Raw genomic sequence first — 72089 nt, forward strand, 5'->3', positions numbered from 1 at the left:
TAAGTAAAATATAAATATAATAAAATTGTTATTGATTAAGTAAATAATCAAATTCAAATTGAAGAATTTAATAAAAAATTACAAAATGAAATTAATGTATAATTAAATTAATTTTAAAATAAAAGTAATAAATAAGTAAATGATTTAAAAAATTGTAATAATTAATAATTAGCTACATTTTCTTTGGTAAATATAAATAAGAGATATTTGCGGCTAAAATACCCAAACTTACAACTTACTAACTCTTATCCCCAAAATTTGGGTAACCTGGCTTAGGAGTGACCCGGAAGACCAGTGAAGATTTTTTACTGGCCAGTCAAGTGTCATGACTGACCAGTCGTGACCTTGGCCGACCAGTCACATGTTTGTCTGCCCAAGCATGACCTTGGCTGACCAGTCATGACCTTGGCCGACCAGTCACATGCATGTCCGACCAGTCAGGTGCATGTCTGCCCAGTCAGGTGCATGCCTGCCCAGTAAGGTGTTTGTCCGACCAGTGAAGGTTTGGCCGACGCCTGAATGTGATGTGGATCGACTAGACAGAGTAGGGCTACACAAAAGATCCCAGAAACGGCTTCAACAAGAATCGGTCTTACCCACGCGGGAATCTCTTAGATTATCCCATAAATATAATGTATCTTGTATTTTGAATATTATTATTGTACGCCCTGATTTTCCCTCGGGCTGATTAGCGAGCTGAGCTACGGCCTAATCATGATTAGGCCGTGGGCATCCCCAAAACCGGAGCTGACATTATAAGATCAAGCCTCCTTAGTTCAAGGAAACCTGAGGGTTCGCCTCTGGTTGCTTCGAGCTGAGTCCGGACTCTGAAGGCCGAAGGTCGAGTTAAGTGTCCAGCTCGTGGTGCGAGCTAGAGTTGGAGACTATGACCCTTTATGAAGTCAACCATGCAAGGTAAACGTGCATATATCAGACATCACGTGTGTAACACCCTCACTTATTTTAGTTAAAAACCATATTTGAGGTGTTACGTTTTAAAACTATATCATAATTTATTTCTGCGGAAGTCTGGACATATTTTATTTATTTATTTTGTTTTTTAAAACTTGAAAACTTATTTCACCTTATTTACATTAAACATAAAGTGTGTCTCAAACATATTATACATAAGTATTAAATAACCCAATTTATTTTCAAAACATAACTTCACACTTTATTACAAACATCTCACTGATAACTGAAATAACCCACAAAAAGGTCGATGTGTTCATATGTACAAATCAGGGTCAGGACCATGCTTCAGTTCTCCTCATATCATTCACATATTTCTTTCTCTACCTGCAACACAAGACAACTGTGAGCCTAAAGCTCAGTAAGCAAAGTAATGCATGCAATGCTAATGATTACCCAATATCAATGGACATATACAACTTCTTTTTTTAAATTTTGGGCCCCTTAATATTGTGCACACTGTTTGAATTGGTCAATGCCTGCAGGGCTTGTTACACATATAATACAAAATCCCATGGGTTCTCCTCCGGCTAGCCTTCACCACAGTAGGGCACATTAAAAACCTTATTCCATCGTTGCCCCGTCAGGCTCAAGAGTTAAGGCGGCCACACACTGTGGTGTCAATACATATAACAATAACTTATATGGAGGAGAATAAAAACGGAAATATGGCAAACAATATAATTGGTTCACTAAACCTAGCCCAAATTATTGGGCAGCCACTATAAGCCTACTATAGGCATCCGTTTACACTTATTAACACTTTCATTTGCCTTTTCAAAACAGTGGCACTGAACTTAAACTTCTTATTACAACTTTCTTTTATGTTGCACAAAACTTGCAAAGGCATTATATAATTAATCATCATAATATTATGCATGGTCTTATATCATATAATAATTTACCATATCACTATTATGCCATGCATACAAATTTATGATGAAGTGTCACTGTATGTTAATACCACTTACTCACAAAATATTCATATAATGCATGCTTTCACATAACACATAATTCTTGTGTTGCAGTTGAGTACTTTACTTACCTTTTGTCCACAATATATTTCACCGTGTAACAAGTGATGTCTTAGGTATTGATGTGCTTATCCTGACAATAGCATGGATTTCTCATCATAATGATGGCAGTAATACATTGAACTCTCATTTAAAAAATACCCATAAGACTTCATATCAAATTTCATACCCAAAACATGCCTAAAATGCCTTAAACCACCTAGATCGAGCATTAGATTTATCTTAGACATTTGGGGAAATTTTGACAGAGTTTCCCCTTAATTTTAGCTATCCTCAAATATCAAAATACACCAATAATCAACATCAATTAACCTGCCATAACCATATATCCCAAATACCAACATGATTCATCATAAAGTTATCATATACCGATTTTGATAAAATTCTTATCTCCTAGATCATCACCCAAATTAAATGAGTCTCCACATATATTCAAACATTTATAAACATATATACTCTCTTATAAACTCAATCAAATAACCAAAAATCATCTTGTACTCCAAGAACCCCAAAAACCTCATAAAACACAAAATTTCACTTACCGAGCAACTTTTCGGCGAAAACAATCTCTTCAAGCTTTTCTAAACCTCAAACCACTTGGAAACCCCAAGAAATATCTTAAAAATGATAAAACACCATATATAAGTTCTCAGAAAAATTCAAAAACATAGTTTAACTTCCAAGTACAAGAACTTACCATAAAAAGGCTAGAACTAAGCTTAATCTACTTCTTTGGCTTTGCTTTCACTTGGATCTCCTTAGAATTTCTTCAAACCAGCCAAGAAATGGTTTTTGGTTTTCTTTTCTCTCTGTTTTTCAGAATAATGGTCGTGCAAAGTGATAAGGTTTGATGAAAATTCCTTATTTTCAATGATTTAGCCTTATTGTCAAAAGTTGACACCTTTCATCTCATCATTTCACCTTTTGACTTATGAAAACCTTATCACTTCAATAATTTCGACTTAATCATCTGCTAGGCCTATTATCCTTATGTGTAAAACACTCACACCAAACCTTAGGTCCATATGACTTCATACCCAATAGTTATGCTTACCCGATCGAGCGTAGCGCACTTATGCTAAGCTCGTTTTGACTTTGCATCCATACCACTGATTATGTATACCTCCCATCAAGAATTGATCTAATGGTTCTAAAACCATTTTTACATCATCAATGAGACCTTAATCCTACCTCGATTACATTTGGTAAATCCATAAATACTCAATTTTACACCGAAATACTAGTAATCGACATTGTACTATTTTCCACTACTTAACCTATTTTGCCTTCTATATCTCACTTTCAACACTTAATTCCATGCCTTGTCCATATTTTTCATACTTTCTTATATCTTGAGCACATCAAACACCCATAAAAGACAACTCAAATGCCACAAGGTTAATAATATTGAGCATACATATAGACATCACATACACAACTTTTATACTTATACATGAAAACACTTATAAGAATATGCATATGCTCAAATTATACATATTGTATGATATGTAATGCAATGCAATCATGTGATTATTGGCTATATATATCAAAATAATGTGGGTGCTACAACGTGTCTGACATATCCCTGACTTCTCAGACACGCAGCGTGAACGTGCGTATTCAGACACCCACGACTGGGTTGGGTCGTGCAGCCCATTATCCCCTTATCTATTGATTTGACCACACTTATGTGTCAGGTTTAGGAATTAATCATGAATGTCACAGAGTTGATACGGAAGGTAAGAAGGTCACGGGATGACCTTCTTACCAACTCCCAGGTGCCTTCTCCTATAAATATGGAGACCCTAGGAGTAAATAGGGGTTGGATTTTCTATTATAAGGAAGACCCTGTGATCAAATATCACGTATATAGCAATAATACTGACTAGTGGAGTAGAAGGATTTTAACCTTTGAACCACTCAAAAACGCATTTTGTGTCACCATCTCATTTCCAAGATCATTCATCTGTTTCGGTTCAACATAAGCACTAATCCCTTTCTCTTCTTTTCTTAATTACCTGTGGGCGAAGAACTGTGTCAACAATTATTAATTAAATATAGTGAGAATAACAAAATATCCCGATTATGGGGGACATCATCTGTACGATCCTGAGCCTATAAATACAAGGCTCATGGCATCATAAAAGGGATTTTCGGATTCTAATTTTCTAGAGAGAGTAATTGTATCTTGAGAGAACTCTTGTATTCTTGTAATCTGCACTGAAGAAACTCAGTTGACTCAGGTTCATCTGATCTTGAGTGTAGATCTATAATCATAACTCTAAGTGGATTAGACTATTACCAATACATTGGGGCTGAGCCACTATAAAAATTGTCTGTGTCGTTTATTTCTCTTGAAGGTTTTTGTCGTTTTGACGTCTACACATCGTTGGCCAAAAACACGGTCAACACTAACACTTAAATACCCAAACTGATTTTTTGGTGGCAAAAGTACCAAAATGTGAAATTTACTTGCAATTAGAGATACACAGTGTTAAATGTTAAAGTTGACTGGTCAAGGACACATGGCACTACATGATTGGTCCACATTGTTATTATTCTTAAAATAATTTTCAATTTAACAAAAAATAAATTTTACATTTTTTTCAAAAAAAAAAATTCAAACTTTTTTTCAATTTAAGATTAAGTATGAAAAATACATTTTTTTTTAATTTAATTTTTTATTGTTAATATTCTCAAACTTTCCTTCTCGCATCTCAAGCAAAGTTGATGTATTATCTTCGAGATGTGAAAAATGGGGATGATTGGAGGCTCGTTAATGAATACATTCCGAGGAATGTATGAGATTTCTCAAATTCCGATGTTGATGATATTGAGACCACAAATGATATACCAATATTGTAAGAAGTTAATTCTTCTTCATTTCAGTTGTGGGTAGAACTTCCAATTTTTGATAATCTTCAGTATGATCGGGTTAATGTCCATGCCACTGAAGTGTACAACGTTGATAATTTGGTTGGCGAAGGTTCAGATGAATTTTTTGTCGATGATGAAGTTGAATTTGAAGACGACACGTTGGCCGAGTATGAAGACGATGAGGATGACGACAATGTTTTAGTCGATAGTGATGTTTGTAATGATGTTGTAGTTAGTGATGATGAGGACAATGATATGTAATTTAAACAAGTATATATAACTTTTTATTTAATTCAATGAAAACTTTATTTATTATCACACTACTACAAAAAAGGCTTTTCACTGCGGTTTTTTTACTCAATACACTGCGGTTTTCGAGAGTATTGAAAAGCGCAGTGTATTCGACCGCAGAGAAAAGTGATATGCCAACCGCGGAGAAAAGTGTCACTTTTCTCTGCGGTTGTAGTAAGCCAACCGCAAAGAAAGATGTACTTTTCTCCGCGGTTTTATTGAAAAACCGCAGAGAAAAGTAGTGTAATTTTTCAAAATTTTGACGAAGCATAACTTTGTGCTCAGATCTCTGTTTTTGGTGTTTTTTTTTTACCTTGGGTATTTTTTCGAGATCTATCTAGCTGCATACAAAAGAAACCTGAAAACCTGAAAAAAAGAACAAAATTTTCAGGTTTTGTCACCGAAAAATCTGAAGAAAAAAAATTCAACAACCAAATTAATGATTTATGAAAAACCTCTCAAAATTTTGATTTCTCTTTGTCTATTTCACACAAAATAAACTCTAAAAATAATGATGAAAAAAAAAAAAAACTATACAAACAAAGATATATAGATCATTACCTATTTTGAAGCTCAAGAACACAATGCATGCCCAAAAATACAGTGAAAATAGACAATTTTTCGACCAAATCCTAACCATTTTTACTACCAAAAACCTGAAAATAGACAAATATTAAGTATCAACTTTAGTTTTTAACTAAGATTTAGCTAAAAAAGATGAAAAAAAAATAGTAAGATGAAGTTTGAAAGACATACCGCCGCTGTTGAAGAAGTTTTTCGCGAAATGAAGGAGGTTTACGAACCTTGTGGGGAAGAATGAGTTTATATATAGGTCTGGAACTTTTTCTCCGCGATTTTCTTAAGAAAACCGCAGAGAAATAAAGACTTTTCTCCGCGGTTTTATTGAAAAAACCGCAGAGAAAAGTAGTGTAATTTTTCAAAACTTTTACCAAGCATAACTTTGTGCTCGGTTGTCCGTTTTGATTGTTTTTTTTTTAACTTTGATATTTTTTCGAGATCTATCCAAAGTCTTTGGATAGATCTCGAAAAAATATCAAAGTTAAAAAAAAAAAACAATCAAAACGGACAACCGAGCACAAAGTTATGCTTGGTAAAAGTTTTGAAAAATTACACTACTTTTCTCTGCGTTTTTTTCAATAAAACCGCGGAGAAAAGTCTTTATTTCTCTGAGGTTTTCTTAAGAAAACCGCGGAGAAAAGTAGTGCAACTTTTCTCTACGTTTTTCTCCCACTTTTCCTACTTTACATTGCGTTTTTTAAAAAAACCGCAGTAACAAAGTTCCTAAGTGTCATTCAATCCTTTTCTCTGCGCTTTTTATTTTAGATTGAAAAAAAAGCGCAGAGAAAACCTATATTTGTAGTAGTGTCATTAATTAATGATAGTATCAGATATAGGTACACATGCACCTATTGGATGCTTTGGGGATAATTAATGTATTCATGTACTGGTTCTCATTTTTTCAAGATATTTGATGAAATATCTTGAAAAATTGAGAATTACTACATGACTGCTTACTATCTCCAAGGAATCCACTAGGTCGGAATAGGGTAGGTTGGGAAAGACAATAAGTAATAAAATGTTAATTTTATAACAAAAAACAATAGTGATGCACCTAGTGGATGCCTTGGGGATAGCCAATGTATTCATGTAGTGCTCCTCATTTTTTTCAAAATGTTTGAAAAACATTTTGAAAAAATGAGGAGAACTACATGACTACTTACTATCTCCAAGGGATCCACTAGGTCGGAATAGGGTAGGTTTGGAAATACCATAAGTAATAAAATGTTAATTTTATATATATATATAAAAGTAATAGACATGCACCTAGTGGATGCCTTGGGGATAGTCAATGTATTCATATACTATTCCTCATTTTTTTAAAAATGTGGAAAAGTACATGACTACTTACTATCTGATATTCAAGTTATTCGAAATAGGCTATCTGTAAGCATTTTTTAAACCTTTAATAACTCACTATTAAATATTTTGTCTATCTTCATAATATTTTAACAAATTCCAAATTTAATTGTGATTTTAGGACAAATTCATTTATCCACAAGTCAATCCAGTAATCAACGATGCCATGGTAAGACAAATGAAAAAACATCTGACTGATTGGCACCACACGATGAAGAAACACTGGGTAGATGTTGGAGGAGAGGTGGACAATGAGAGAGCGAAGTTAAAACCTTTTGGGTCGATTACTTCTTCTGATTGGGCAATTCTATGCGATTTTTGGGCTTCTGATTCTCAGCAGGTATGCCGTAGATTTTACATTAATTTTTAATTATAAAATTACAATCTAGATTAATGAGTGTTATTTTCTGTTTGAAGCATATATTGAAGAAAAATAAAGAAGCTCGAGCAAAAATGACCATACCAGGAGGACACGGTTCCAAATCCATTGTTGTCCATGTTTATGATCACGTAAATTATAATAACCTATATCCTTACATTTACGAAAATATTATAAATGTCACAATGTTTAAATAATTTGCTTTTTTAGATGGACCCATCTACTGGCGAGCTCCCGAGCATGATCGACACATTCGAGCACCTCCACAAGAAGAATGATAAGTGGATTAGTGATGTAGCGGCGACAAAACATGTAAGTTGCATAACCTTAACTAATTTATGATCATTTAACTTTAAAAAAGTTTAGTAAATAATTAATAAATATTAATTATTAATTGGTTGTTTTCAATTAGTAATTATTTATTAATTATTAATTAAATTTTTAACAATTAAATCTTTATAATCTATGTGCCAATATTTTTATGATTAATGATTGTGGACTAAGATAAAAAAAGAATGTAACTAATGTTGTCCCCGTATCAGGGAGCTTGTGGGCTAAAGTAAATTTGGTCATGAAAATCCATATCTAAATCAAAACACATGCAAATATAGTTGATGTATATGTTTAGAGACGTAAATTCCCCATTAATAGAATTAACAGCACTTACTGTATATATCAACAACATCTTCATGATTTTGATTTAGATATGGATTTTCATGACCAAATTTACTTTAGCCCACTTGCTCCCTGATACAGGAACAAAATTAATTACATTCTTTTTCAATCACTCGTCTGCAATCATTAATGATAGAATATTGGCAGATAGATAATAAAGTTATATTTTATATGTTGTTATATTAAAAATTTATAAGTCAAGTTTTCAAATAATGTTATATTTGAATTCAAGATATGTGCTTTTTATTGTGCAGACTGAGATGACCGAGCGTCGAACATCCCAGAGTACGGCTCCTGTATCATTTGTTGCTTCTTGTGTCGGCGATAATGTCGACTGTCAGTTTCCGCCTGATATGGATATTGTCACAGATGTCCTTGGATACCGCTCGCATTATAAGAAAGGGTTTGGGGGGTTGCCTAGGTTGAAGGCAATTGACGCAAAGAGGGCAGCATCTTCGTCAGCTTCTCAAATGTCCGGGCAATTGACACCTGAAGTGGACACCATTTTGCAGCAAAATCAGGACATTATGCTAGAAAATATGAACCTAAAAAAGCATACGACTAAACTTGAAAGTTGTCAACGGCGTCAAGATGTCCTGCTCAGTGCTTTGTTGAAGCAGGTTGGTGAAATGACTCCTGGTTTTAGTGTCGACTTACCAGAACAAGATTCGGACGAGGACGATGATGCTGACGAGGGCGGGGATGATGAGGCGGGCAGTACTCATTTATAGAACTTTTATTTATTTATTTAAAGTTTAATTTATTAGATATTTAATTTACTAAACTACTTTTATATTTTCATGTTTTGTGGAGACAATAAATATTAATAGTTGTAATTTTTTTTATTTATTTATAAAATTTTAATTTTAATTTTATTTCTAATTAAATAATATTACTAAAAAATTAAATAATTATTAATATATTAAAATCAAAATTTATTAATTAATATTAATATATTGAAAATAAAATTAGTAATATAATAAAAAAAATTATTAAAAAAATACTTTTATCGGTGTAACATTACGTCGGCAAAAGTCTCAACCCTCATTGCATATATACACCTTTCCCAGTGCAAAAATGCGCCACTAAAAGAGTCTTCTTTTGCCGGCGCATTTTTGTGCCGCTAAAAGTGTTTTCCACAACAACGCGACAAAAATTTTTGCCGACGCATCCTTATTTTTCCCGGTGCATTTTTTCGTCGCCAAAAAATACCATTGCCGGCGCATTACGTTTTGCGTCAAAAGTGAAATTAGCGACGAGGGTACGTCGCAGACCTTTTCCAGCGCAAATTTGCGACGGGAAAAATGAGATTTTTTATAATGTATATATAATAAGATATTCTGTAAGCAATTCATTAATGCCAATATATAGAAGGATATTTTGTAGATAATTAATTAATATAAGAAAAAAGGAAGGAGTTTGAAAAAAATAAAATTGGAAAGGATATTTATAAGTAATTGCTTAATTATATATTTTTAAAAACACTTTTTGTATATTACGTTCCATCACCTTATGATAGCCACTCATCGTTTTAAAAATTGATATTAATTTGTATTTGTATATATCCACACCTATTCAAGAAACAGTGATTGGATAAGCTCTGATTCTCAATTGATAAGAATAATATCATAATTGCGTGTAGAATTAGACCTTGATGAAGTGGTGTCTTATTTAGTTCTAATCCTTTAATTTAGGAAGAGTTTAACCTATATATTTTATAAATAAATAAACTAATAATATTTATACATATATATAAAATAATAGGTATGGTTAACCATTGGGCATGATTGAGACTAGTATATTTTTCTAAACAACTTCCACATGGGTTGATACCCTACACATTAGGCTAACCACCCATATTAATATATATACCAAAAGTAAACTTATACAAAAACAAAAAGAAAGTAGAAAGAAAATTATAGTTATAAACTCTCCACCACCTAACTAAACCTAAAACAATATCAAATACACAAAAATTCTACAAGTACGGACAAAAAATGCTTTGATTTTATGGTTAGTATAACATATATTCTAGTCTAAATTTTGAGCTATCTATCACTCTTTTGTTGCAAGAAAACATAATTTAGACACGATTTGGCCTAATCAAATTAGGTAGAGTAAACTACTATATATATATATTTGTGTACTTAAATAATATATAAACTCTCAATTTTTCTTCCATCACATGCAATCCAATCTTGGTATATACATAACCAATTTTCTTAACTTATTATAACTTTTATGATAATTGATTAACTTTTTTATTATATATGTATTTTGGTTGCTTTGCATTATGTTACTAATCCAAAGGAAAACAACAACTCATAAAAAATACTCAAGTGAAAGCTTAGTAGTATCGGAAAGGGAGAAAAAAAACTCTCGAGAAAAATAAAACAATGATCATGATCATAGTCTTATAATGATGGTTTCCCAACCTAGTCCCAATACAAAAGACTTTGAATGAAAAATTAAAAGTATTGTACATACATATGTTGAAGAAATATACAATTTTTTTTAATGTTACCTTATAAAATGATATTATTTCACTATAAAAAAAAAGTGATCCTTTAGTAACAATATAGATTTTATGTCTGACTAAATGTTACCTTTAATCATAACACAAAATTGTTTGTGATTAAAAAGTAATATATGGTCATAAGTGCTATTAATGTAGTTTTAGACACAATAAATTATGATTTTTGTAATTAATATTTTAGGCACGAAATTTTAGTAACAACATAAATATAACTATTGCGAAAAAAAAAACATAAATATAATTATACTTTTTTAGTCACAATTTTATTAAATTTTAATTATAAATTTTATTGTAACTAAAATGAATTATTTTTGTAATATTTTAATACTATATCGAAATTACTCCATATGTTATTAAAAGAAGGGTCATTTGGCAAAATGACTTATTTTTTAAGAGTCCTTTAGCAAAATGATCTATTTTTTAAAGTCATTTTGCATTCTAGCCTAGTTATAATAATTATTTGTAAAATGATCGTTCATAATTAGACAGCTAGTCGAAAATTTAGACTGGTGGTCGAAAAATTTAAACAGTTGATTGAAAATTTTAGACAACTAATCGAATTTTAGACATGCCCCATTTTGCAAAAAATGATCAAAATTAGGCTAGCGTACAAAATTACTAAAAAAAAAACGACACTTTTTACCAATTATTGATATATTTCATGTATGTTTAAATGTTTAAGGAGAGGAGAAGAGAAAGAAAGTATAAAGTTTAAAAGCGGAAAGCAAAACAAAGTAAGTAGTGCCATCTTTTGAGAATGACTAGCCGACCAATTGATGACAAGTGTTTGGCCCGTTAATCAAGCAAGCGTGTTCCAAAGCTAGCATGCACCCACTCCCCCATGTGCTATAGCACCCCATAAAATTAGCATTACAAAACTATCCCCATCTTGTTCCCCATCCCACGTGTCATGATTTCATTGGCCATCACTATCATGACTCATTACTTTTTCTTTTTTTTCTTTCTACATTTTATTAGTACATCCCGGGGCGGCTTGTATTTTAGTCTTGGGCCCTTACTTTGTCCTATCCCAATTGCATGCTCTCAACTCTATTATATAACTAGCCAACATTTCCTTCTCACTTAGAGATTTCAACAAAGAGAAAAAGAAAGAGAGAGAGTTTTAGAAGAGCTTTAGTTAACAAAAGTGAAAAAGTAAAGGCAAGCTTACTCACTCAAGGCAAAGATGATCAAGTTGAGGTCAACAAAGAAGTACTTTGGAAGAAGCAGCTCTAAGCTTAGCAGTAAAGCACTAAAAGGAGCTGAAAATCAAAAGGAATTGGGAGCAAATAATAATATTGCTGAAATCAAATGGGAGCTTAGGCCAGGTGGTATGCTTGTTCAAAGGAGAGAAAGTGGTCAAAGTGATGGAGAAGGACTAATTACCATTAGAGTCTCCACTGTCTCACAATGGCATGACATATCTATTGAATCCACTTCTACTTTTGGTAAGAACTCTCTCCATCCATATATATACTTCCAAAATCAATTTTGAGTCAAAATAAGAAAACCCCATTTGGGTCTTGTCTAATACAAAGATTTTGCTAATGAAGAAGATTATGTTTTGACTTGATTTTTTTAGGGGAATTGAAGATGATATTGTCATTGGTGACTGGTATGGAGCCAAGAGAACAAAGGCTATTGTTCAAAGGGAAAGAGAGAGATGATGGTGATTACTTACACATGGTTGGGGTTAGAGACAAGGACAAAGTGCTCTTGCTACAAGATCCAGCTATCAAGGAAATGAAGCTTCTTGCCCAACCCATTACAAACTCTTGCTATACCATTAGGGTATGATAAAAAAAAAAAAAAAAAACCCCATTAAATATAAAAAATATTGCTCAACAACTAACCACTTAAAAATATTAAAAAAAAAAACTAGTAGTGAAATATGGTGATGGTTCTATTATTAGCACCGGAGCTTGGTAGATTCTTAACGAGGCACTTTTATTAGTGTGTCATTTTATGTCGGCCGGGGAAATTAAAAATATGCAAAAATATGTGTGTAAGCTGGTTGATGCATATATATCTGCATCATTTTCCCATAGTTTACATCTGTTTGTTTGTATTTTTTTTTTTTTTTTTATGTAGTAGATGTTGATTTCCATGTAATGAAATGTGTAAATCTTTAATGGTATTTGCTTTTGGCCAAATTGAGCCTCAATTCTCATCTCCCTTAATTGTCTTTGTCTTTTTCTTTTTTGTCCATTACTTATTATATATGTTACTCCACTTGTATCATTATTATTATTAGTACTTTTAGCCAAAAATGTTATGACTTATTATACCCCCTTGTAGTTATGTGTTACGCAACTTTTATATATGTATGTTTGTATGTGATGTGGTTTCGATTAACGATTACTATATGGTATATTCCCATCAATCACAACTGATATTGAGATATTGATAGCTTATATCTAAATGTCGTTTAGTATATACTTTTGGACATGCATGAATTAAGCCCTGTCAGAGTTCTCACCCTCAATTTTTGCTTTCCTCTGAATTTTTGTTATTACTTTATTAAAAAAAAATACAGTATTCTCACAAATTGAAAATACTGAGTTAGCCCTATATATAGTAAATATTTACAAGGGATATTTACAAGGGAGTTATATTACAGTCGTAACTAATTTTTTTTAATGCGCGTAAAAAATATGTTTGAAACTAGTATTCGGTACTATAAATTATTTGGAATTTTATGAAAATTTACAGGATGCTCTAAATAGTTACAATATACACGGTCATAAAAAAAATCGCACCGAAAACTGTTCACTGGTCGAGAACCCCATTGATAAGGCTTAAAGTGAAGCCCCTATAAAAGAATTATTCTAAAATGGATTTTATCCATGAGAAAATCGGCTCCACTAATAATTTTTTTTTATAATAAATCTAGTTATATGCCATAATTTTTTAAGTAATATGTAAACTTAAGTATTTTAGGTATATTACTTGTGTCAAACCGGTATGATCATATATATTAGGCTAGGTAAGTATTTGGTATTTTTGTAAATTATCGTTTTGGTACCCTATAATTATATTAATGTTCATTTGGTACTTTGTATTTTAAAATCGTACATATTCGATACCATGTATTTTGAAATCGTACATATTTGGTACCCTAAACTCAATTTAATTGATAGAATTTTACCAATTTAATCAAACTTCTCTAAATTATATGAGTTCTAAATTCAAATTTAATTACTTAATTACATATAATTGATGACCGTTTAGTCATATTGATAAAATTTTATTTATCAAATCTGAGTTTAGGATACCAAAAATAAATAATTTTAAAATTATAAAAACACAATATACCAAATAAGTAAATTCCCAATATATTAGATAACAAAATCTAGTTTGCATATAGTATAACTAATAGGAAACCTAGAACTACATATAGCCATTTAATTATAAAAACCAATTGCATCTCTGTAAAGTACTATATATATATATATCGAAATTGTAATATTTTAATAGGGACAAACTAAAAAAGTTGTGCTTTCAATCTCAGAGAAGAACTATTACTTTAAATTGTTCCATATGTACTAATTACTTAAAATTGTACTGTGTAATATATATATATATATGTATATATTATTATTATACGCACGCTTGCAAAGCGACACCAAAAGAATCATATATATCTCAAAAGCTGATAATTCATCACCCTAAAGTTGAAACAATAAGTACATTTTTATTGTAATCATAGCTAGGTATAAATCGCTACCTAGCTAAGCTAACTCGAAAGCTTTCATATTATTTTTTTTGTGGGTTTGCTCATTATTATTATTATAATGTGATATTGCTTGAACCAAAAGATAGAGAAATTGATGATGATGGTGATGATCAATGGCCAATGCCCTAGGCCAGGCCACAATATAATTTGATGATATAGCATTTGATGAAACATATTATACCCAAAATAAAAATCGTTGGTTGAACTGAACAATATCTAATAAGCAAAATCTGATCCTAACTAGGGCAGGGGTCCCATGACAGCCATTCATTCTCTTTGTTAGGGCAACATTCTTTTTCTGTGTGGGGAACCCATAATTAATTCTTTTTATTTTCTTTTCCCTTTTTCAATGGCAATGTTAGCAGGCACTATATATAATTAATGATTTTCACCTAAAACACTACTTGGAATTTTGTAATTGAAAACCTGGTTAGATGGTTTTTGTTAAGTGTGCTTTGTCCGACAAGTACTTGATCAGTGTTTTAAGCCTTTTGAATGAATTTTTATATGTATAATAAACTTGCCTTAGAAGAGATAATCAAATGAACAACTTTTCCATTTGGTCTGGTCTGGTCAGTGCTCAGTGCTCAGTGATGAAATCATAATAATCATTTTAATTAGTGTGTTATTTAATTATTACTACAACACTTGTGTTATTTATTATTATGGATAAATGCAATTTTGGCCCTAGAATTTTACAAAACTCACAAAACCGATTTTGTGTTTTTGTTAAATGACAATTTTGATTGTATATTTTGCAAAATTGAACAAAAAAGTTTGATTAATTTTTTTTAAAATGACCAAAATTTCCTCATATTTTATTAATTAATAAATTATTTAAATAATTAAAAATAAATATTAAATAAAAATCTTATAAATTGATTTTAAAATAAAAAAAATAAATAATAAATATTTTTAATTTCAAAAATAGAATTAAGATGTAAAATATAAAATAAAAAACTAAATCAAAATCTTTCTAAAATAAAAAATCAAACCTAAAATCTAATTATATTATCAATCGAAAAAAAACCTAAAACTAATAAATTTTAAAACCTTAAGGAGTTGTTTGGTAACACTTAAAAAAATTATTTTTTATTTAATTAATTAAAAATTTGAAAATTAAATATAAAATAGTGTTTGGTAACTTTATTTTTATTTATTATTTTAAAAAAATTTAATTAAAATTCATTAAATTTTGAAAATAAAAGTTTTTCACTTTCAAAATTTTTTAAAACCGTTTTTCGACTTTTTTTTTTCTTCTCTTCTTCAAATCAACATCTCATTTTATATTGTTAAACAAAAAATAAAAATAAAAGTTATCAAACACATTTATTATTTTTTATTTTTAAAAACAAAAAAAATAGTTACCAAACATATATATATATATATTTTTTAATAAAGAAACAAAAATAAAAATAATATTTCTATTTAAAAACACAAAAATTCTACCAAACACAACCTAAATTTATTCACCCTCTTCTTCTTCTTAGTTGACTCATCCATGTTTCTTGTTTGCAGGTACTTCGCTAGGTTGGTTGCAAAGCAAAAATGGAGGCGCAGCAAGATCTGAAGTCGACGAGGTGGTTGTTTGAGGCTCGGTACTTTGCCAGCTTGGTTGCAGAGCAACAATGGAGGCGCTGCAGTTTGGGGCTTGCAGACGAAGGCCTTCGATGGGAGGGAGAATGTTGTGGATATGAGATCTGGAGCTTGAGTCTTTCATTTCCGCCTCTTCTTCTTCTTCTTTGCAGGATGCTGGGACGATGGAGATTGGTGCAACAAGCACCAAGAGAAGGTTTGGTTCTGCAAGCGAGTTTGGTGCGACGAGGCTGGGTCAACAAGATCTAGTGTGAGATTTTTATAGATGCTCAAGATGGGCAGATTCATTTTGCAAATGATTGGCACGAATATGAGGGTTCTTGAGCGACTAGGCAAATCTAAAGTTTGTTGTGCGATTGGGTTTTGAAGCTTCCACTGGGTTATGAAGGTGCTTATGAAACTTGTACTGATTTTTGCTGATGTTTCATTGGATTTTTCTCATGATTTATGTATGAAACTATATTGGTTTTTGTTGATGTTTTTATTGGATTTTTGCTCATAATTTATGTATGAAATTGGGTTCAAAATGGTCTGGATCATTTTTATTATGGGTTTTGGATCATGATTTGTGATGTCGATGAAGTTATTTTTGTTTTTGAATTTGGGTTCAACGATGATAACTTTTTTAAGTGATTAATGATAAATTAAATTGTGATTTGATTTAGGGTTAATTAGGTTTTAATTTAATGATACATTTGGTTCTTTATGTTAATTTTTAATTAATAAAGGGTTCTAATATTTTTTAATTTTAAAAATAATTTATATAATTTTTTGTTTAATATTTATTTTTAATTATTTAAATAATTCATTAATTAATAAAATATAAGGATAATTTGGTCATATTTAAAAAAAAATTGACCAAAATCTCATCTAAAATACTATTTTGTTCCGTTTTGCAAAAGACATGATCCAAATTATTATTTAACAAAATACAAAGTACAGTCAATAACTTTTACATAATACAAAGTTGAAAATGATATTTATCCTATTATTATTGATATGTTAAAATAATGAGTATCATTATATACATACACCAAACAATTGAGTATATATATATATATTTATGTACCATAAGATATATATGGTCTCCTGGCTATGATTTGTGCCGACATACCTCTTAATTTGAGAATAGGGTGAGTGTCACTTAAGCTAGTATCTTATCTGTAATGTGTCTTTGTAATTTTATTAGTTTATGGATTAATTAGTTCCAAATCCATAAGAAATGAAATCATATTTATGATAACACCCTTTTTATTTTGATGATTTATATATATAATTTGTAATATGCTTCAATCGAAAAAATTAGTCTTTAATTTTCGAAAGTAGTATATGAAACTAGACGTACACGGGTATTTGAACCAGAATATTCTGTCAAAATAAAAGCTTAATTAATATTTAAATGGATGGAAGAGACCGGAATCCTTTAACTGCACATGGGAAGATCAATTTTATATATATATAAAAATAAATAAATATGTTGACACTCTTTATTAGCATCAGTGCTAATTAATAATTATTAGTTCTTCAAATAATTAACAACGTGAAATTTTCTACACGGTTGTTATTAAATATTTTAAAAGAATTGATATCTTTTTAAAATATATATATATATGTCTTCAAATCTTTTTTTATTTATGAGTTTAATATTCATTTGATAATTAATAAATGTTCAGACTCTAGCTATACATGGAATTAAATATAAAAAAAATCATATTTTTACATAGTAAGTCAAAGAAATCTAAAATCGTATATAATAAATTATTAAAATCAGAAACTGATCAAACTAAATATAAATTAGCTCTTGTTAAAAAAAAATATAAAATTAGTTAATTGAAAAAATCATAATATTTTGAACTTTTATTTTAATCATTCATTTATAAATCAAGTTTTGACATTACTTTTGTGGATTCAACGACATATATGCCGTTTTCAAAATTGTCAAACGACATTTCATCTAACATTAAAAAACAAAAGAAAAAAATTAGTACAAGTTTCTTTCCTCTTTTATAATTTATTTATGGGAATTTACTTTTTTAGTACTCTATATTTTTGCAAAATATTATTTTGGTACTTTTTATTTTCAATAATACTCATATGGTATATTGTATTTTAAAATTATACATATTTGATACCATAGACTTAGATTTGATAGATAAAATTTTATCAATATGATCAAACTGTAATTAAATAATTAAATTTAAATTTAGAATTTACATAATTGACCACAGTTTGATTAAATTGGTAAAATTTTATTAATTAAATTTGAGTTTAGGGTATCAAATATGTACAATTTTAAAATACAAAGTACCATATACGCATTATTAAAAACAAAAGATACCAAAATAATATTTTGCAAAAACACAAATTACAACCCCTTTATTTATTTATTTAATGCATAGCGTATGTTTGATGTTTTCATCTTCTCCTGTAAAATGACATGTCATTTTGCAATTAATGTCGTTTATTATATTTGTATTATAAAACGACACAATGCATCCACGTAATATGTTATTGTCTTAAGTTTATTTAAGACATGTTTATAATGATAACGTCGTTTTCTTTTCTTTTGAAAAACGACATACAACACTATTAAATTTACCCCTTTCAGAACCTGTCGTTTAACAAGTGTCAGCTGGTTTATATATATAGATTTTAAAATGGCGAATCATATAGTTCAATAAGCGCCACTTAAATATTTTCAACTTTACTTTATTGTAAAAATGGTCATTTCATTCAAATATGTACTATTTTCAACAGAAAATACACATGTATAAAAAACATGTGATCTTTTTTTTTTGTTAAAAATATAAATGTACCACATTATAAGTTTTTTTTATTTAAAAAAAATAATTAGTTATTATTATGCTAAAATATAAAATTATATTATTAACTTTTGCAATCTTTCAAATAAATAACTTATTATTTTTTAGGGAATAAAAAATATATTGTTACGTAGCACTTTAAGTCCTTATGAGAATCTCATAAGATATATGTCTGATTGATGATGTGTCTAACATCACTTCGTATTATTTTATATACTATTAATACCTTAAAGTATCTTATAGCATTAATTTATTAGTAATAAAAAATATATAGAGATGTAAATTGACCATTTTAATAACAAATGAGAATATATATTACTCATAAATAGAGTGTGTAGAATCTAATCTGACACAATTATAATTGGCTGCTAAAAATTAAATCGATTGAGTCATTTAATTGAATTGGATTTATTGTAAAAATTCAACATAGATCTATAAACTATGAATTAATGATTACCATATAAAATGTACATAAGTTGCAAACACTTCAATTGGATTTCGCAAAGTGATGCAAAGGAAATCTAAATTTAAAATAAAATCTCCTCCTAATTAAAAAAAGAATAAATAAGAATTTTGCCTCAAACTATTACCATTGTCACATCGTGTCTCTAAATATTTCACGATGTTAAAAATTTCCCTCAAACTATGCACATTACTGAGTTGTGGGACTTTAGTTAGATTTCATTCTATGTGGCTAACGGATAATAGATTTGACATTTTGGGTACTGACGTGGCAGTGTCACGTGTATAATTCAAATTTAAAAAATCATTTTAAAGATTAAAAAAACAAAATATTAATTCAAAAATTATATAATATATTTACTTATTAAAAAATATATATTTTTATTCTTTTTTTCTTTTTGCCCCACTCCTCAACTTCGACTTCTCCTTCTTCATTTTCTACGTTTTATTTTTCAGGTATCTGTGAGGTTTGGGGTCAGTGACGATGGGGTTGGGGTTGTGGATTGCGGGGTTGGGGTCAGGGACTTGTGGGCTGGATCTGCGAAGTTTGGGGTCAACGGTGACGTGGTTGGGGTCGTGGACTGCGGTGTTGGTGTTGGTGTTGGGGTCGGGGATTGCAGGCTTGATCTGTGAGGTTTTGGGTTGGCGGGGACGAGGTTGCGATCGTGGACCGCAAGGTTGGGGTCCGGGCTTGTAGAGGTTGAAGGTGAAGTCGCTGGGGTTAGGGTTGAGTTCATATATACATTTTTTTTCTTGGCCATTTAAATCTCTGATTTAGTTATGTATTTAGGTTTTGCTTGTAAATTTTGATGTTAAATTTATTTGAGATAAAAAATTTGGAATTAATTTGGAAAAGTAAAGAAGATATAGCAATAGAGTGTATCTAAGAGATTTGATGGGTGGGTATGAGGATGAAAAAGAAGAATTGTGAGGACTAAAGATTTAGAAAAAAAATGATTCTTTTAATTATTGTATTTTAAATAATTTAATTAAACTTTTTTTTTTTTTAAAACAACTAATAAGCTAACATTTTTTTTTTAAATTTAATAACTTTATAACTATAATCATTTATTAATTAATTTTATTTAAATAAAATCTATTTTATATATTTGATAATTTGTTTAATTTTAAAATTATAAATTTTTAGTATTTTGTTATTTTTTTAATTTTTAAAATAATTTTTTTAATTAATTTTAAATTTAAATTATATACATGACACCTTCAGTACCCAAAATGCCAAATCTATTATTCGTTAGCCACATAGAATAAAATTTAACCGAAATCTCACAACTGAATAACATACATAATTCAATAGTAATTTTTAACAAAGCAAAATATTCAGGAACACAATAATTCAGGGAAAATCCTATTTATTTAAAAAAACACAACTTTATTTACTAAGTAATCACAACAGTTATCAAACATACATACATAATTTTTAATTACATAAACATTGACAATCACACTATGAAGCAAAACACACACATTTTTATTAATTTTTAGTTATATATATATTTATATAGATCACCTTAATTAATTAGCTTGAATCTGAATGAGCTTTCTCTCTGGTTTTTTCACTTCTTGCTTTGGAATAATAACAGTAAGCACACCATTCTCCATAGACGCCTTCACCTCATCCACCTTAGCATTCTCCGGCAACCGAAACCTCCGGTGAAACTTCCCACGACAACGCTCCACGCGACGCCACGTGTCATGACTATTTTTGGTGTCGTTTTTGCATACATCATCGTCGTTTTTCCTCTCTCCACTAATTTGCAGAACCCGGCCGTCGACCACCTCGACCTTAACTTGGTCTTTGGTCAGCCCAGGAAGGTCGGCCACGAACACGTGGGCTTTGGGGGTCTCTTTCCAGTCGGTCGGGGTGTTGAGGACAGGGCACTTGTTGATCAACGACAAGAACGGGTCCAGAATCACTTCTTCATTACCATTACCTTCGAAGATTTGGGGAATCAACGACATGTCGTATGAGCCTTATGAGAGTTTTAACAGTAGTGGTTTTGGTTAGAGTGTGAATGTGATGGATTTAACTCAACTAAATATTGTTTTGGTGCTTTGATGTGAATGTGGGATGTTGTTATATAAATATATATATATTTATTTATAGTGGAAAATATTTAAATGTGGATGGATCTTGAACTTTCTCGTGGGGTCGAAGTTGAAGATAGAAACAAATGATTTGATTGATAGTTTCTCTAGAGTTTAGTACCATCTTCGGCAAGTTTCGGAACAACTTGAACATTCTTTTTTCTTTTCTTTAATTTTAATTGAAAATAATTATAATGTAACTTCTAGAATAGATATGGATAATCCTTTGATAAAATAAAGGGAATTTTTAAAAAATATGGTTTTTATATTATTAATGTGAAAAAAAAATGAGAGTTATACTTTTCTTAATTTGTATGGGAAATTTATTAAAGAAAAAATTAAAATATGAGAAACACAATTAGTAGCTAACTAAAATATGGAAATATCACTTTTTTTTTATCATAGTTATATTTTCTTTGATTTTGAAGGTAATTTTTTTTTCTTACTTGTTTTTTTTTTCTATTTTTTTCTTTTTTTTTTTCTACCAATTTTTTCCTTCATCTTTTTTTCTTTCCATTTTTTCATTATTATTATTTTTCTTTTATTCATTTATCTATTTTTTTTTTCTTTCATTTGTATTTTTTTTTTTCATATTTTTTTAGTTTTTTTTTCATTCTATTTTTTCTTCATTTTTGTATTTATTATTTTCCTCTTCTATTTTTTTTCTTTTTTCACACATATGAGCTTTTTTTTTTCTTCTTCCATTTTTTTCTACCAATTTTTTCATTCATATTTTTTCTATTCATTTTTCCATTATTTTTCTTCTTCTTATTTTCATTCTTATTTATTCATCTATTTTTTTTTTCATTCATCATTTCTTTTGTTTTTTTTTTCATTTTTGTACTTATTCTTTTCTCATTCTATTTCTTTTTTTTTTCTTTTTTTTCAAACATATATATTAACATTACATAATTATTCTACTATTTTTTTTTATTTATTATCTTTTATTATTGTAATTTTTTTATAGTTTTTTCCACTATATGTAAAAAAAAATCAAATCAATTTTTTCAGCATTTTCTTTTTATTGTAACACTTATAGGAATACCAAAATTGGGAAAGAAAACTAATAAAAATATGAAAACGTGAATGGGTAACTAGTTACCTTCACATTCTTTGTGTGTATATTTCTGATGGTAACTGGTTACTTTCACGTTCTGGTGTGTGTATATTTATGGTTTCTTTATGGTAACTAGTTACTTATGTTACTAAAATCATAGTTACTTCTTCTTCCTTTTTTAATGAACTGTTCTTCCATTTTTTCCTTCAAATTTGATGTTTCTTTTCATATTTAATATGAGTAACTCGTCACCCCTCTTAGGTGGCTGGTTACCCTTCTTATGAAAGAAAGTTACTCATCTCAGGATAACTGGTTACCCCTCCTGGTGCATGTTATTTATCCTAGCTCTAGGATTTTTTTTTTAAGATCAATCAAGTAACTGGTTACCCTACCTAGGATTTGAAAAAAAAAACGTACAATCTTAAAAAAACATGTTTATAATAAATAAATAATAATTTTAAAAACAATTCATATTACAAAAAAAATTTGCAAAACAAACAAAGAAAAATTTAATATAAAATTAGCAATATAAAAACAATATAAAAAAACAAATAACCTAAAAAAATAATAATCAAATTACAAACATACCCTTCCAAATTTGATTAAGAGTAAAACTATGGCATAAACCAACTTTTATACAAAAATATGGGAAAATAAACTCATAAAAGTGAAAATTCTTAAAAAAAAGCCATAGATTAACTTTTTTTGAAAAAAAAAACCATATTTTTGCACACTCTATTAAAAATCCCATATAAAATGTAATTTCTTCTAAAATAAAAAAGAATATATTTGGACAGGCCAGTTTTGGGCCCTAAAAATTTGGGAATGACGGCCTATTTTGTATAAAATTTCTAAAATTTTATGGTATTTTTAAAAAAAATGGGCCATTGTGCTAAGGGGCCCTAGGCGTGGAGTTGCCATGTGTCAATCGTTGTAGCTGTGGCCCACCAAAAGGTTGTCTGACAACTTTTGGTGAGCCTCGAGTAGTGGTGTGGAGTTCGTACACTCGACAATCGACATTTCCTACAACACTGCCTGACATGGGCGATCGTGCAGCTATATCTTAACACTGTCAGATACATGTTCCCCGCAAAGTTAGTGGCCAACTTTCTGCAAATGGGTCTCGTGCAATTTGGCTGGGCCCATGATCTTTATTAGTGCATTCCTATGTAATTGATTAGCATTTTACTCCCCAAATAATGAGGAATGTTATATTAATTATCCATTAAAGACATTAATGACCCATGCCCTTATAAATATGGTTGTGATATCTACTTGTAAAGGGTTCAAAACTTTGGCTAGTTAAGCATTATAAACTCAGAGCAATATATACGCTGTCTGAGACTCCATTGAAGCTTGCTCAAACAAGCTTCAAACTCACTAATACCAAAGACTCGTGGACTAGGTCTCTTTTATAGCCTAAACCACGTAAAACTTCTGTGTTATTTTTTTTCTATTTTTTTATCAAGTTCTTAGATTAGGTTGATAGCAAAAATGGCAGTCAACAAAATCCTTACAATTACCACATTAACTCGTTGAAATATTAAGTTTACAACACAACCATTCAAATTTAAAACTAATGTCTTAAAACAAATAACCAAAACACTTAGATAGTAACATAACATGAACACAGCAACAAAATTTACAAAGTGCTAACATAGCATCCAAAAACAACGACAATTCAATCAAATATATTTATATAATATATATTAATTGTAATTGGATTGGATCAGTACCTAATTGGATTTTCACAGTCTCATCCGTCAACCGTCCCAATCCAATTAACATCCAGCTTTTTAAATCCAATCCAATCCAATCCAATTGTAATTGGATATCCAACTTTTTGTAATTTGATTGGTTCAGGGTAATTAGATTGGTTTGGATCATGAGCACCCTTAATTTGGTGAATAACTTGATGAAAAGTGGAACCCATGATTGGGATGGGGATCTTTTGCTAGACTTGATTGATGAGAGTGATAGAGGTCTAATAATGAGCTTACCTCTTAGTTGGTCTTCTGATAAGGACCAGTGGTTTTGGACATATGAGCCTTCTGGTATCTACTCATTCCGTAGTTCCTATCGATTACTTCAAACTCTTCATGGGTGTTGGGTCTCGGAGAACAGCTCTGGTTTTTGGAGAACTATTTGGAATTTGAAGATTCCTCCAAAGGTGAAGAACCTCCTGTGGAGAGGAGTTTCAAGTTTCCTTCGTGTGGAGTTTGTATTCAAAAACACAATTAAAAAATTGAACTTCTACATATTCTAAACATATAGATCTCAAAATAAATATTCAAATAAAAAAATCACCTTATACTAAAATATGAGTGAAAAGTTATGCTTCATAATAATCACATGGACCCCACAACATAATAATCACATGGTCTAAACAGTCTATCAATAATTCTACTAGCAACAAAAGAATGTGTAGCACCAGACTCAATCAAAACAATATAAGGGGTTCCAGCACTGAAAAACTGACCTGTAACTACTGAGGGTGAAGCCTCAGCTTCTGCCTGAGTCAATGCGAACACTCGAGATAGGGCCGAGCTGTCCGCCTTTCTGGGTTCTTCCTTTCTTGCTTTTGGGCAATCTTTCTTGAAATTTCCCACTGCCCCACATAAAAAGCAGGCTTTTTCCCTACACTCCCCCATATGGCGCCTCTTGCACCTAGGGCACTCACGATAAGTCCTCCAAGCCTCACTGCCACCCTAGCGGCCAATTGAAATACCACGCGGTTGTCTGTTAGGGCCTGGAGCTGGGAAGGTGTCACGAGCCTTCATCTTCTGATCACTGGGGCCTCCACCCCTACCTGAACTCAAAAATGGAGTTCTTACCCTCCTAAACTCTCTTCTGGCTGCATTATCCCGCCAGATCTTGTTCTCTGCACTCTTAGCTGTGAGCGCCTTCTCAACCACCTGTGCAAAAGTAGTAACTCTAGCCACAGTGGTGATACGAACATCCTGGGCTATTCTAGGTTGTAGCCCCTAGAGAAACCACTCCCTTCTGGTCCCATCAGTGGGCACCAGCTCCATGGCAAATTTTGCCAGTCTATCAAACCTCAGAGCATAATCAGTCACTGATAGACTCCCCTAAAGTAATCTAATAAACTCTTCAGCCTTACCAGACCTGATGGCATCATTATAGTATTTTTGTTTGAACAGAGTCTGAAACTCTTCCCAACTCAGGGCATTGAAATTTTTGGTCTGGGATATAACTTCCCACCAAATTCGGGCATCCTCCCGAAACATGTATGTGGCACAGGCTGTAATGACCCAATTCTAATAAGGTTTAGGACATTGATTAGGACGTCGGGTGTAACGCCCTACTTCCTTAGAGCCGTTACCAAGTGAGTTTTAAGACAAAACAGTGTGCAATGAACTCGCTAACCGAGGTTTTTAAAACAAAAGTGTGACTAATAAAAAGTTAAGGCTGTAATCTTTGAAAATGCGCCGTTTCATTAAAAACTTCTAGTATTAAACATTTGGGATCCCAAAATAAGGTTTGAAAACTATTTACATCTTAAAATAAGTTTACAGTTGATTAATTATAAAAATCATAGATTATTACAGCCATTTCTCGAATAAACCCCCAACCAAAGCAGTCGGGCAGGCCAAACATGTACGCGTCGCTTCACGCTCTCCGTACTCATGGTTGGTTGACTCAATCTATGCCCTTACCTGCAACACAGAGCACCCGTGAGCCGAAGCCCAGCAAGAAAACTCATGCAGTTCATAACATATGCAAATTATACAGTTAATCATATCAGATAGTCCACAGATAAACAGGTCAACCATTAGACTAAGCAAACACGGCCATGCCGCCCCAGAAGTCTTACCAAAGCCTGGGGTCTCGGTCCTCACCGTAAGGATATCACATGTATCCACTGGGTCCTACCCTGACTATAAACATCCCATGTGCTAAGTATTACTTCCGGCCCCACTGCCGTTCTCGGCTCCGTTGCCGTTTCATTCCACTATAATCACATATAGCATAACCCAAACAACATTCAAACAAATACCAATTCATTTAAGTCTGCACCCTAACATGTAATGCAATATAGGGTCGTGCCCCGCAATCACACTATGGGCCCATGCCCTATCTTACGGGTGCTATAGTTTTCTTACCTGTCAATTTGGTAGCTTTCAACACTTGACTCCTTGAGCACGATCCCACTCGAGCCTTAGCGCACACCTAAACACAGTCATTGGTCAAAGTCAACACTGAACCCCAAGTCCGAAAACCTAGCCTCGGGACCAATCCCGAGCCCCCCGGGAAGTCCTAGATCCACAAAACAAGGTGGCGGAGTCAAACCCCGATCCCTAGGTCAAAATCCCTCACAAATAGCCCAAAAACCCCATTCTGGGCGCAGGGTAGCGCTACAGCGCTCAAAAGAGAGTGCTATAGCGCTACAAGCAGAACCGGCACCACCCCAGAAAGAAGGCCTAGCGCTACAACGCCCAAAGACTAGCGATGTAGCGCTAGTTGCAGGCAGGCAACACCAGAAATCGTTTTCTGCGATTTCTTTCAACCAAACTCAACCCAAAATTCCCCAAATCTTTACCAAACTCAAAAATCAAGCTTATAAACACTCTCCACTCATCCCAAGCATCTAAAATCCTCAAAACCCAAGCACATTCATCCCAAATCTCAAAATTCACCATGATCAACCCTAAACCCAGAAATTCAGTCAAACAACAAGGTTAAAGGCTTAGAATTCATACCGTTGATGCAATTTCGACCTTGATTCATTCCCTAGACCTTCATAGCTTGCTCATACTCAAAGCTTGCCCAGAAATTCCCTAAAATTTCCATCATCTCAGCCCAAAACACAGCTCAAACCAGCCAAACCCTTAAAACTGAAAACTCTAAGAACTTACCTCAAAAGTTGATGTGATCTTGCTAATCCTTGCCAAATCTTCAAGTCCAACTTAAGATCCTTGATGCTCAGCCTATCCTAGCACTTCACTGAGCTTTGCCCCAAGAAATTTGATGAGAAGAGGTACTAGAATCCCAAACCGATCCTTTGGAAAACCCCTCTGTTTTTCTCTCTTTTCTTTTCTTCCTTTTTCTTTCTTTTCCACAGCCTTTACATTTTTCCTAACAATCCCACTAAGTATATAAAGCCCCATATAATCAATCTCTAAAAAGCCAATTGACCAAAATGCCCTCCCTATTAATTCTAAACCCTTTTTGTCCAAGTAGGGCCATTTTAGTCATTTTACCCAATTCCCGCTAATCCTCAAGTGTCTCTAACATTTTCCCGCTTGCTTCCCAATACCTGATAAATCACCAAATAATATTCCTCGATATCAAAATTAATCTCAATCTATTCTCTAAATTCCTGCTTATACCCCCAGGCTTAACCCAAGCCGGGTATAAATTCTTCCTTGACTTTCCGCTAATCCGCTCACTGGGATCGTCTCGAGTCACAAGTCACAGATACACCCACATACCACTGTGGTCTCAACAATCATCACATAATAATACAGTTATGCCCCAAAATGGCCAAAATTACAATTATGCCCTTCTAACACAATCAGGGCCTACATGCATACTAATACACATAGTCATGCATCTCAAATAGTCAAATAGTCATATAACATGCTTTAAATCATAATCATGCATTAAACTCATCAAAGTCACACATAAATCCCATCATGCCCTCCTGGCACGCTAATCAAGGCCCTTAAGCCTTATTAGCGAATTTGGGTCGTTACATCGGGAGGGCCATAATTGATTTATTATGCCATTAAATAATTATATGCATATTTATGTGAATTATATTATTATATGATGATAAATGCATGCATATGGGTCCACTTTTTATTATAAGGGCATTCTGGTAATTTGGCCCGTTGAGGGCGTAGTTGTGTATTTTCATGCATGTTGGTTAATTATGAATACTACCACATGATAATGTGGATTTGTTCGAGCCATTCGACATGAGATGATCTTTAAAGACAAGTTATTGGTCTGGTCATAACGGGGCTAATTTCAGGGCTCGGGGTGAGTCTCGGGGTAATTTGGTGATTAGAACATTACCGGGAATTAAAGAGTAATGAGATATAATTTATTAGCATTTGAGAATATTAGAAATAACGGGAATTGGAGGGTGTTAATTATAGGGCTGTGCAGAAATGATTCGATCCAATAACAAACCGACCAATCCAATGTCAACTGACCGCTAAAAATTGGATATCCAATCATGATTGGATTGGATCGGATGACATTTTTAAAAATCCAATATTGGATCGGTTGGTTCTTGGATGACATGTAAATCCAATATATCTAACCGACCAATCCAATCCAATAATGATCCAATACCATCCAATTAATATTCAGATAAAAAATATATTATATATTTTTTTAAAAGTTAAAATATCATTGGATTTATGTTGGGTTTGTAATGTTTTGAACTAATATATTAGTCGTTTATGTGAAAAATCAGGTTTAACTCTTCTAAGGATCGGATTGGATGGATCAAATCAATCCAATTAATATTGGATCAAAAATATTGGATGGGTCCAATCCGATCTAATAAATATTGGATCAAAAATATTGGATGGATCCGATCCAATACAGGGATTCATATCCATTGGATGGAACCGATCCAATCCAATGACTTATTGGATCGGTTCGGTTCGGTTGAGCATACAGTATTGGATTGGATCGGTTGGAGAAATCCAACATCCAATGTATAATTGGATTGGATCTGGATGGGTCCAAAAACATTGGATATGGTCCAATGAACAGCCCTAGTTAATTATGATTAACGAAAGAGGCGGGAAATGACAATTTTGCCCTTGGTGGCTGTTAAGGGTTTTAAATAGGCTTGGGGGCATTTTATTCTTTTCACCTAAGGATAGATATAAACCTTTGAGAAGGCTATGGAAAGCTAAGCAAAATAGAGCTTCACCTTCTCTTCTCCCGTTCATCATTTTCTTCTTCATTTCTCTTTGAATTTTGAAGCTCTTTTTGAGGAACCAAGCTTTGATGATCAAGGGTTATGTTCTACCATTGAAGAGGGTGTGATTCTAAGATTGAGGTGAGTTTCTATCCATTTAAACTTTGGTTCTTGCTCTGTTTTCTTATTGCGTTTCAGTTGAAATTTTGGTTTGAAAGTTGAGAATTCAATGGGGTTTTTGGCAAAGTTTGGTTAGGTAATGATGCCTAGGACATGTAGAGTAGTTATTTGGGTTCATTTGGGGATTTCGATGGAGTTTGGAAGCATGTTTTTCAGGTTGGAAATGGAAAACTTGAAGGAGGAAGAACCAGGGTTGTTTAAGCCTGGTCCTAGCGCTGTAGCGCCCAAGGGAGGGCGCTACAGCGCTGTCCAGGGCCAGACTGCCTTGGTTGTAGCGTTGGGAAGATAGGGGCCAGCGCTGTAGCGCTACCCTATTTTTCCTGATGCATATTTGGGCACTTTTGAGGGTTTTTGGCTCAAGTTTTCAATTCTTAAGGTTCGGGATTGAATCTACTCACCGTTTGGGTATGATTCGGGGTTCCGGGAGTGAGGTTTAGGTCAAGAACATTTTATTGTTGATTTCATTAATTGGAGTTCTATATTTTGGTTATGACTAGGTGACCGCTAAGGGATTAAAGGATTGATCGTTCTCAAGGGTCGTTCTTAACGTATTTCTCGCTCGAACTAGAGGTGAGAAAACTGCACCCAGTATGTGATGCATGTGATACATGAGAAACATGTGATTAGGGCATGAAATGAATGTTGAATATGAGTTTGATCAGAGCTTGAGTCTCTGCATTTGTGCATGATCATAATTATGCTAGCGACTCTTAAGTAAGCATGTTGAATGCCCTACATTTGGATATTTGACATATGATATATGCTTGGTTGCATTGCTTACTTGTGCATGGCACTGACTCATTAGTCAGAATCGGCAATGGTGCCAGTATTAACTGTGAAGTTGTGACTTACTAATCAAGTTCGGCAGTAGTACTGAGCACTGGTTGTATGTTATTGGCTTAAGAGTCAAGAACGGTTTTAGCGTGTTTAACACAAGCCGAAAAGATTAGATTTAATCGACATAAGCATTGAATGACTTATCATGAGCATTAACACTTGACCAACCTCAAGTTCGATGAAAACTAAAAGCGCTTGTCTAGTTTCATGACTAGTCACTCAGAGTGAGGGCCAGAAGGCCCAGGTGACTGCATCGTTACATGGCTAAGGGTGCGAAACCCATATTAGTGACTCACTCATCAATCACTCATTCGGTTTAAGTTAGTGACTTGCTCATCAGTCACTCATCTAAGGGTGTGGAACCCATGTTAGTGACTTACTCCTCAGTCACTCATTTGATTAGGGCTATAAGCCCCAGCATGGTTATCGGAACCTTCAGTGTGATGAAAACTAAAAGCGCTTGTCTAGTTTCATGACTAGTCACTCAGAGTGAGGGCCAGAAGGCCCAGGTGACTGCATCGTTACATGGCTAAGGGTGCGAAACCCATATTAGTGACTCACTCATCAATCACTCATTCGGTTTAAGTTAGTGACTTGCTCATCAGTCACTCATCTAAGGGTGTGGAACCCATGTTAGTGACTTACTCCTCAGTCACTCATTTGATTAGGGCTATAAGCCCCAGCATGGTTATCGGAACCTTCAGTGTTAATCACTCATCTGTTTAGGATTAACTTGATAGTCATCCATACAGGAGGGCATGGCCCACAACCATTATTATTTGGACTTATTTGCATGCTTGAATAGGGCTACTACTGCTAGGCATGTCTGTTATGATTTGGTAACATATTATTACTGTTAATGAGCATATTGAGTTTTCTTCCTAAGCTTCGGCTCACGGGTGCTAAAGGCAAAAGAAAGTTTGACCATCCTTGAGTTTAAGAGCTTAGGTGACGATGTGTACATATGTGACTGCTCGACCGCCACGACCGAGGGTTGAAAGAGGAACTAGGGTTAAACCCTATTTTGCCGCTTAGGTCGGCTAGTTGTAAATATTTTGTTGTAATTAACATTAAAATTATATTTTTGGGATCCCAATGTATACAATAAACGTTTTAGTGAAACGTTGTATCTTAACCAAAAATTTTAACCCTAAACCGCTAATCATACTTAGTTACACGATTATGACCAAATGACTCGATTAGCGAGTTTATCACTGTTTAAAATGCACACCGTAACGGTTCATGGAGTTTAGGGTGTTACACAGGCCACCCTCTCATTGTTGGGAAACTCATACAAGATCTTTATTTATTTTCATGTAGATCTAATACTAAACAAATTAATATGAAATAACCTAGAGCATGTTTCTAAAATTGAATTCAAAGAGAAACAATGATAAGAATACTTACAGTATACGCAACGGAATGAATGAGTCATTCCTTCAGTTTCTCTAACCCTTGTATCTTTTCTGTCGTAGAGTATTACCAAGAAATTGAACCAATCTTCAATTTTCTTCACAGCCTTCCAAAGTATCCTTGAAATCACCTAGACTAGAGTGGGAAATTCTCAACACATAAGATAGATACAGAGAGAAGAAAAGAAAAGAATTAAAAGGCTTAGAAAATGACTTATGTTTAGAGAGAATCTAAAAACTATCAGAAAACCAGTGTCTGTCGTCTTGTGACTTATGTGTCTTCTTCTCTCACTTAGCACTCTTTTTATAGACTCAATTAGACCATTTAATTTAATTAAAAAGTCAATAAAATAATAGCCAATTAACAGCCCTAGGTCAAAATTATAGTGGGCTTTAGGCCCTGAAATTTCTCATTTGATTATAAGCCCAATGGACTTAAAATCAAAGCCTGCATTATTTTCTATTGATTTAATTAATCAAATAATTATTTAAATCATTTATCAAATTAATTATTTATAATTTGAACCTTGATTTAAACTTATTTATTAATTTAGATACTAATTTATATTAATTAATAAATCTGCCATAATTTCTCTTTTCTTCTCAAAATTACATAACTCTGTGAAGCTATCCAAAATTGACCTAGTCAACTTTGATAATTCTAATTGATACTTAAATCAATTAATTGAGACTATCTAGATGATTTTATCCAAGGTACAGTGGAGACCATGGGCCTATGAAATCAAACTTAATAAGTTATCATAAATCTAACAAATAAATTTACTAACTTATTAATTCCTTGTGACTCCACTAAAGACTCGGAATTGCACTATTGAATTCATAAAACGCTCTATAAAAAATATATATACACTATTAATTATACATTGTTACAACCATAATTGTCACTCAATCTTCTATAGACGGTCTACAATGAGATGGGACTAAAATACTGTTTTACCCCTCATTATATTTTATCCTTAAAACACTTAGTTCCTCGTAAATGATATTTCAGTAAACTAATATTAATTATTGAAATGAGATCTCTATCATTTAGCACCTTGAACCAAGCTAAAAGGAAACCATTATTTCACTTCTTCATCAAAAGCTATAGATGTTCATATCTATGATTAACACTCCCACTCAATTATACTACCGAGTTCCCAAGATGTAAGTATGGGCTAATCTGTAGGGTAAGCTGGTAACGAACAAGTCAAAGAACTCAAATAATACAATCAGTTAGAATACTAACCACTCAGAATTGAGATTGAATTGACCTATGGTCAACTATATGATATGACTAGAATAGATAATAAAGATATGTTTACTTATCCTATCAACTGTCAATATCGTTCCAGTCCAATGTAACAAATACATCTGATCTTATCTACTTTGCTAATGTTCTGGAAAGAACATAACACCACAATGTGTAAGTAGATCATATTGTAGATTGGCAAGTCAGTGTAAATCATGTGCACTGACTAATCTTTGGACTAACTTATTTTAAACATATAATCATATTTATATTCCGCTGTGATTACGTCACTATAAATATGATTAGTTATATGCTCGGGATTTAATAGAAGTTTATATTAAACAAATAATCATGAAAATAAAACATGTGAGCAAAGTGATTAACCAAGTCAAAAAATGATTTCAATTATTTTATTGATAATAAATTAGATTACAAAGAAATTTGAGTTTTAATTAGGACATAAAACCCTGACAAACTCCCACTTGCACTAATTGAAACTAATGCCTTAATTCTATTAATCTCATTTCCTTGATATGCTTATCAAATGTAGCTTCTGGTAGTGTCTTCGTAAACGGATCTGTAAGATTGTCTTCAGATGCAATCTTCATAACCTTTACATCTCCCCTGGCTAGACATTCTCGAATAATGTGATACTTCCTTTCTATATGTTTACTCCTCTTGTGACTACGAGGTTCTTTCGAGGTTGATATCACTCCTGTATTGTCACAAAACAACACAAGCGGTTTATCCATGTTTGGAATAACACCAAGATCCAAATAGAACTTCTTTAGCTAGACTATTTCCTTAGCTGCTTCTGACGCGGCTATGTACTCAGCCTCCATGCTGTAATATGAGATAAACATGTTAGCAGGTCAAGACAGAGTATCATAAACCAGTAAGGCTATTACAGCCTTTGTGTAGTCCATAGTGGAAGTAAGAAAACATCACGATGGGTTTTGCGGTGGGGCTGCCCAGGATAGTGGGCCAGCGTGATTTGGATTGGGTCATTATGGACCAGTATTTAAGTCATCTCATTTATATCAGTAAGGACAAGTAATACAGTTGATCAGTATACAAACCTCTATGTGAGAGAGGTAGTACACCTTCATGGAATTCAATATCTATCTTATTAGATGAGGACCTTGTTATTACTTCTAAGTCTTGGGGAAGGTTGCCGATGGCGATGAGTATACAGTTGGAGTTTAGTACAATTCATTATCCTCAAATTGATGGTAAATCAGAGACAGAGTTATCCAGTATGGGAGGGGCACCTTATGAGATGTTGTATGATAGAGAATGTATCACCCATTCATTGGAATGAGATGGGTGAGATGTTAATGGTAAATCAGAGACAGAGTTATCCAGTATGGGAGGGGCACCTTATGAGATGTTGTATGATAGAGAATGTATCACCCATTCATTGGAATGAGATGGGTGAGATGTTATTTGGATCCTGAGGTAGTTCAAGGAACCATTGAGGTTATTGAAAATATTAGAGCTTTGATGCTCGCTTCTCAGAGTAAATGGAAAAGTTATGATAATCTGAAATGCAGGAACATGGAGTTCCAGGTGGAAGACTGTATCTTCCTAAAATATCACCAAGGAAAAAGAGGTGAGGAAATAAGGGCAAGTTGAGCTCTAGATTAGCAAGGACTATTTGAAATCCTGAATAGGATCAGTCAGGTTGCCTTTGGGTTGACCTCAGTTTTGGTACTGTCAGTCGTTTACAGTGTATTTTTATTTCCATGTTGAGGAAACATGTGTTTGATGAGACTCATGTGTTGAGTCATGAGAATCTGGATATTGAGGCTAAGTATCCTATGAAGAATAGCCAGTCCAGATATGAGACAGAAAGAACAGAGTTCAGAGGAACAAAGTTGTACCTTGGATTAATATATGATGCCAGAAACAGTGAGGTCGAGGAAGCGACCTGGAAACTGGAATCAGATATGCAGAATTGATATTCCAAACTAGTCAGATAAAATTTCTGTAAGGAGGGGATAGTTGTAATGACCCAAATTCCCTAATGTGGCTTAATGCCTGGACTAGGGGGCTAGGATGGCCATAATTAATTTATTATGCAATTTAATAATTATATGCATGTTTATGTGAATTATATTATTATATGATGATAAATGCATACATGTGGGTCCACTTTTCACTATAAGGGTATTTTGGTAATTTGTCCATTAAGGGCATATTTGTATATTTTCATGCATGTTGGTGAATTATGAATGAGGCCACATTATTATGTGGATATGTTCGAGCTATTCGACATGAGACGATCTTAGAATGCAAGTTAGCGGTTTGGTCATAATGGGGTTATTTACCGGGCTCGAGGTGAGTCTCGGGGTAATTTAATGATTAGTACATTACCGGGAATTAAAAAGGTAATAGGATATGATTTATTAATTATTTGAGAATATTGGGAATAATGGGAATTAGAGGACGTTAATTATAATTAACGGGATTAGACGGGAAATGACGATTTTGCCCTTGGGGGCTTTTAAAGAAATAAATTGGGCTTGGGGGCATTTTGGTCATTTGACCTTAGGATATATGTTAAGTTAGAAGGTTGTGGAATAGAAGAATAAGGCAGCAAAATAGAGTACTCTTCTTCCTCTTCCCTGATCATCTTCTTCCCTCTTTTCCTTTGAATTTTTGAAGCTTAATTAAAGGATTCAAGCTAGGAGATTAAGGCTTGATGTAATGACCCAAATTTTCTAACAAGGTTTAGGACCATAATTTATTTATTACGTCATTAAATAATTATATGCATGTTTATGTGAATTATATTATTATATGATGATAAATGCATGCATTTTGGTCCACTTTTAATTATAAGGGCATTTTGGTAATTTTTCCCGTTGAGGGCATAATTGTGTATTTTCATGCATGTTGGTGAATTGTGAGTAAGAGCACATTATATGTGGGTTTGTTCGAGCTTTTTGACATAAGACAATCTTGGAGTGCAAGTTATCAGTTTGGATCATAATGGGGTTAATTTCGGGGCTCGGGGTGAGTCTCAGGGTAATTTGGTAATTAGAACATTACCGGGAATTAAAGGGTAATGGGATATGATTTATTAGTATTTGATAATATTATGACTAATAGGAATTGGAGGGTGTTAATTATAATTAACGAGATAGACGAGAAATGATGATTTTGCCCTTGGTGGCTGTTAAGGGCACTACAAGAAATTCGGCATTTACCTACCAATTTTATTTGTGGGTAAAAGTTGTGCATTGGTAGGTAAATCCCTTTACCCACCAATTTTGACCAATAACCTATTGGTAGGTAATAGTTAGTCGAGAAATGTATTATTACCTACGATTAGTATATTGGTAGGTAAAAATCGTGTGGGCCCCCACAAAAAATGAGTCAGCGTCATTGACCTAGTGTTTGACGTGGCAAGTGATGTGGCACTTTGCGTGGCAATTATGTATCAGGGAAGCTGACATGGAAAATGACGTGTCTTCCACCGTGGCATGTGACGTGGCAGATGATGTGGCACATAACAGTAGCTTATTGGGCCATGTGGTAGTGTATCAAGGTCGGACATTTACCTACACTTAAATATGTGTAGGCAATAATTTAATTTATTGGTAGATATTAAGGTCGCACATTTACCTACACTTAAATATGTATGGGCAATAGTATAATTTATTGGTAGGTAGTATTAAATTATTATTTTGGAAAATATTTAAAATTAATTATTTATAGATGATAAATTAATTTAATTAATTAAAAAACAAACAGTTTTTATAAAATTAAATAAACATATATTATAAAATGTTCAAACAAACAAACATAAAAGATAAAATGTCCATAATAATTTATCTTTAAAGTTTTGAATTAAAAACATAAAAAAAACTAAGAATCATCTTGTTCCTCTAGCATTGAAGGGACGGGAGAATTTCCGACATTTGCATCAGAACATTGATCTGACGGAGGCAGTGGCATCATATTGTTTTTCCTTAGTATTTCTACAACAATACTTAGTTGGTCATTTGTAGAATCAAGTCGGTTGTTTGCTTCATCAAGGCGTTGGGCTAGCTCATCATATATTGGCTTATTTGACTCAGTTGGATTGCGTTGGGAAGTAGAAGTTGTACTTGAAAAAGATCGACCCCAACCTTTCAAGTGTGCAGAAGAGCGTCCAAGAATACACTCCATAATGTCTTTATCAGACATTTCTTCTGGAGTGTGTTGAGCCCTTAACGCCATCATTTTATCCTATATACTCATTTTATTTTCTAATTAGTAATGATAATTATAAAAAAGTTACAAAATTAAAAATTAAAATTTATACTTACATATATTTCTGCTAAATCTGGTCCAGTCCATATTCCTTTTTTCTCATCATAATGTTTTAGACGCCAAGTCTCGATTTGGCCAGTGGAAGAAGCTAACACCATTCCCCTTCTAATGTGATGTCGCGGTGTTGAAACTGATCCATTTCTAGACTCCCACTTTCTCTTTGAACGATTAGCACTATTCTTCAATGACCTTTCCTAAAAAAGAGGATAAGAAAAGTTATTAACACAAAGAAAATTGTAATTTTAAGAAAATAAGTAATTACCTTAAATTCGTTGGAAAACCAACGATCACACAACATCTCCTAATCTTGTTGGCGATCATCCTTCAAATCAGGATGTCGTTTCCTCTTTGCCATTTTAACATCTTCTTCTCCTCCAATTTCTTTGAAATATCCATGTAACTTGTACTTGAAATTCTTCCAAGCTTTTCTCATTTGATCATCAATGCATTTTATAGTGGTCTCATCATTTGCGAGAGAAGATTGTTGGACTCGCAGTTCAGATATCTACATGAAGAAAGAAACATATTACTTAGAAATTTCTTAAATGGGGAAACAATTCTAATGATAACCCATATATATCTTTGTCTTAAACCAAGAAGGGAATTCTTCCATTTGGGCAGTAAGAATTTGTTTGCTTGAAAGACCCCTTTCTTCCAACAATGTTTTATGCTCACTACATATATCAAATTGATATGAATTAGTAAGTGAAATATAAATGTATATTGTTGGAGTAGTAAAGAAGATTATTACTTACTCGAGATATTCTTGAATAACATCAACACAATTATTCAATATATACCATTGACCGATTTTACTGAAAGAATCCAACAATTTGATAGATGATGCCCCTATTGGACGAACAAGGGAATTGAAAATGTCAAATTAATGACTTGTAGAAGGAAAATCCCAATTACGCTCAGAACGCGTGAATCTCATCTCTATGTTAGAAACATATCTTGACAAGAAAGTTACAGCTTCATCTATAACAAAGACTTCTGCAATTGAACCATCAGGTCGTGACATGTTTCTGACATACTTTTTGTACAACCCCATATGACGTTCAGTCCCAAACATCCACCGTGAAGCCACTGGGCCACCTAACAACACTTGATCTGGTAGGTGCACACAAAGATGAACCATTATGGTAAAAAATGATGGAGGGAATATTTTCTCCAATTTACACAAGATAATAACAATTTCATCCTTCAATTCAGTTATATCATCAACTTGAATAGTTTTTGCACAAATCTTTTGAAAGAATTGACATAGCTTAATCAAAGCTGTTCGAATTTCCTTCGTTAGAAAAGGTAATATGGCAACTGGTAATATTTTTTGAAGTAATACATGACAATCATGGCTTTTCATGTCACCTAGTTTGTCATTATCAGTTACACATCAACTTATATTCGAAGCATATCCATCCGGTAATCTAACACTTCGAATGAATTTACAAAATTCCTTGCATTCTTCTTTAGCCAAAGTATAACTCGCATGTGGTTTTTCAATCTTATTGTTAGATGACTTCTTCAACCAAAGATCAGGGCGAATTTTCAAATTTTCTAAATCTTTACGAGCCTTCAGCGTGTCCTTCGATTTACCCTCAATATCTAAAAGTGTTCCAATAATGTTATCACAAACATTTTTCTCTATATGCATCATATCAAGATTATGACGCAATAAGAGTTGTGACCAATACGGCAATTCAAACAAAACATTTTTTTACACCAGTTCAACTCATTCTCTCCACGCTTACGCTTACTTGAACAATTACTTGGCGCCTTACCAGCTGTGCGAGTTGGAACTTGTTCAAGTTGTTTTAAAATTTCAGCACCAGTAAAAGTTCTAGGTGGGGGACGTAACTCAATAGACCCATCATAGTCTATACTCTTTCGCCAAGAATGGTGGCTTTTCAAATAACATCGATGCCCCATGAAACATTGTTTGTCAGTTATTCTGTTATGTCTTGTATCTTCCAAACAAACGGGGCATGCTAATTTCCCAGCGGTGCTCCACCCTGATAAATAGGCAAAGCAGGAAAATCACTAATTGTCCATAAGAGAGCGGCTCGAAGTTTAAACGTACACCGTTCATATGAATCATACGCCTCAATATCCTCCCATAACTCCTTAAGTTCATCAATTAGTGGTCTCAAAAACACATCATAGTATTTTCCAGGAGATTTGGGTCCTGGTATTAGCAATGACATGAGATAATTTGTTCCATTCGAAGAAGCCCAAGGTGGCATGTTATATGGAATTAATATCACAGGCCATAAACTGTACGTGGATGCCATGTTTGAGAAAGGGTTAAACCCATCTGACGCTAATCCCAATCGTACACTCCTCGAATCCACTGCAAATTCAGGGTATGTCTTGTCGAAATGCTTCCAAACCAAACTTCCAATTCATTTAGCAAGTGCACGCAATCATCAACAAGTAATATAGTAATAAGTCGAGTATCGTCTCCACAGGGATTGTAAATTAAAGTACAATGTAAAACCAACTAATTACAATTTAGAAATTTAAGAAACTGAATTGAGTGGTTGTTTAAACGAAAATAAAATGAAAGAAATTAAAATATGCTTAAAATTAACCACAAGTTCTAGAGAAATAACAGCAAGAAGAATTATCAATGGAAAAATTGGACTTGAATAGTTAAATCCCCCTATGTCAAAAACTGTCCAGAATGCTATAGCATTAAATTTAGCAAATCGCACCAGAGTTAACTAGAATTCCCAATATGCTCACCAGATTTTTCCAAAACTCGTGAATATAGTTCTACCATCCAATTAAATATATTCCTATATCAAATCAGACTTAAGAACACAAATAACAGCACCAATTCTCAAAAGTTATGCAAGGTAAGTAAAATATTCCTATTCTACTCACTAAGAACAACCTAACAATGGTTATGCTCTTGCATCATTCAAGTACAAACTACTACATTCAACCTTTCCAGAATTAAATCTAGCTTAATAATCTGCCATTGTTGGCCAAACAACAACAAACAATAATCATGAACAACACTTGAATGAACAATGGTGAATTTACGTAAATATGCATTTAAACTTTAATAACTATGACATAGGGTTCTTTAACCATTCAAGTCTCAAAAAGCTTAGCTCATAGCTAAATTAGTATCCAAAATCTGAACTGGAAAATTGATATCCATGAGTTCTAAAATAGCTATTCTAAATTAGGAAATACAAAAATTAAAGAAGAAGAGTAAATGGGACAAATCCGATATAGTTGGTGTGTGAATCCTCCTTGTCCTTCTCGTTCCCCTTCAACAATTGTACTCCTCTCTATTTTTCTCTCTGTTTTTCTGTACTTTTTTCTCTGATGATAGTCCTTCAATCACTCCCCCTAAGGTGATACGACTCCTTTTGTTTCTTTCCAAATTAGGGTACAAAAACATCATGCTTTCCAATTGGAAAGCCCACCTTCTTTTCCTCCACTTAGGCCCACTAAATTGGACCACTTTTCTGCCCAAAAATAGCTCCAGCTGGCACCAATTATGGACCCATGCCACCTGGCCACGAATTAAAAAGAAATGACACAGCTGCCTTTAATTTCCACGTCAGCAAGTGAGCTCCAGCATGCTGTAGCATGAATTTAGCAATCTGGAAAGTTTCAGCTTTTGCTTCCAAACCAAACTTCCAATTTTTCTTCTTCAATCCTTCCATGGATAGCTTGATTCCCTTTTTACACAGAAAAATAGAACAAGATTAGTTATTTAATTCCAATTTAAACCCAAAATATTGTAAGACTCCAATATTAGATCAACTAATTATATAGATAGATAACAACTTAAAATTGACAAACAAACACCAAAGTCATCACTCTTTTTATGCATAATTAAGTGTAAAAGTCAAATAAATAACTCTATATCATAGAGTTATCACATCCCCATCAGCTGGATGACGTAGTATCTCAGGTTCATCTCTGCGCACCTCTTTATGCCATCGCATAACCTTAGCAGTATGCTTGGAGCTAAACAATCGTTTCAGTCGAGCCTTGATTGGAAACCATCTAAGTCGTTTATGTGGAATTTTATTCCGTACATAACGACTAGATTTGCATACAGGGCACATTGTAGCATTTGCATTCTCACCGTAGAACAATGCACAATCATATTGGCACACGTCAATTTGCTCGTACCCCAAGCCAACTTCAGATAGAAGCTTTCGCGTTTGATAATAACTTATCGGGCAGTGAGTACCAACAGGTAACATTTCTTTAAGACACTTCAAAAGGTCGTCAAATCCTTTATTTGTCCATTTGTTAATCACCTTCAAATTCATTAACTTTACGACTGCACTTAAGACTGAAAAGTTTGTACAATTCTCATACAAAGGATTATGAACCGAATCTAACAAGGCATCATACTTGTCACTTGAATTTCAAGGGAATTCATTGTCAATGAAATCACTAGTTGGACCGATATCAAAATATTGACAACCAAAAGCATCGTGTAAGCCTGCAGCCAAATCATCAGCTGGTTCACCATCCTCAACATCAACTAGCACTTCATCTTGTATGTCCTCTACTTCCTCACCATGGTGGTACCATTTAGTATAAGTACTAAGAAAACCATGAGTGATCAAGTGCAACTTGATCACATTCATAGATTGTGATTGTTTATTCATGCATCGTCGGCATGGGCATAACACCATTACATTAGAGTTAATGGACTCACTTGCAACACTTATAAATTCGTTTATACCAGCAGCATATTCTGGTGATAACTTATCAAGTATGTTTATCCAACTTCGATCCATAACAAATCTAACTCTGCTGGTATTGTGACACCCCCCTAATAGCAATAACTATAAAAAAGTTAACAAGTTTGAATTTTATGAAACATATTATGTAGTTGACACAAATTTATAATTTGCATTTTATGAAATAAATTATAAAATTTTATTACCAAATACGATTTTCTTAATCTTATTAATTTAATTTTTATCATTAAATAAATCATTTTATTTAAATTTTACCATAAAATTTCTTTAAACTACTTTATGATTTATATTTCATAAAACAAATTATAAAATTTTACTACTAAATGGGAAAACAATTTCTAAATTTTATTAATAAAATCTTTTTATTTAAATTTACCCTTATACACACTATTTTATTAATTAAATTTACTAATAAAATCGTTTTATTTTATTTATTTATTTTATTTGGAATTTTTAAAGATGAATGCTCTTAAAAATTAAAAAAAAAATATTTTTGGGTCATAAATTATTAATTTCAATAACATTTTAACGAATTACCGTTTTGAAGTAACATTTTAAAATCAAATAAATTGATCATTGAGAAAAAATTAAAAATTATAAAACATTAACGTTTTATTTGATTACTTTATGAAGACTTTTTTTAATAGAAAAAAAATGAGTACATTAAGTTTATCAATTGTTGGAAAAAAATTTCATTGATAAGATAAACTTGAGGAACATGAGACAATTAAAGATAAACTTACTAAATAATCAATAATAAGCTTAAGATAATATACAAACCTTTGTACAATCTGAATATTTATACTTCTCATTCTTCAAAACTTAATACAATATTACATCATTATAGTAAGTTAATACAAATAAAATATCCTCACTTTGATCATCACAAAGATTTCAGAAATTTATATAATATGAATTATTAAGAGCATTTACATGACTTGGTATACCAACATATATATATATATATATATGTGAGCACAAGAAGCCACATAATCACCAAACATAACAATCATAATCATTTTTAAACATTATTGGCCAAAAAAAAAAATTAAAACAAGACAGATAAAAAAATATATATATAAATCAAGACACATCCAAAAAAAGATGCAGATTTTGAACATAGCAAACAAGGCAGATAGATTTCCAATTTAATCTCCAATTTTTTTATAAGAATAAAAAAAACTAGCAAAATGAATAACTAAGTACCTAAAAAATTACTAACTAAATAAACAAAGATACAAAATTTATACAAGTATAAATAAATGTTCAAAATTTTATTCAGAAACAAAAAACCTGATTTATATACACAAAGTAAGGTAAAAAAACATTTCTGAAAAACAAATAAGTGTTGCAAGTGACAATTCATAACTCTCTGAGCATAAACAAAACCCCAACACAAATAACAGTTCAAAGACTAAGGACAATTAAAAAAAACTGAACCAGAATATAACAATGAAAACATAAACCAAATTACAACAATGACACATAACTGAAAAACTCTAACTAAAATCACAGCTAAATAACAGTGAAACAATTAAGACCTGAAACACAGTATTCATCAAACATAATTTTCTCAAAGTATAATAATAAAAACATAAACCAGATTACAACAATGACACATAACTAAAAGACTCTAAACAAAATCACAACTGTGAAACAACTCAGACCCGAAACACACCCGAAACACAGTAATCATCAAAACATAATTTTCTCAAAGCATAACATTCACAAAGCCTCAGACAATAACAAAGCCTCACAACAAAAATAACAAAGCCTCAGAAAAATGAATCATCATTAATCTTTCAAATCAATGGTGATTTATACCTCAAAGCCACCAAGCCAATTTGTTCGAAACTCAAAGCCACCAACAACCAAACTTCCAAAAAATTACAGCCACCAATCCAATGTAAATGCCACCAGAAAAATCTCAAAGCCAGGCTAATCCACCCAATTCGAAATAATCAAAGCCTCTAAAGGAACCAAAATCAAACCTTAAACAAATAATCAAAGACATTACCAACAATAATTTCAAAGGAATTAGACAAATTTGAAAATAAAAAACTACCCAAAGAGAACTGACCAACAAAGATGGAGGCGACTCAGAGAACTCAACAAAGATGGAGGTGACTCAGTGAACTCAACAACGATGGAGGCAACTCAGATAACTCAACAACAATGGCAGCGGCTCAGAGAAATGAACAACGATGGTGGCGGCTCAGGGGTTCGAAGGATGAGTGTGGCGGCTCGGAGATTCGAAGAAAAATGGCAGCGGCTCAGAGCAAGCGTCGATGACCATAGACAGAGGTCCGAAAATGCCAGTCGACCTCGGAGAGTGGTCCGAAAATGGGAGAGAGATGTTGAGAGGGAGTATGAAAATGGAAAAGAGGTTGTGAGTGAGGGAGGCGACAGATGAGAGATCTGGTGAGAGGGAGTCAAAAATGGAGAAGAACGCATAGAACAGAGGGAGGCGGCAGATGAGAGAGTGAGAGTTAGATAAATGTTAGGGTTAGATATGCTAGGGTTAGATAGATTTTAGGTTTTTATAAAAAATATATTAAATTAAAAATAACATTAATTAAAATTTAATTTATATAATTTTATAATTTATTTTTTAAAATATATATATATTAGTGACATGTGTCACGTAGTGATACGGCCACATGTATTGGTTAGGTGACAAGTCACCATATGCATCACATGTCAGCAGCCACATCACCTTTTTTTGGCAGCCACATCACCTTTTTTTTTTAATTAGGTAAAAATGGGAGGGAAAAATAGGCGGGAATCATTAAAACATTTCCCTCCAAAAAAAATTGTAGGTAAGTCTAATACCTACCAATACTAATGGTAGGTAATAATAAATTTTATAGTCCCACATGTTTTCTTAAGGAATCCTCTACCAATAGTCGCTACGAAAATATAATTGTAGGTAAAAGAATTCTTTAGCTACCAATAAATATATGTAGGTAAAAAATTGGTAGGTAAATGTCGAATTTCTTGTAGTGGGGTTTTAAATAGGCTTGGGGGCATTTTGGTCTTTTGACCTAAGGAATAGATATAAACCATTAAAGCTGTAGAAGGCTGTAGAAAATAGAGCATCACTTTCACCTTCTCCCGATCATCATTTTCTCTTCTTTTTCTATTGAATTTTGAAGCTCTTTTTGAGGAACCAAGCTAGGGAACCAAGCTTTGATGACCTAGAGTTATGTTCTACCATTGAAGAGGATGTGATATTGAGATTGAGGTGAGTTTCTAGCTATTAAAACTTTGGTCCTTGCTCTGCTTTTCTTATTGAGTTTCTGTTGGGATTTTGATTTGAAAGTTGAGAATTGATGGGAGTTTTTGGCAAGGGTTGCTTGGGTTATGATGCCTAGGACATTTAGAGTAGATATTTGGGTTCATTTGGGGGTTTGGATGGAGTTTGGGATCAATTTTTTAAGGTTGGAATTTGAGGAATCGAATGAGGAAGAACCAGGGCTGTTTCAGCCTGGTCCTAGTGCTGTAGCGCCCAAGGGAGGGCGCTACAGCGTTGTCTAGGGCTAGGCTGCTCTGGTTGCAACGCTGGTGCGCTAGGGGGGCAGCGCTGTAGCGCTACCCTACTTTTCCCGATGCATATTTTGGGCACTTTTGAGGGTTTTTGGCTCGGGGTTTCAATTCCTAAGGCTCGGGATCGAATCTACTAACCGTTTGGGTACGATTTTAGGTCCCGGGAGTGAGGTTTAGGTCAAGAACCTTTTATTTTTGATATCATTAATTGGATTCTATATTTGGTTATGACTAGGTGACCATTAAGGGATTAAAAGATTGATCGTTCTCAGGGGTCGTTCTTAACGTATTTCTCGCTCGAACCAGAGGTAAGAAAACTGCACCCAGTATTTGATGCATGTGATTCATGAGAAACATGTGATTAGGGCATGAAATGAATATTGAATATGGTATTGTTCAGGGCTTGAGTCTCTGTGTTTGTGCATGATCCTAATTATTCTAGTGATTGTTAAGTAAGCATATTGAATGCCCTACATTTAGATATTTGACATATGATATATGCCTAGTTGCATTGCTTACTTGTGAGTGGAACTGACTCCATAGTTAGAATCGGCAATGGTGTCGGTATTAACTGTGAAGTTGTGACTCATTAGTCAAGTTCGGTAGTAGTACTGAGCACTGGTCATATGTTATTGGCTTAAGAGTTAAGAATGGTTTTAGCGTGTTTAACGCAAGCCAAAAAAGATTAGATCTAATCGACATAAGCATTGAATGACTCATCATGAGCATTGATGCTTGACCAACCTCAAGTTCGATGAAGACTAAAAGCGCTTGTATAGTCTAATGACTAGTCACTCAGAGCCAGGGCCACAAGGCCCAGGTGACTGCATCATCACATGGATAAGGGTGCGGAACCCACATTAAGGACTCCATGGTCACTCATTTGGTTTACATTAGTGACTCACTCGTTAGTCACTCATCTGAGCCAGGGTCAGAAGGCCCAAGTGATTGCATCGTCACATGGCTAAGGGTGCGGAACCCATGTTAGTGACTCACTCATGAGTCACTCATCTGAGCCAGGGTCAGAAGTCCCAAGTCACTGCATCGTCACATGGCTAAGGGTGCGAAACCCATGTTAGTGACTTACCCCTCAGTCACAGGTAACCTAAGGGTTCGCCAAGAATAGACTGAGTTTGGACTTTGAAGGCCACAGGACGAGGGAAGCATCCAGCTCGTGGTACGAGCTAGAGTTGGAGGTTGTGACCCTTTATAAAGTCAACCACGCAAGGTAAACGTGCATATATCAGACATCACGTGTTTGATATTTCCCTGACTTCTCGGATACGCAGCAAGAACGTGCGTATTCAGACACCCACAACTGGGTTGGGCCGTGCGGCCCATTATCCCCTTACCTATTGATTAGACCACACTTATGTGTCAGGTTTTAGGAATTAATCATGAATGTCACAGAGTTGACATGATGGGTAGGAAGGTCACGGGATGACCTTCTTACCAACTCCCAGGTGCCTTCTCCTATAAATATGGAAACCCTGGGAGTTATAAGGGGTTGGATTCTATTATGCAAAAAAGATCCTGTAAAAAGAATACCCAGCATATAGCAATAATATTGACTGGTGGAGTTGAAGGATTTTAACCTTTGAACCACATAAAAACGTAATTGTGTCACCAGCCCATTTCTAAAAAGATCATTCATCTATTTCAGTTCAACATAAGCACTAATCCCTTTCTCTTATCTTCTTAATTCCTTGTTGGCGAAGAACCGCGTCAACAGTTTGGTGCTTTCATTGAGAGCTAGTTAGATTGGTGCTGTCGCAAACATCCAACTACGGTGACCACTCGATCCAGACATGGTAACGAGACGGAACAACATGATGGGCAGGAGGCTCATCATATCGCCACCCCCGACGAACAAATTCCTGAGGTTCAACAGCAGCCGGGCAAGCAGCCGGTGGGCCAAGATGACACTGGAAGTTCGGCGCCCCGGCCACCTAATCCGAACCCAGGTTATTACACTGCGGTGGAGATGGAGAATGCTCAGCTGAGGAGCCAGCTAGCAACGGCTAATCAGCAGATCAAGGATGTGTTGGCCCGACTACCCCCTCTTACAACCAACGCTAACATCGGAAAGAGGCAAGGCGAGACTCGTAAGTCCCGCCGGGGTAATCGGTCCAGGCATAGCCACTCGAACAGGCCTCCGACAGCCAACTCCATTCCCTCATCACACCGTCGAGAGGCAAACTTCGAAGAAATGCCTAGAGCCGAACGACAGCAGTACAACTGTTCGGTCCGAACTTCAACTCCCAGCTCCCAACCAGCCTCGAGCGCGCCCAGGAGAGCTCGAGGAAGTTCCAGAAGGAGATCCGGGGAGGGCTCACAGCATCAGCCCGTCCCCACCAGCCGTCCTGCGCCTCGTCCAGATCGCCAGGCGTAGGACCCGCAGGTTGGCAGGGCCGTGAGGCCCCCACCTAACTTGATCCGACCTGATGGAACCAGGATCGCGTCTCCAGTCAGGCATCCTCCCTCACCAATAAGATATCCATCTCTTCCTCGGCCCATCCAAGATATTCCAGCCTACGAAAGTAGCAGGAGAAACCCGCCATCTGCAGGGCCTTCCCGACGTAGTAAGGCGCCAAGAGAAAGCACGGATCCTCACCACCAAAGGTGAACTCTGAGCTTTTCTAACAGGAGCTACTGGACCGGCAGTTGCCGAAGCGACCTTTTTGGCGGAGACCTGCGCCAGCGTTTAAGCTCGGCACAAAGTCCTCAAGCCACCCAGGGAGGCGACCTGCGAGATCGCCTAAACTCTCATAGAGGAGAGCCAGTAGGAGGTGGTAGCCATGCTCGCTCAGGGGGAGACCTGTCCGATGTACGTAACGGTGGGAATGCCCCAAATAACCTATCTCAAGATACGAGGGGCAATAACCCACCAAATATGTACAATGGATCCGGAGCTGTTGAGTAGCCCCGGAATAACCAAGGAAATCAGGATAAAACCCTCGAGCGCCTGTCTCAGATAGAGGAGCTGATGAGGAAGCTCCTGTCGGAGAAAGAAAAAGATGAATATGATTCAGGGGACGAGATGGAGCTCTTCGCCCCCAGCATAGCAGCAACGGCTTACCCACCTGGTTTCCGTATGTCGCACCTGTCTTAGTTCAATGGAGACGGAGATCCGTCGGATCATCTGGGGATGTTCAATATCCTGATGATGGCCCACAACATCGGCCCCGAGCTGAGGTGTTTGATATTTCCCTCCACACTGACTGGACCAGCCAGGCAGTGGTTCAAGCAAAGCAAAAGACAATCAATCAGCTCCTGGAAGGCTTTCTCAGCTGACTTCAAAAGGGCATTCCGAGCGTCCCAGGTTGCCCACGTCAAGGCCGACTCTCTGGCTAACGTACAGCAGCAGCCCGACGAAACTCTGAAGGCTTACCTGAGCAAGTTCACGAACGTCACTGCTCGGGTCAGAGACGCGGATGACAGCTCCAAGCTCATGGCCCTGAGAACTGGAATCCTCGTCGGAGGGGAACTCTGGAAAGATATACAAAGGAAGGGAGTTAGCTCAGTGAACAAATTCCTTAATAGGGCCCAGGAATGAATCAACTTGGAGGAGGCCGAAGCCTCAGCTGCAGGAACCAGCCAGGTCCCTGAGCAGCCTGCTGGAGTGGGGACGGAGGTCGTGGCAGCGACCCAAAACGTCACACAGAACAACCAGCTCGGTGGAGGCAAAAGAAAGGGGAACGGCAAGGGCAGCCAGCACGTCCCAAAGAAGAATAAGCCCGTAGACAAGTTTAAGCCCGTCTATGCGACTTATGCGGAACTCACCCACTCTAGGGAGAATATCTTCCTAGCTAATTCTACTCGTCTCCCCTGGAAAAGGCCGGAGCCGTTGAAGCACCAGAAGGGGAAGAGAGATACCTCCAAGTTTTTCCGTTTTCACAACGATGTTGGCCACAATACCGATGATTGTAGGAATTTGAAAGATGAGATCAAGACTCTCATGCGAGGCGGCCCCTTGGCCCAGTACGCGCGGAACAGTGTTCCAGCAAGTCAACCTGCTCCGGAAGTCCCAGTCAGTCAGCCCGGGTCTCGGGTAGATCAAGACGTCCCTCCTCCCATGATAGGAGGAGAGATATCCACAATATCTGGAGGTCCGCATATGGCTGGCACAAGCAGAGGTGCCCAGAAGAGGTACGTAAACGAACTCAAGGCACATAATGGAGTAGAGTTTGTCCTGGAGCAGCGTCTGCCAAAGCAGCAGCGATTGGAGAGGCAACCGATCATTTTTACAGAAGAAGATGCGGGCCACGTCCAGTTCCCTCATAACGACCCTCTGGTCGTAGCAGTTCAGCTCGCTAACCGGAGGGTTAGGAGGGTGCTGATCGACAATGGGAGCTCGGTAAACCTTCTATTCCAATCCACATTGGAGAAGATAGGTTTGACTGTCGCCGAGCTGAAGGCGACCTCCATGATGCTGTATGGTTTTTCGGGAGAAGGATCAACGACTATAGGGACAATCGAGCTGGTGATCACCCTAGGAGAAGGACCTCGGACAGTCTCCAAACTCCTCGAGTTCGTGGTCATCGACTGCTCCGCTGCATACAACGCAATTCTGGGACGACCCACGCTCATAGCCTTTGAGGCCGTCACTTCCATTCGCCACCTCGCGATGAAATTCCCTACTTCCACGGGAATATGCACTGTCCATGGCGATCAGCTCGCTGCCAGGGAATGCTACAACATTTCCATGAAGGGAAGATCGAAACCCGGGCAGCTAGCAATGGCCATCCAAGGTGGTGGAGAGGAATCTCAGGAGCCCTTAGCTGATCCTGAGATTGAAAGACCTCAGAGCGCCGAAGGGGAAAATATCATCTTAAGTGAGGATATTGACCCCCGAATAGGCGAGGACAGGTCCGAGCTCCAGGCTATTAAGGAGCTTGAGGAAATAAACATCGATCCGCAGAACCCTTCATGGATGGTCAAGCTCGAGAAAAACCTCTGTAGCAAGAGGAAGGCGGAGATGACTAAATTTCTGCAGGACAACCTGGATGTGTTTGCGTGGTCACATGAGAACATGGTTGGAATCAGCCCGAGTGTCATCATGCACACCCTTCATCTGGATAGAAGCATTCCTTCCAAGGCCCAGAAGCAGAGGCGCCTTGGAACAACCCGGGCTGAAGCCTTAGAGGAAGAAGTAGCCCGGCTCAAGAAATGCGGCTTTATCCGTGAAGCCAAGCTTCCGATTTGGGTCGCCAACCCCGTACTGGTCCCGAAGCCCAACGGGAAGTGGCGGACCTGCATCGACTTCTCCGACCTGAATAAAGCCTGCCCCAAAGATTGTTTTCTGTTGCCGAGGATTGACCAATTGGTGGATGCCACGGCGGGTGACGAGCTCATGTCCTTTATGGATGCGTACTCAGGCTACAATCAGATTGCTATGAATCCGGCGGACCAGGAGCACACCAGCTTCATGACCCCGACTAACGTTTATTATTACAAGGTCATGCCATTCGGGCTGAAGAACGCCGGTGCTACGTACCAAAGGTTAGTAAATAGAATGTTCGCAAACCAGATTGGGAAGAACATGGAAGTATACATTGATGACATGCTAGTCAAGTCAAAGACTGCCGATAACCATGTTTCCGACCTGGGAGAATGCTTCAAGATACTACGAGAGTATGGCATGAGGCTTAATCCACAAAAGTGCACTTTTGGAGTCGCCTCTGGGAAATTCCTGGGTTTCATCGTCAATACCCGAGGAATCGAGGCAAACCCCGACAAGATCAGATCATTGCTCGAGCTTCCCTCACCCAGGTCGCACAAAGATGTCCAAGGCCTGACAGGAAGGGTGGCAGCCCTCAATCGGTTTATTTCAAAATCCACCGATAAGTGCTTGCCATTCTACAACCTGCTCTGAGGAAATAAGAAGTTCGAATGGACAGAAGAGTGCGAAAGCGCTTTCCTCGACCTGAAGGCACATCTGACCGAGCCACCCGTATTATCCAAACCAAAAGCAGGAGAGCCTCTTTTTCTCTACCTAGCTGTCACAGAGGATGCAGCTAGTGCCGTATTGGTTCGAGAAGAAGACCGGGTTCAGAGACCTGTCTATTATATCAGCAAAAGACTTCTCGGAGCTGAATCCCGGTACCCGTTGATGGAGAAATTGGCGTTCTGCCTCATCACAGCCTCTTGAAAGCTCAGGTCGTACTTCCAGTCCCACTCAATACACGTCATGACGATCAGCCTTTAAGGCAGGTTCTGCAAAAACCTGAAGCATCGGGACGTCTGTTAAAGTGGGCCATCGAACTCAGTCAATTCGAGATTTTGTACACCCCACGAACTGCCATAAAAAGCCTGGCCCTGGCCGATTTTGTAGTAGAATGCACAGGATTCCAGGAGGATCCTGCAGAAGACTCACCCCAGGTCACCGCGACCCAGGCGTCGTGGAGGATCTTCGTGGATGGTTCGTCCAATGAGAACGGCTCCGGGGCTGGAATCATTTTAATATCCCCTAAGGGACATAGATTCCATTCGGCGTTGAGATTCAGATTCAAGGCCTCCAACAGCGAGGCCGAATACGAAGCTTTGCTGGCCGGGCTGAGAATAGCCCAGGAGCTGAAGGCGTGCTCCGTCCAGTGCTTCAGTGACTCCTAACTCGTGGTAAACCAGGTTCTGGGCGAATATCAAGCATAAGGACCCAAGATGGCTGCCTACCTAGCGAAGGTAAAATCTGAACTGTCCGCGTTTGGGCGAGGCTCAATCGAGCAGATACCTCGGGAGCAGAACGCTAACGCAAACGCTCTTGCCAAGCTCGCCACTTCTGGAGAGACGGAAGCTCTAGGGTTAGTTCTGGTAGAGTTCTTGGAAAAACCAAGTATAGAAGAAACCAAGGTGGAGGTCGAGATGATCGACGCTAGGCCGACCTGGATGACCCCCATCCTTGAGTATCTCACTGAGGGGAAGCTACCTGAAGGGCGTAATGATGCGCGACGAGTTTTGTATCAAGCTCCCAGGTACACGATGGTGGGTGGGGTGCTATACCGACGTGGGCACTCCCTACCTCTCCTACGATGTGTTCTTCTAGACGAAGCAAAGGCCATCCTGCAGGAGGTGCATAAGGGTTTTTGCGGAGATCACACTGGGGGGCAAAGCTTAGCCCTAAAGGTCTTAAGGCAAGGATATTACTGGCCCACTCTGTCCAAGGATTCGATCTCGTATGTCAAAAAATGTGACAAGTGCCAGCGGTTCGCCTCAGTTGCCCGAGCTCCCCCAGTCAAGCTGAAGATGATCTCTTCCCCATGGCCGTTTGCGGTTTGGGGGATCGACTTAGTTGGCGGCCTCCCCACTGGAAAAGGCGGGGTTCGCTACGCCGTGGTGGCCATCGACTACTTTACGAAGTGGGCTGAGGCAGAACCTTTGGCAATGATAACTTCCAAAAAAGTCCTCGACTTTGTGGTTAAGAGCATTATTTGCCGATTCGGACTGCCCAAGAAAATCGTTTCCAACAATGGGACTTAGTTCGACAGCGACCTTTTCACCGAATTTTGCGAAAGGTATGGAATTGTGAAAAGTTTCTCCTCCGTGGCCTATCCTCAGGCGAATGGCCAAGTCGAGGCCGTCAACAAGACGTTAAAGGCGAGCCTCAAGAAGAGACTAGATGAAGCCAAGGGGGTCTGGCCAGAACAACTCCCCCAGGTTCTTTGGGCATACCGGACCTCGCACCGGACTCCTACGGGTCATACTCCTTTCTCTCTGACTTTTGGGAGTGAGGCGGTCCTCCCCGTGGAGATTAAGGTACTTTCGCATAGGGTCCAGGCATACGACCAGGATCGCAATCACGAGCTACTTTGCACTTCCCTAGACTTGGTTGAAGAAAGACGAGAAGATTCGCAGCTCCAGCTCGCACATTATCAGCAGAAAATCACTCGTTATTTCAACTCAAAAGTCAAAATGCGCGCCTTCAGCATTGGCGACCTGGTCCTCAGAAGAGTTTTCTTAGCTGGTAAGGATCCCAAAGATGGAGTATTGGGACCGAACTGGAAAGGACCATATCAAGTCATTGAGGCCATTAAAGAGGGAACTTATAAATTAGCTCGGTTTGATGGAGGGGCAGTCCCACGGACTTGGAACGCAATCCATTTGAAGAGATATTATCAATAATTCCCTTGTAAGGCCTAAAAGGCCATTTTTTATGTATTACGCAATGAGAATTAACTTTTCGTTTACGATTGTACATGTTTACAAGTGTAATCTAAAGTAACCACGAAAGACCATTTCCCAGTTACTTGGGGGGCATATGGTACCTGGATATAACCAGGTCGCCTTAAAACTTAGAAGTTAATTTAAATCGATTGATCGTTGTTCTTCTTAAAGAGCACGAGATATTGATAAAAGTTAACACGAACTAAGTTTTCAAATTAAGTTCCTGGATATAACCAGGTCATAAAACTTAGAAGCTAATTTAAATCGATTGATCGTTGTTCTTCTTAAAGAGCACGAGATATTGATAAAAGTTAACACGAACTAAGTTTTCAAATTAAGTTCCTGGATATAACCAGGTCACCTTAAAACTTAGAAGTTAATTTAAATCGATTGATCGTTGTTCTTCTTAAAGAGCACGAGATATTGATAAAAGTTAACATGAACTAAGTTTTCAAATTAAGTTCCTAGATATAACCAAGTCATAATACTTAGAAGTTAATTTAAATCAATTGATCGTTGTTCTTCTTAAAGAGCACGAGATATTGATAAAAGTTAACACGAACTAAGTATTCAAATTAAGTTCCTGGATATAACCAGGTCATAAAACTTAGAAGTTAATTTAAATCGATTGATCGTTGTTCTTCCTAAAGAGCACGAGATATTGATAAAAATTAACGCGAACTAAGTTTTTCAAAATAGTAACTAAAGTGCATAGACAAAAGGAAATAAGTCAATTAAGAATAAAATTGATAATTAGATTGTCTCGAGGTGGAAACACCTCATGCAAAAGTTACACAAAAAAAATTGAGAATATTAAAGGAAGACCCCTAAGCTCTGCCAGGCTGCCCCGTGGAGGTCACTGTCTCGCCCTGCTCAGCTGCGCTGGAGACTTCCCCGGTCTCGGAAGGAGCTTCTTTCTTGAGGCGAGCTTTGAACCCTTCCTGCAAAGGCTCCCAGACGTCCGCTACCAAGAAGGAGAAGTCGTCGTCCGGGTTATAGGCCCAGCAATGGTAGAACATGTCCTCCATGGTAGTGCCTGAAGCTGCCTGCTCAGCCTCCAGGGCGGCCTTGGCCTCAGCCTTCGCAGTGTCTAGGTCTGCCCGCGCAGCGGCGAGGGTGGCTTTGGTAGCCTCGAGCTCTTGTAACTTGGGGCGGGCTTCTTCCAGCTCGGCCTACGCGGCCGCCAGGGCATCCTTAGTCGTCTGCAAGGAAGTCTGGTGAGTGGCCACAGCCGCCTGATGCTCGCTCCTCATATCCTCGAGCTGGGCCTTGGTCCTGGCTATGCTCCGGTGAAGGGCAGCGGCGCTCTGCAAAAAAATAGAGGCAACTGCCTTAGAAAAAAGAGAAGGGAGAAAGGAAAAATAGGGCAAGGCATGATAATCAAAAACCATAAAAGGGTAAGGTCAGCTTACCGTCAGGGCCATGCCCAATGAAGATTCCAGCACGCCCACCGGGCTCCTTGTTTCGATGGCCCTGAACTCCCTCTCGTTGAATTTGTAGATGTGGCTGACGGCGTAGTTCGCCGTCTCATACACCGTCCCCCGGAAAGCCTCTGGAATCTTCTCCAGGTCCTGGGGGTCAACCGGGATGCGCACCTCGAAAGGTGCAATTGCCGAAGCCCCGGGCTCCGCCCCTGTGTCCCGGACGAAGGCCGGAGCTCGCGGAGGGGGTGGGGGCATGCTGCTCCCCCCTGCAGCAGGAGGAAAAATTTCCATAACCTGGGCAGCTGAGGGCTGCTCTTTCTCCTTTGAGGAGACTTGGTGGAGGTCCCGGTGACTTTCTTCGACGTCCGGAGTTTTTTCATTTTGGGCCCGGAGGCCCCGGCGGAGGAGTTCCCTCCGATGAACGCAGCTCGCAGACCCTTTCCTCCGGGCTGAGACATCTCTTCTTTCAAAACAAAGACATGGTTAGTACACAAGTTAACAGTCATGCAAAAACAAAAACAAAAAAGCAAAATTCAAGTATGTATATATACTAAAGGGAATCCTACCCCCTGAGCTAGTAGAAGAATCTACGATTACGACCATCGGCCCCGAAGCTTCCACGGGGGAATCTAAGACAATTACTTCTCGAGCTGGCGCAGGTTCTGGATCCGAGGTCGGCTCAGGACTAGATTCTTCTACGTATTGCCTAAGTCCTGGAGCTACGGTACCCTCCCGGAGTGATGTCCATGACCGAAGGTTAGTCCCATACTCCTCGAATAGGACCGACCTAAAAGCTAGGGTGTTATCTACAACTATGGTTCCCCTAGGGCGGCTACTTTTGTAGTCCAGCACGAGCTGGTCGACGCAGTGGAGTAGGGTTTCATCTAAATCTGGGTCACTTCGATGGCGTTGGATGATCTGTCTGGGATTGAACCTAGCTAGCCGGGGGTCTGCAGTGGCCCTATCTAAGTTCCTAAACGTATAAGGGTTACCTTGGCCGGAGGGACCTGCAGTTGCTCTGGACCGGATCCTCTCCTCGTCCGTTCTTTGGGCGACCTCCAACGCCCACTTCTTCGTCCTCACGAGAGGCACCTCGTCCTCCTCGTCCTCCTCATCTTCATCACCCGTGACCTCCTCCACGATGATAGGCCTCGTATCGCGGGCTGGGGGAAGCACTCGGGATCTCCTCAGGTTAAGAATCTAGCCTGGGGAGATCAGCTTACAGGCCAGCATCGTCTCGTCTGTCACGAGCTGGCAATAGTCCTTTTCACTGGGGGGCAAGCCCGCCAGTGTCTCGTACTGGCTCCCGAGAATCACAGACTTCTCTGTTCTCGCGAAGATAGCTGCAGAATTAATCTAAGTCAGAAATGGATACAGGTGGAGCTAACTGGTACTTAACTTACGAGCTAAGGGTGAAAGGCACTTACGAGGACGGTTGAAGTAGTGTAGCTCGCAGTTTCGGAACCCCGTCGACATAAAGAATTGATCTTTGAAGTCGTTGGGGGTGGCTGGGCAGCTCGATGACCGCAGCCGTGTTGGGGAACCGGGTTAAGTAGTAAAACCCGTCACCTCGCCCCCGCTGCTTCGGGCTGGCCTTGAGGCAGAAGAAATACAGAATGTCCGCAGGAGTGGGGACCTCCCACTCCTGTTTCAAGAACAAGTATCTTAACCCCGCCAACAAACGATAAGAGTTAGGGGGGAGCTGGAATGGGGCCAACCTCACGTAATTGAGGAAATCAGCGAAGTACTGGTCCAACGAGAGGAAGGCCCCCGCCTTGAAATGTTCGTCGCTCCAGGACGAGAACACCTCATCAAGCGGCGCGCAGCTCCGCTCGCCTTCTGCGGGAGGTCGGGCAATCACGGATCCTCTTCCCAACTCGATGTTGTGGGAGAGGAATATTCTGTTTACCCTCGCCTGGTCAGTAATCTTTGAAACGATCCTCTCCGCCTCAAAGAAAGCGTCGGGAGCCACCTCGAGCTCCTGTTCCACTACTGGCCCGAAGTTAGGGATCGGGGATTCGGCCATCACCTCATTTCCTTTGTCTTGGCGGGAGGACGAGCTGCCTACAGGCTTCTTGGGAGCATTCTTCTTGGGTCCCATCTGGTCGCCTAGCAAACAAAAAGAAGAAATTTTAGAAAAAGGCGACCTAAAGTGAAGGGAAATCTAAGTGTGTTTCCTTGACACGAGCTGGGGTAAGCCCAGCCCGTGGAGAGTGAGACCACGCGGTTCTATGAACACGCGCCTGTGCTCCCAACAGATCCCCGATTACTCGGAATTCGTGTGTCAGGAGGGTCAGGATAGAATTTTCCTTAGAGGGAAAGTTTCAGTAGGCAAGAAAGGCAAAACCGCCTGTGAAGCGTGTCCCCTAAGCTACCCGGTTTTGCACCCAAAATACTGGATATTTTGAACAAGCCTACCAAAAATCCTACCTAGAAAATTTTCCCTAGAAAATGCACCCTATAAACCATGCTCCTAAATGGTTCTCTACTGCAAAGATACCCTAACCTAAAAGGCTTTCACCCTTCATGCCCACAAAAGACCAGCGAAACCTTGCATGAGGCTACAGTAAATATTTACCTAAGCTACAGTGAAAAATAATTTCAAAACATGCACAGTCAGGAGACTTACAGTATGTGTTGGTTAAGAAGAGGATGAAGGGAACGCCTGGGTTGGGGCTTCGTCGGGGTAGTTGATTCCAAAGCCTCGAAGGAGCCCTCACACCTGAATTTTTGGGACGCCGAAGATGGTAACCGGAAGGAAAAAAAGGGGGATTTTTTAGAGCAAGAAGAAGAGAAAATTCTGGAAAATTTCAAATGAACGGGTGGCCCATGCGTAAGGTGGCCACCCCTTTTATATACATGAAGGGCCACGTGAGGAGGACCGTTGGATTGCCCTGATGTGGGATCCAAGGCCCTCCACTCGAAAGACGAAATGATGGCTGAGTATAGGCTAGGCCATTAAATGCGGTTCTCGGAAGACGTACCGTCACCAACCACGATGTTCCACGTATTCGACGCCTGCGTAGAATGTGGAATATGAAGAGTTCATGGGGAAGCCTAAAAGCCCCAACTGTGGCCCTATGCGACTTCGTGTACCATGAGCAGGGGCTTGGGGGGCAAGTGTACGCCCTGGTTTTCCCACGGGCTATTAGCGAGCTGAGACACGACCTAATCATGAGATTCAGCCTAATCATGTCTACCACGTGGACATCCCCAAGACCGGAGCTTCCATAGAAAGGTCCTACCTCCTCAGCTCGAGGTAACCTAAGGGTTCGCCAAGAATAGACTGAGTTTGGACTTTGAAGGCCACAGGACGAGGGAAGCATCCAGCTCGAGGTACGAGCTAGAGTTGGAGGTTGTGTGTAACGCCCCAACTCTAGGGACCGTTACGGTGTGCCTTGTAAACAGTGCTAAACTCGCTAATCGAATCATTTAGCCAAAAACGTGTAACTAAGTATGATTAGCGATTTAGGGATTAAACATTTTGGTTAAGATGTAACGTTTCACTAGAATGTTTAATATATACATTGGGATCCCAAAAACATAGTTTTAGAGTCTATTACAGAAAAGCATTTACAACAGGCCGTTCTAAGCGGCAAAACAGGGTGTAACCCTAGTTCCACTTTAAACCTCGGCCGTGGCGAACGAGCAGCTGCATATGTACACGTCATCACCTAAGGTCTCCAACTCAAGGATGGTCCAGCTTCCTCTTGCCTTTACCTGCACCACTTAGCACCCGTGAGCCGAAGCCCAGCAAGAAAACACAATAAAGCATGATATAATATCAACAATAACCATGATAGCCATTCAGGACCAACGGTCCAAAACAGATAGGTGACAATAGCCAAAATTCACAGAAGTGGGTACAGCTCCCTCTAGCCATGTGACGATAGGGTCACCAGGGCTTAATTGATAAGTGGTTCTTTCATAAATTCGATCAGGATTGGTGCATGGTGATTGGTCACCAACATAACCATCCTCCCGACTCTAGAGTCGTAACTAAGGACAGCGTCCCCCAGCCATGTGACAAACAGTCACCGGGGTCATATACCTTGGCTATGAACATCTGGTCTTAGACCAGGCAAGCACTTATAAGTTCTTCGACTTTAGGGTCGGTCCAGCATTAATGCCATAGAGCCATTCAATGCATGTTCATCGACTTTAGGGTCGGTCCAGCATTAATGCCATAGAGCCATTTAATGCATGATCATCGACTTTGGGGTCGGTCCCTAACTAGTCAATGCCATACACAGGTAAGCCATGCCACCAAACATATATCACATGTTCAATATTCATAAACAAGGTATTCAGCATGCTTACTAAATAGATACTAGTACGATTAGGACGATGCACAACATAGAGGCTCAAGCTCTGAACGATATCATACCCAGTATACAAAGCATGTCCTAATCACATGTTTCTCGTGCATCACATGCATCATACTTAACAATCCAACATGCACCAGTAATAGTCATGCATGTCACGTTCAATAATCAACCCACATGCATCAAGAATAGCCATGCATGTCATACTCAATAATCAACCAACATGCATCAATAATAGCCATGCATGTCATACTCAATAATCAACCAACATGCATCAATAATATCCATGCATGTCACATATACACAGGGTGCAGTTTTCTTACCTCAAAGTCGAGCTAGAATGATTAAAAGAACGACCCTTGAGAACGATCAACTTTTAGTCCTTTAGCGGTCACCTAATAACCAAATATAAGATACCATCAATAAAAATGATCTACACAAGTTCCCAAACCAATATCTAGCCTCCGGGACATCAATCCACACTTAACCAAGTAGTAGGATCAACCCCGAGGCCTATGGTAAGGATCCCTAAGTCAAAAACCCTATTCTGGCCAAATCTGCCTTTATGGGCCGCGGCTCACCCTCCTGACAGAGCCAATCCCCTCACAAAAACGCATGTAGGCCGCGGCTCACCATAGCCGTGCCGCGGCCCATACCAAAACCAGCAAGCACCAGCTTGCTTTCCCCTGCGTTTTCCCTCGGAACCAACCCTTCAAACCAGTTCCAAACCTCAACCTAACACCCAATTTAACCACTAAACATTATCAACAACTCACCCACATCAAAACCCAAGTTAAACATCAACTAAACTTCCATTAATTCCAACTATTTACCATGAAATCACAAGCTGAAAGTTTAAACCCAAAACAGAGTATACCATGAAACTAATGGCTGGAACTTACCTCAAACTTGATTTTGAATCCCCTTTAATGGCTGAATCAAGTTCCTAAGCTCCCACCTTTGATCTCCTAGCTTAACTCCTCAATTTGGGCTCTCAAAATTCAAAGAAAAGTGAAGGGGAAAACATGTACGGGAGAAGAAGAAGAAGAAGAGGGGATGAGGATGAGACTCTGTTTTGGTTCTATTTTCCACAGCCTTAAAGTCATATAAATCCAATCCAAATGACCTAAATACCCCTAGGTCACTTAAGGTTCCTAAAGCCACCCTAAGGGCAAAATTGTCCTTTCCAACCTATACCGTTAATTATAATTAACGCTCTTCAATTCCCGCTGATCTCAAAATTATCAAATACCAATAAAGCATATCCCATTACCCTTTAATCCCGGTAATGTTCTAATCATCAACATGACCCTGAGACTCACCCCGAGCCCCGAACTTAAACCCGTTATGACTAGACCGAACACTTACATCTCATGATCGTCTCATGCCGAATAGCTCGAACCAATCCACCTTATAATGTGGCTATATTAATTAATCACAACCATGCACCCATAATACACAATTACGCCCACAGCAGCCAAATTACCAAAATACCCTCATAATAGTAAATACTCCCATATGCATGCATTTACCATCATATAATAATATAATTCACATGAACATGCATATGACCATTAAATAACATAATAAATCAATTATGGCCCTCTCGGCCTCCTAATCAAGGTCTTAAACCTTATTAGGAAATTTGTGGCATTACACTGTGACCCTTTATAAAGTCAACCACGCAAGGTAAACGTGCATATATCAGACATCACGTGTCTGATATATCCCTGACTTCTCGGACACGCAGCAAGAACGTGCGTATTCAGACACCCACGACTGGGTTGAGCCGTGCGGCCCATTATCCCCTTACCTATTGATTAGACCACACTTATGTGTCAGGTTTTAGGAATTAATCATGAATGTCACAGAGTTGACATGATGGGTAGGAAGGTCACGGGATGACCTTCTTACCAACTCCCAGGTGCCTTCTCCTATAAATATGGAAACTCTGGGAGTTATAAGGGGTTGGATTCTATTATGTAAAAAAGATCCTGTAAAAAGAATACCCAGCATATAGCAATAATATTGACTGATGGAGTAGAAGGATTTTAACCTTTGAATCACCTAAAAATGTAATTGTGTCACCAGCCCATTTCTAAAAAGATCATTCATCTATTTCAGTTCAACATACGCATTAATCCCTTTCTCTTATCTTCTTAATTCCCTGTTGGCGAAGAACCGCGTCAACAGAGCCAAAACAAGCAAATTAATGGTTGAATTCTTACCTAAAACCCAGGTTTGCATCCCCTTCAATGGCTGAACAAAAGCCTAGAACCTCAAGTGTAACGCCCTACTTCCCCAGGGACCGTTACGGTGAGCATTTTAAACAGTGCTAAACTCGCTAATCGAGTCATTTGGCCATAATCATATAACTAAGTATGATTAGTGGTTTAGGGTTAAATTTTTTGGTTAAGATACAAAGTTTCACTAAAACATTTACCATATATATTGGGATCCCAAAAATATAATTTAAAAGTTAATTACAACAAAATATTTACAACCAGCCGACCTAAGCGGCAAAATAGGGTTTAACCCTAGTTCCTCTTTCAACCCTCGACTGTGGCGGTCGAGCAGCCGCATATGTACACATCGTCACCTAAGTTCTACAACTCAAGGATGGTCTAGCTTTCTTTTGCCTGTACATGCACCACATAGCACCCGTGAGCCAAAGCTCAGCAAGAAAACTCAATATGCTTATGAACAATAATAACATGTTACCAAATCATAACAGGCATGCTTAGCAATAATACCCCCATTCAAGCATGCAAATAAGTCCAAATAATGATGGTTGTGGTCCTGCCCTTCTGTATGGATAACTATCAAGTCAATCCAAAACAGATGAGTGATTAACACTTTGAGGTTCTGATAACCATGTTGGGCTTATAGCCTTAAACCAGCTGAGGAGGTAGGACCTTTCTATGGCAGCTCCGGTCTTGGGGATGTCCACGTGGTAGACATGATTAGGTCGAATCTCATGATTAGGCCGTGTCTCAGCTCGCTAATAGCTCGTGGGAAAACCAGGGCGTACAAGCTCTGTTTTAAGTTAGTTTTTGAGCTAGAAGTTTTGATTATAGAAGTGGTTGTTTAAGGAGATTTTAATCGGTTTAAAGATTGTGTTTTGTGGTTAAACTAGTGGACATGATGTGTTGATGGTTGGTTTTGATTTTGGATTGGTTTAATGGAGGTTTGATTGAGGTTATTAGCTGCTTTTAATGGAGAAAATGGCAAGGGGGCTCTGTTCATGGGGTCAAGTCGCAACTTGGCCAGGCAAGTCGCGATCCGCCCTAGTGCCCAGGTTGAGTGTGCTCTCTGAATTGGGGCGCGCCGCAACTTGCCCCTTCCTTTTGTGCCAGGGAGGAGTTTTAAAGGGCTTAAGCTTGGGGGGTTCATTTCCTAAGGCTCGGGATCGAATCTACTAACCGTTTTAGTATGATTTGAGGTCTCAGGAGCGAGGTTTTAGATTATAAACCCTTTTATTATTTATTTTATTGATGGAATTCCATATTTGGTTATGACTAGGTGACCGCTAAGGGACCAAATGATCGATTGTTCTCAAGGGTTGTTCTTTTATTACTTCACGCTTGAACCAGAGGCAAGAAAACTTCACCCAGTATGTGACATGCATAGTTATTGATGATGTATGTTGAGTGCTCTATATGTGGACATTGATTGCATTGTAAATGCTTAGCAGTCTTGCTTATTTGTGAATGGTACTGACTTATTAGTCAGAATCGGCAATGGTGTCAGTATTGACTGTGAAACTGTGACTTATTAGTCAAGTTCGGCAGTAGTACTGAGCACTGGTCGTATAAGATTGACTTATGAGTCAAGAACAGTATTAGCGTGTTTAACGCAAGCCGAAAAGATTAGATCTAATCAACATAAGCATTATCAACAAAAGCATGAAATGCTTGACCGACCTTAAGTTCGATGGAAAACAAAAGTGCTTGTCTAGTCTAAAGGCTAGTTATTTAGAGCCAGAGCCAAAAGGCTAAGGTGACCTACACGTCACATGGCTAGGATGGTATAGGACCTCAGAGATAGACTTATCAGTCATCTATACAGAGATAGACTTATTAGTCATCTATACAGAGATAGACTTATCAGTCATTTACACAGAGATAGACTTATCAGTCATCTAGGCAGAGATAGACTTATCAGTCATCTAAGCAGAGATAGACTTATTAGTCATCTATACAAAGATAGACTTATCAGTCATCTACACAGAGATCGACTTATCAATCATCTACACAAAGATCAGCTTATCAGTCATCTACACAGAGATCGGCTTAACAGTCATCTACACAGAGAAAGACTTATCAATCATCTATACAGAGATAGACTTATCAGTCATCTACACAGGGAGAGATTTATTAGTCATCCATACAGAGAGACTTATTAGCCATCTACCTCAGAGAGACTTATTAGTCATCTACCTCAGAGTGAGAGACTTATTAGTCATCTACTCAAAGCGCAGGACTCTACAAACATTTATTTGTACCTGCTTGCATGCATGAGTAGGGTTATTACTGCTAGGCATGCCTATTATGATTCAGCGACATATTATTACCTGTTCATGAGCATATTGAATTTTCTTGTTGAGCCTCGGCTCACAGGTGCTATGTCGTGCAGGTAAAGGAAAAAGAAAGCTATGCCATCATTGAGTTGGAGAGCTTAGGTGACGATGTGTACATATGCGGCTGCTCGACCGCCACAGCCGAGGGTTTAAACAGGAACTAGGGTTAAACCCTATTTTGCCACTTAGGTCGGCTAGTTGTAAATCTTTTATTGTAATTAACCTTTAAAATATATTTTCGGGATCCCAATGTATACAGTAAATGTTTTAGTGAAATGTTGTATCTTTAACAAAAAAAATTAACCCTAAACCGTTAATCATACTTAGTTACACGATTATGGCCAAATGGCTCAGTTAGCGAGTTTATCACTGTTTAAAATGCACAACTTAACGGTTCCTGGGTAGTAGGGCGTTACAACTTGGTATCATAGCGAGCAAAGGTTAAGGGTTCTTGTAGACAAGCTGGACATGTACACTCGTCACTAAAGACAAGCTTCACTCAAGGTATGGTAACTACTTATGTGGTTATGTGCTTAATTGCTTAAATAGAATGTAAACGCTTTACCTGCATATTGTATTAGGAAGCATGAGATTTTGATAGAGCCTGGCTCTTGACTATTGAAATGATTATATGATTACCTGCTCGGTGAATATATGAATGTGATATTTGCATGTTGGAGATGGAAGCATGATGTGTATGTTGGAAGAGCGGGGATTATGATTGATGTATGAATGCTATGGGCATGTTTTTAGCACTGCAGTGGTTTGTGATTGTAGTGTGATATGATTGTTCCCGTGGGGAAGGCTTTTGAAGTTATGCCAGGAGTGGCACCAATATTGGCTCAGCCTGGGGTTGAGAACAGATGAGAATTCTTTTGTGGAAGATTCCAAGAATACTACCCTCCATTTTTTTGAGGGAGGACTAGATCCATTTAGGGCTAAGCAAAGGATGGGCATGATCAGTTCCTTTCTCGATAGTATGGGAGTGGTAGGTCACGATAGGGTGATCTGTGCTATATTTGTATTGCGGGATGATGCCCGGACATGGTAGGAAGTAGCATCCCAAACACGAGTTACAGCTATGATGGACTGGAAAGAATTTAGTCAGCTGTTTAATGAAAGATATTACTATGATGCAGTCAAGACTGCTAAGATGAATTAGTTTCTGAACCTGGTTCAGGGAAATGCAACAATAACCGAGTATGTTAACAGATTCGATGGGGTGGCCAAGTTTGCTTTTGATATGGTACCCACAGATGTGGCTCGAAAGGAAAGGTTTATCCAGGGATTGAATCCTAGAATAGCTCAGGGCATTAGAGTTGCTCAAGTGCATGAAATCTCTACCTACGCTCAGGTGGTAGGGAAGACTCTTGCTGTTGAGAGCACAGGAAATGAGATTATAAAGGAAAGTGTCAGAGAGCACAGAGCTCAGACAGTGACACCTCCGTTTATTGGTTCGAGCAAAAATAAGAACTGGAGGACTTATCCAAATATGGAATTCCATTAATAAAATAATTGATAAAAGGTTCATGATCTAAATCCTACTAACACAGTTAGTAGATTCGATCCCGAGCCTTAAGAATTGAAACTCCGAGCCTAAAACCCTTGAAACCCCCTTCTTAGTTCAAAAAGGAAGGGTAGGTCGCAACTTGGCTTAGTGGGTCGCGACTCACCCTCATGACAGAGAGCACCATCTAAAGAACCAGGGGCGGGCCGCGACTTGGCCCAAGGTGGATCGCTGCGCGCCTACTTTACAGAGCCCAGGGAGGCTCTGACTTGGGTCCAGGTCGCGACTTGACCCAGCGATCCCAGCTCCTCTGTCATTTTCTCAATTCAAACCTCATAAAACTTTCACCAAATCAACCCAGAAATCACATCCAAGCATAACCACAATATATATATCATTCAACCAACAAAACTCAAGCTTTAAACCATTTAAAACCACCTCAAATAGTCACTTCTATAATCAAAACTTCAAGCTCAAAACTAACTTAAAAATAGAGAAAAACCAAAAAAACATGGCTGAAAACCTTACCTCAGTTTCAAAATGAACCCCCTTCAATGGTTGAACTAAAGTCCTAAGTTCCAAACCTTGATCTCCTAGCTTGAACCCTCAAATTAAGCCTAAAAAATCAGTAAGAAGAAAAGAGGAGAGAGATGATCGGGGAAGAGGAAGAAGAGCACTCTGTTTTCAGCCTATCTCTTTCTACAACCTTCTAATTTTAACATCTAACCCTTGATCAAAAGACCAAAATGCCCCCAAGCCTATTTTAACTTCGTAACAGCCCCCGAGGGCAAAACCGTCATTTCCCGTCTAACCCGGTTAATTTTAATTAATGTCCTCCAATTCCCGTTATTCTCAATATTCTCAAATAGTTAATAAATCATATCTCATTACCTTTTTATTCCCAGTAATGTACTAATCATCAAATTATCCCCAGACTCACCCCGAGCTCGGTAAAAAACTCCATTATGACAAAACCGCTAACTTGCATTCTGAGATCGTCTCATGTCGAATAGCTCGAACATATCAACATAATAATGTGTCCTCATTCATACCTCACCAACATGCATGAAAATATACAAATATGCCTTCAACGGGCCAAATTACCAAAATACCCTCACAATGAAAAGTGGACCCACATGCATGCATTTATCATCATATAATAATATAACTCACATAATCATTTATATAATCATTTAATTGCATAATAAATAAATTATGGCCCTCCTGGCCCCCTAATCCGGGCTTTAAACCACATTAGGGAATTTGAGTCGTTACAACTATGATGCATAATACATGAATTTCCCTATTGTTTTGATTTTTGGGTTCGGGATAACATTTTTCTAGGCTCATTTTGTGTATCACAAAAAGAATAAAATTAATATATATAAAATAAAATATATTGGTATTTTTGATATTTTGGAGCCCTTTAAAATTGGGGACCCTAGGCATGGGCCTGACCTGCCTATGCCTAGGGCTCGACCTAATTATGTGTAAATAAATGTGTGACTTGCATTATTTTTAAATATGACAAATATGTTTTCCCTCTCCTCCGAATAATGACACCTGTAGTCTCTTTTCGACAATTTCTGTAATTCGGGTATTTTATTCAAATAAAAAAAATTCAGAGAGCAAAAATCTACTAGGATGATAATTACCAAAAAAAAAAAAAAAAGGATATTTATCTTTTTTAAACACACACATACATATATATATATATATATATATGCTTGGTGGAGCTGGCTATTCAAAGTTACATTTGTCAACGATGATGGATTTTCTTTGTTGATGATAATAGTCATGTGTTTGCTTTTTATTATTGGATTAGACCTAATTAGCACGGCATATTGATTATTGGTCTATCTAATATTAACTAAAAATTATTAGCCCAAAAAAGCCGAAGGCTTAGAAGAAGTGTACGTAATATAAGAAGTACTAAAAATAATAAAAGAATGATGGGTAATCTACTCTACCTAGGCCCTCTATTATAAATAATCTATACTACATATTCAGATAGCTATATTGGTTTATAAAAATAAGACCCACGAATGCAAGATTGACAACATTTAACCCTGTTAATTCCAGAACCATGAAAATGAAAGCCTACTAGTCAATGTGATTAAACACATCATTGTCAAATGAACAAGTTGTTCATTAAAATTTAAAATATGAACGACTTTTTCCAACTTTCTTTCCTCTAAAACGACGACAAGACAGGAACATTGTTAACCTACTAATATCCGAGATTTCAACTCATCATCTTCCATTATTAATCTGGTTTGGCAAGCAAATCAACATTGGTCTAAGTCTGTCCAAAGGGTTAGTTTGACAATATATACATAAGAATTAATATTGGTTCAACTACTATATATATATATATATATGCATATATTTTTTCTAGTTTCATTGTTCTTGTGTCAATTATTTTAAATTGTTTGGTCTTGTATAGGGAAATCGAATGAGGTGCGTTGTTTTGTTGACAGAAGATAGAGAGCACAGGTGAGCATATACCCAATGAAAGACTATCGTGTATGAGCAGTTTTGTGCTCTCTGTTCTTCTGTCGACACAATCTTATTCTCTCTGCCAATCTTATCTTCTCAATTCAAACTAACACCACTTGTTCATGAGGTAACACGACTCACTCATCTTCTCTTTCAGATCATGCTACACTACTCACTCACTACGCCATAACAAAAATTTAATCCTTGACTATATATATATATCTGCGTGTATGTGTGTATCATATAATTTATATGATCAGATCTTGTGCTTAGAAACTGTCACATAATATGATTATTGAAAATTTGACCATATAACAAAAGCTTATATATCAGGATCGATCTTTGAAATACTGATGTTTTTCATTTCTTGATTGCAGCTAATACAGAGTTAAAAAAAAAACCCCTCTTAACTTCTGCTTAAAGACTGTTTATTATTATTTCTTTAAATATACAGATGTGATTTTTTGATTTTATTAGTTTCCAAGCTTTTGATCTTAGAAATCAAAGAAGCATTGCTCTCTTTAGTTTTACACTGTAGAATATTTTTAATTCATCTGGGTGTGTTGTGAAAGTGATTCTGTACCTGTTAAAGACAATCCACAACACAACCTTAAATAATACACATGCACAATGTGGATATCTAGTACTGTGTTCTAGTTAGTCAATGTGATGAATCACATCATTTTCACTTGAACAACTTGGTTCATTAAAATAAGAGACTTTTCCATCGACAGGAACAATGTTATTCATTAGTTTTCTGGTTTGGCAAGCTAATTCAGCATTGGTCTAAGTCATGATATATATATATATGAATCAATATTGGTTCAACTACTGTAATATATATACATGTATTTATATTTCTCGTTTCTATAGGTGGATGAGGTTTTGGGTACGTTGTTTTGTTGTCAGAAGATAGAGAGCACAGCTGAGCATATACCCAATGAAAGTCTATTGTGTATGAACAGTTTTGTGCTCTCTGTTTTTCTGTCGACACATTCTTCTCTGCCAATCTTTTCTTCTCAATACAAACTAAATCACATAAAAATGTTAAGCCACTTGCTCTTCAGGTAACACCACTCATCTTCTCTTTAATGATATATATATAATGTATATGAAATGAGATTTTTTCTTTCTTTTTTTCTGATATATTCTACAGACGATTGACAATTTTTCAAAGGTTGAATGAAGCTGGCTAATTAAGCCTTATTTCAGATCATGGTACACCATAACAAAAATTTAATCCTCGACTGAATACATATAAATATGTATCTGTGTGTGTATCATATAATTTACAGTTATCATCTTGTGCTTAGAAAAGATCATAAAATGTAATTTGGAAGTAAACAAAGTAGATTACTAGTATGATTCTTGAAAATTTGACCATATATAAGGAATGCTTATATATCATGATCGATCTTTGAAATAACAATGTTTTTAATTTCTCTATTGCAGCTTAAACAGGAAATGGGTTTTGTTTTTTTTATTAGTTTCAATGCTTTGAATCTTAGGAATCAAAGAAGCAATACTTTCTTTAGTTTAAAGTATATAATCGTGTAAAATATTTTTATCTTATCAGTGAAAGTGATTCTGTACCAACCTCAAATAATACACATGCACAACGTGGATAGGAAGATTATTATTATTATCAAAGAATTTGTCGTAGTGTGATAATAAAATATTGCAAAGATTTGGAGCTGGTCAGGGCAACAATATAATACAACCAATGAAGACGAAATCGATGCAATCACTACTCATAGTCTCATATTATATATGTTGTTTTATACGATGCAATCAAACAATTTTTTTATTTTTTATTCTTTGGTTTAAATGATCAAGAAAACGCAAATGTCTTCTTCTCATTTCTCTACCCAAATGGTTTAAGTAATACAATGACATGTTTGTCTCTTTTCGATTCCTTATGCCACAACTTTACATTTTAAACGTTTTCTATCTTGGCCAAACGGCAAATGAAGCTGCAAATTCGATGTGCATTAATTCTGGTCTGAAATCAACATGTCATTATGTATTGAAACTGCTGTGACTTGCTCTTTCCTCTCTATTAACACCAATTATTGCACCACTTCTTCAACTTTGTGTTCCTGTCTTTTATCTATCTGAATAGGCATTTATTAATGCTTTAATCACACCATAGTACGTAAATGGAGCCAAGAACAGAGCAGAAGAAGACTTTTTCACTTCTTGTTTTTTTCACAATAGCTAGCTAGCTTAGGTACTCTTCTTATTTGCTTATTTGCAGTAGTAATAGTATGTTCCTTTGTACAGCTCTTCCTTAACTTATCTTCACGAATCTACCCTGCAATTGTTGACCCAAATAAAAAAAAAAAAAAGAAGAAGAAGAAGAAACAAGGAAACATTAGAGTAAAAGATGAAAGGAAAAAGTACTTGTCAGAGCAAATACCAAGTTCAGCCATAACTTTTAAAGGGTTTTATCCTTTCCCTCAAATAGTATAGCAAAATATATTAAAAAATAAAACACAGCAACAATTAATGATCTTGGAATAATAATTTTAAAATAAATCTTTATCATTTTTTTCATTTATTATAATAATTGTTTGATTTTTTTTACAAGCAACGTTATATAATTGCACTTAAAAATAATATCCACATATTGCATGAATAAAGAAGAGAAGTATAAAAGAACAGAATTGCTATGATCACTAATAGTGCTCAAGCAGTGACATGAGTAATTTAATATTTGATTTTACTTATTTGAATATAATAAGTATTACGAGTATCCCTATCTAATCATAAAGCGTTACCATATATAGTTGAATATCTTAAAGTATAGCTTCTCTTAATAGAAAAAGAGTTTAATTACCTTCATACGAGGACGCTTCTCGGCATTTAGCTTTCGAACTTCGTATCGAATCCGCTTAGCAAAGAGCCTACTTTGCCTCTTCTCCTTGTATCTCAACACACTGGCCTCTCTTTGCCCTAGCTTCCAACCATCTTTGGCTTCTCCTTCCTCTTTGATCTTCAGCCTACCACTACCATTGCCTCCCCCTTCATTTTCTGGGACTTGCCACAAATTGCCCCATCCATCCCCTAATCCCTGCCCAAACCACACCAACTACCACTAATTAATTCATCATTAACCCAATAACATTATTATTGTACCAAATAATAATAAGGGAAATTAATTCTTTTTAATAAATATGTCACACATAATTAATATGCAAAGACCAAATAATCCTTTATTATTATAGTGTTGATTATAATATAGTAGATATTTTTGGTGAATATTCCTAAGCATATTAAATTTATAGTGAAATAATTTAAGAGCCCACACCCAGCCTGGCTGAAATCGCCAACTGGGACCTCTGAAAAAGCAAATCATTGTAGTGATGATAGATTCATTCCAACAAAATAAACGATAATAGAAAGAAAAGCTTTTCAAGTTCGAGTAAAACAAATAAGCAAAGTAATAAACAATTCAGAATCCAAGTTCCAACCCTTTTGAGTTTCAATGATTACCTAAGCAAATAACTAATAATATTTTATATAAGTAATTAAATCGATTAATTAATTATTTAATTATTCAATTAATACTATATGATCTTAATTAATTACTTACATGACTGTTATCTTGTAAGTCAGGTACGGTCTGAGGCGAGTCTCCTTGGATGTAAAGTGAGCCCTTATCAGACCAAGCCTTCAAAATCTCCTGATAATCAAGCTTTAAAGCCAAATTTTTATTACTACTAATACTATTATTATTGCTATTATACCCCTGCCGAGACGATGACGACGTCGTTTCGATCTTCTTCTTCTGCTTCTCTAAAATCTCCGTGCTACAGCTTGAGCTAGTTACCTCCTCCACCACCTCCGAGTACGAAACCCACTTCTCCTCGCTCAAATCTCTCTCTCTGTTCCTCATCGCCGTCCGTACAAGCGAAT

The 72089-nt window shown here is 36.7% G+C and overlaps 3 protein-coding genes and 1 long non-coding RNA gene across 5 annotated transcripts in view; 2 read left to right on the forward strand and 2 right to left on the reverse strand.

Annotated features, from left to right (window-relative positions):
• The first annotated feature begins 11781 nt into the window (after positions 1–11781).
• LOC133817166 (BAG family molecular chaperone regulator 3) lies at positions 11782–12866 on the forward strand. The gene is made up of 2 exons (XM_062249585.1): positions 11782–12150; positions 12285–12866. The coding sequence occupies exons 1-2, from the start codon at positions 11889–11891 to the stop codon at positions 12497–12499; spliced, it is 477 nt and encodes a 158-aa protein (XP_062105569.1). The 5' UTR covers positions 11782–11888; the 3' UTR covers positions 12500–12866.
• Positions 12867–20671: 7805 nt separating this feature from the next.
• LOC133815818 (18.1 kDa class I heat shock protein-like) lies at positions 20672–21395 on the reverse strand. The gene has a single exon (XM_062248611.1). It carries the CDS (start codon positions 21296–21298, stop codon positions 20852–20854), a length of 447 nt encoding a protein of 148 aa, XP_062104595.1. The 5' UTR covers positions 21299–21395; the 3' UTR covers positions 20672–20851.
• Positions 21396–67835: 46440 nt separating this feature from the next.
• LOC133817169 (uncharacterized) lies at positions 67836–69382 on the forward strand. Of its 2 annotated transcripts, XR_009885505.1 has the most exons (4): positions 67836–67988; positions 68119–68298; positions 69045–69238; positions 69328–69382. It is a non-coding gene; the product is annotated as an uncharacterized LOC133817169 (long non-coding RNA). The 2 variants fall into 2 exon arrangements; XR_009885504.1 differs by having other exon boundaries at positions 69045–69382.
• Positions 69383–69957: 575 nt separating this feature from the next.
• LOC133817168 (zinc finger protein CONSTANS-LIKE 16) overlaps positions 69958–72089 on the reverse strand; it is a 2736-nt gene continuing 604 nt past the window's right edge. Inside the window, exons 1-3 of the mRNA XM_062249586.1 lie at positions 71767–72089; positions 71011–71244; positions 69958–70485 (exon numbers count right to left, since the gene is read on the reverse strand). The exon at positions 71767–72089 is cut by the window's right edge and continues 604 nt beyond it. Coding sequence (XP_062105570.1) covers positions 70462–70485; positions 71011–71244; positions 71767–72089 — 581 coding nt within the window. The 3' untranslated portion in view covers positions 69958–70461. The remainder of the gene's footprint in view (positions 70486–71010; positions 71245–71766) is intronic.

The sequence above is a fragment of the Humulus lupulus genome, chromosome 2 (genome assembly GCF_963169125.1).
Source record: "Humulus lupulus chromosome 2, drHumLupu1.1, whole genome shotgun sequence".
NCBI classification, from domain to species: domain Eukaryota; kingdom Viridiplantae; phylum Streptophyta; class Magnoliopsida; order Rosales; family Cannabaceae; genus Humulus; species Humulus lupulus.

Bases quoted from the DNA above. Each gene is read 5' to 3' on its own strand.
- LOC133817166 (XM_062249585.1), top strand. From the start codon at position 11,889: ATGATCAAGTTGAGGTCAACAAAGAAGTACTTTGGAAGAAGCAGCTCT. The intron at 12,151-12,284 runs GTAAGAACTCTC...TGATTTTTTTAG, and splicing joins TGAATCCACTTCTACTTTTG to GGGAATTGAAGATGATATTG.
- LOC133815818 (XM_062248611.1), bottom strand. From the start codon at position 21,298: ATGTCGTTGATTCCCCAAATCTTCGAAGGTAATGGTAATGAAGAAGTG.